Source organism: Erigeron canadensis, chromosome 9 (assembly GCF_010389155.1).
Source record: "Erigeron canadensis isolate Cc75 chromosome 9, C_canadensis_v1, whole genome shotgun sequence".
In the NCBI taxonomy this organism is placed as follows: Eukaryota; Viridiplantae; Streptophyta; class Magnoliopsida; order Asterales; family Asteraceae; genus Erigeron; species Erigeron canadensis.
The window spans coordinates 37,664,507-37,736,595 of record NC_057769.1 but is presented as its reverse complement, the minus strand read 5'-3'; the positions used below and the strand labels follow the sequence as shown (position 1 = coordinate 37,736,595).

General features: G+C 34.9%; 3 protein-coding genes and 1 long non-coding RNA gene across 7 annotated transcripts; 1 reads left to right on the top strand and 3 right to left on the bottom strand.

Moving 5' to 3' along the window:
• Window positions 1-4,987: 4,987 nt before the first annotated feature.
• On the bottom strand, window positions 4,988-9,370 carry LOC122580937 (phytochrome B-like). The gene is made up of 4 exons (XM_043753083.1): window positions 7,131-9,370; window positions 5,991-6,798; window positions 5,626-5,919; window positions 4,988-5,531 (listed from the first exon to the last, which is right to left on the bottom strand). The coding sequence occupies exons 1-4, from the start codon at window positions 9,247-9,249 to the stop codon at window positions 5,327-5,329; spliced, it is 3,426 nt and encodes a 1,141-aa protein (XP_043609018.1). The 5' UTR covers window positions 9,250-9,370; the 3' UTR covers window positions 4,988-5,326.
• A 25,914-nt stretch (window positions 9,371-35,284) lies between these two features.
• On the bottom strand, window positions 35,285-53,460 carry LOC122581282 (ATP-citrate synthase beta chain protein 1-like). Of its 3 annotated transcripts, none has more exons than XM_043753481.1 (16): window positions 53,256-53,460; window positions 53,003-53,108; window positions 47,087-47,152; window positions 46,841-46,964; window positions 43,864-43,998; window positions 43,672-43,732; window positions 42,239-42,315; window positions 39,056-39,196; window positions 38,845-38,958; window positions 38,602-38,737; window positions 38,062-38,189; window positions 37,857-37,962; window positions 37,645-37,721; window positions 37,458-37,528; window positions 36,808-37,092; window positions 35,285-35,647 (listed from the first exon to the last, which is right to left on the bottom strand). In XM_043753481.1, the coding sequence occupies exons 1-16, from the start codon at window positions 53,356-53,358 to the stop codon at window positions 35,563-35,565; spliced, it is 1,815 nt and encodes a 604-aa protein (XP_043609416.1). In that variant the 5' UTR covers window positions 53,359-53,460; the 3' UTR covers window positions 35,285-35,562. The 3 variants fall into 3 exon arrangements, with proteins under 3 accessions (XP_043609416.1, XP_043609417.1, XP_043609418.1); XM_043753482.1 differs by having other exon boundaries at window positions 38,845-38,955; window positions 53,256-53,459; XM_043753483.1 differs by lacking the exon at window positions 47,087-47,152 and having other exon boundaries at window positions 53,256-53,459.
• Window positions 53,461-58,194: 4,734 nt separating this feature from the next.
• Window positions 58,195-63,567, bottom strand: LOC122582124. Of its 2 annotated transcripts, none has more exons than XM_043754484.1 (13): window positions 63,475-63,567; window positions 63,200-63,348; window positions 62,638-62,686; window positions 62,362-62,508; window positions 61,863-61,963; window positions 61,560-61,629; window positions 61,383-61,473; window positions 61,166-61,235; window positions 59,953-60,048; window positions 59,512-59,611; window positions 59,198-59,284; window positions 58,855-58,931; window positions 58,195-58,553 (listed from the first exon to the last, which is right to left on the bottom strand). In XM_043754484.1, the coding sequence occupies exons 1-13, from the start codon at window positions 63,533-63,535 to the stop codon at window positions 58,413-58,415; spliced, it is 1,239 nt and encodes a 412-aa protein (XP_043610419.1). In that variant the 5' UTR covers window positions 63,536-63,567; the 3' UTR covers window positions 58,195-58,412. The 2 variants fall into 2 exon arrangements, with proteins under 2 accessions (XP_043610419.1, XP_043610420.1); XM_043754485.1 differs by having other exon boundaries at window positions 61,863-61,951.
• Window positions 63,568-63,622: 55 nt separating this feature from the next.
• On the top strand, window positions 63,623-64,198 carry LOC122582125. Its single transcript, XR_006321100.1, has 2 exons — window positions 63,623-63,714; window positions 63,853-64,198. It is a non-coding gene; the product is annotated as an uncharacterized LOC122582125 (long non-coding RNA).
• Window positions 64,199-72,089: the final 7,891 nt, after the last annotated feature.

Sequence of the window (72,089 nt, the reverse complement as noted above, 5' to 3'; positions counted from 1 at the left end):
TAAAATGTTTTTGTCATGTCTCAAACTCGAGAATTTCAGTATGTAAAGTTGGTGCTCAACCACTAAACTATAATGGGAAGTACAATATTAGTAAGTTTTAGTTAAATTTATTAGTTATGTTATAATGGGTAGGTTTAATGTGAGAACCAAAATATGAGAGAAAACCGTGAGAACCACTAGTTTTCCTCTTTTTTGTTTGGTGTAGTTTTTTAATTTTTAATTTTTAATTTTTTTAATTTTTATTTTTTTAATAAAAACCCATTCAAAAATAAATAAAAAATAAAAATTCTAATTTTGTAAAAAATCATATGGGTTAGTGTTGAAAACGTATGGATATGGTACGGGCGTTGCCATTATCCGTTGTAAAGGCATCGAACGCATATAGGAATGGTATGAATTTGATGAACGACGATCCAAGAGATGGTAAGGGAACTCTAAGTGTTAGCTACGCCTTTAGAGATGGTTTTTTAATGGTTCTCACGGTTTTCACCATTATTTTTTATTTAACTTTATTTAGACAAATATAAAATTTATATATTTATAAAAGGGAAAAATCCATAAAAAGGTAAGCTATTTACACAAATTTTCTATTAAAGGTAACCTATTTTGTTTTCGTCTATTTAAAGGACCCTATTTCCAAAAGTTTTCTAATAAAGGGTATCTCGTTAGTTTTTGACAGACGACGCCCGTTAAGTGCCATATCACCGATGTCACATCATCAGTTTTGCTGACGTGACAGTTGACTTTGACTGACTTTTATAGCAAAACTGATGATGTGGCATCAGTGACGTGGCAAAACTGATGACGTGACATTGGTGACGTGGCATTTAATGGGAGTTGTCTGTCAAAAACTAACGAGATACCATTTATTAGGAAAACTTTAAAAATAGGGTTCTTTAAATAGAAGAAAACAAAATAGGTTACCTTTAATAGGAAAATTGTGTAAATAGATTACCTTTTTATGAAATTTTTCCTTTATAAAACTCATAAAATAAAAAATAAATTATTGGAGAAAAAAAAACAAAGTTGGCCCACAAAGGAGGATTTCTTATTAGGGCATGTTTGGCATGAGCTTTTTAAGAGCTTTTAGGGAGCTTTAGTTTTTAATTTTGAAAAAAAAAAACTCTTATTGTGTTAAAAGTTTTGTCTGCATGCAACTAGCTTTAACTTTTATTTAGTAGAAAAAGCTCTAAAATCGAACGCTACTTTAAGTAGTGTTTCAGGAGCTTTAGCTTTTCGATGAAGCTTTTAATCTTAAAAGTTACACAAATAACACTTGAAGTTGCAGCTACAACTACCATACCAAACATTTCTAAAAAATAAAAACTCTAGCTAACAAATTTGTTTAAAAGTTATATCTTACCGCTCCAACTAAAAGTTATAACTACCTTTTTCAAACATATCTTGCTCCAACAAATGGAAAGTCTCTTGTTAATTGGACTGCCGCATGACAGCCAACAGAAGACGCTATAAAACTTCTTACAAATTAATTTTTTAATATTACTATAGAGTGAATAAATGATTAACCCTATAAATGATTAACCCTATAAATAAAATTAAATCATGAAGTTTGCTTGATTATCGTGTAGGTATTTTGCAGATGTTTTAGTATTTAATTTAAGTGAATGATATAAACATTACTATTGATAATAGTATAAATTTATAGAAAAATGATTAATTAATTATAAATAAGGTTTAAAAAGTTTCTATGGATACAAAATATGATTATAAAAATTATAAACTAATTATTTAGAGAGATTCTAAAAATTGAAAATTATTAGAGACTTTCTTTTCATAAGTACTAATATATTAATATGTTTTGATGATGATTGTTAGAATATTTAATATAATATTATATTTGCAATATATAAAACTATAAATTAATTATTTAGAGAGATTTTTTAGAACTAAAAAGAGTAAATTATTAAGATGTTTTTTATAAATAATAATATATTAATATATTTGAATAATGATTATTAGAATTTTTAACATTTAATATTATTTTAATTAGATTGATATTGCAATTATCAATATTTAACTTGAAACTATCTATGTTTAACTTTTAAAACTACGAGTTGTGATTTGTTAATAAATGGTTGAGATCAGTTCTAATTTAATAAATGGTTTTGTTCTTTCACATAGATGGACTTTGGAAGCTGGTAATCCAGTTCTATAAGTATTGATCTGCAATCAGCCCATGTAGGAAGCCACATGGGAAGTTTATGACTTGGTGGCAAACCAATTCTCAACGTGTTGCCTTGAAGACAAGGCATTTTACCGAGAGGAAAGTAATGATAAGATCCCATTTAAAGTGTATCCAAAAAAATAAATAAATGGAAGCAGGTCAAAGATGTCAACATGAGTCAGTTAAATTATGTATTTGGGTCTAAGTTGCATCTATTGGGTCACAAAACCAATAGGAATATGGAAAAACGGGGAGCAATAACTAAGCCAGAAAGTTAAAGGGTTAAAGATGGGGAGAAAGACCTGTCTCATCGCCTTCTTTAAAGGGAACGCTATGTAGGCAATTTCGGTGGTATATCAGTGGTATTTTGGTTTTCGGTCCTCTAATGGTATACCGGTCCAGATTTCTGTCCAAAATTTTGGTACTGAGATTTTTGGTGAAATTTACCGAAATTTCACCGAAAATGGTCAAATTTCGGTGGTATTTCGATGGTATACCATTTTTTCAGGTTTTATTATTATTATTATTATTATTATTATTATTATTTTGTCCAAACTTATTATACAACATAAAAAAGACTAATTTTTGTAGGTATTAACACTAATCTATCAAATATTGACACTTTTAAGCTTGACTTTTGATATTTAGATTAAGTATTTAATTAATATAATTGCTATTTATGTATAATTGTGATTTTTTTTGGTATATATATAGCTAGATTATACCCATGCGATGCATGGTAATATACACATTACATTAACTTAATTACAAATATAAGATTTTAAGTAATATTACTTGAAAACAATGATTAACATATATACGTCAAAAGTATTAATAAAGGTTATATAATAATAATAATTAAAAGGATTTTTATTGATATTATGCATGTAAAATCTAAGAAGAACATATATAAAGTAGAATAAAGAAAGAAAAAAAAAACGATTGAAAAGAAGATAAAAGGCTGAAGATAGGAAATTTAATCATATATAATAACAAATATGAAAAATATATATGAAAAATTGGTCAAGTAAATATCTAATTTAACCCTGGTAATATAATCGGATAGTAAAATATTAGATAAAATTATCAATATAATCTAGTTTTATATTTATTAAAGTAAATTATATTTCACGCACAAAGATATATATATATATATTGACAAGTGAATTTTATTTTAGAAGCGTATGATGTGTGCTAATCGCACAATGAAAGGGGTCCGCACTAAGCGGATCTTAAATAATCTTTCTCACCATACAACCTCCTTTATTAGAAAATACCGTCGAGGAGAACCTACCAAAGCTCGAACTCGAGACCTTGGAGTTACAAAAGCAAAATAGAAAGTGATAAGTTACAAAGATAAATAATTATATTATCAATGTCTTTTAATTACTTTTAATATTCACTAAATATTTATCGTAGTTTGTAAAAAATAAACAAATATTAAGTTAGATCAAGTGGTATGTGCATAATATTAAAAGTTAGAGGTCATAAGTTCTAATATTGTATATGGCTTTTTTATTTGCTATTTAAAATTGATTAAAAAAACAAATGTCCATGTAGACAAATAATACATAAACACTAAAAAATATATATTAAAATGTCAATATATATCTAAAGAATACATTAAAATTACCAGAAAATGCCACATAAGCAAAAAGCTTAGTTGACACGAAAAGAGGAGTGACACTTAGGAAAAAAAACTATCATCTCTTAGTTATATAGAGAGATTATATATAATATTTTACATAATATTAAAATTATCAAAATACCACCGAAATTATCGATATTTCATATACCAGTCCTTGACCGAAACACCGAAATTGTGGTCTTAACTACCTAGAGGGGATGATCTCTTTTATATTGGTATTCCAATTTTCCGTTAACAAGGTATTATGTAATTGGAGACTTTGCCCCTTTCGAATCGGGATGTCTATTTCAATATAAATAAAAATATCCTGCTTGAATATTTGATCCTATCAAATACACATCGATTTGCAAGGTCAATGCACCCACTAAACCTATTTGGTAGCAGAGACGGAGCCAGGAAATATATTGCGAGGGGGCAAATTTTATAGACATATGTCATATTCATTTGTATGGTCGGTCTTGAGTTTTTTTTATGCTCGGAACGAATTCGTCAAAAAATGCACTTACTAAACTACCGTATAAATAATCTTTTAATAGTAAGATGAAAAGTTTGATTATTATATGTTTGATCTCAATTTTATTAATAAAATTAAAAATATATAATATGATAGAAGAGTGATAACAATTTGATATAATTTTGAGTAAAAGCCATAGATATATAAATTATCAAGTCAAGGGGAAAATGTACTAATGATTAAAGAATAAGGGTGAATTACAAATAAGATACAAACATACAAAATATCTATCTATCTGATTTCTATCCATACGAATACTTCGTCTTCTTCATCCCCTCCTGCAACAACTTTCTGCCATTATTTTCAGATCGTAAACTTGGTATTATAATCACCTTTTAACACTTATATATTTACTAATTCAAAACATAAATCCTTCATGAGTATCCCATCATACTTATAGAGGTAAAATTCCATATATCCTTCTATATATTCTTTTTTTTTTTTTACATTTTTACCAAATTTGAAGTGGGTCAGTTGCCCCCATTGCCCCAATGCTAAATCCGTCCCTGTTTGGTAATGTAATACCAATTTGCAGCCTTATAGGGGCTTGAAAACAGCCATGAAGCGCAAAAAATCAGTATTTGAATATACCGCAGTCAGGCTATACCATATATAGTTATTGTTAAGTGTTTGGAACTAATTCAAAACAAGAAATCAACAGATACTTGGTTAAAATAATGGGAATCAAACACTGTACAGGAACCGAGCTGCAGAAGTGATGTATGGATTATGACCTACCCAAGAACAACTTTGAACATCACGGTAGCAGTTGATATTGTATCAGTTTGCAACCAACAGAAACATATCTGCCCACAATTACATGTACTCTGTAAAGACAACAATGAGCCACTACCCTTCTTATGCTAACCTAATGATCCATTTAAATAACACTTAACAAGCCCAAAAACATCCTTTATTCGTACATGAACGAGTTTTCGCGGATATTGGGTCAAGGATCGGAGAGTCGGCTGTCATAGGTTTATGTTCTGTTAGGAAGAGGTAGTTCAAGCACAATATGGAAGAAGCAACGTTCAGATTCTCTGATATATTGGACGTCCCCATTCATAAGCTTTAGTATTTTCCGACACATGCTTAGTCCCAAACCTTCATCGGTGCTCCATTGACTGCTATGGAACATGTCTTGAACTAGCTCGGGTGGAAGACCATTACCTGGGCACACCATCCTTCACAAGAATGAAAGGTTATTTTCATTCATTAAAGAAGAAACTACATAATGTAATTCATAACATTACAAGACCAAATTTTGAATTGACATACCTAAACTCGGTATGCACATTAGTCTTTCCATCAAAAATCTGATTCAAAGTAGGTCGAACTTGAATTTCTACCCAACCATTAGGTGAGGGTGAATGGCGAACCATGTTCATCAAGAAATTGGTCAAAACTTGTTGAACTCTAGTTTGATCGCCATAGACAGCCAAAGTTTTGACTTCCTCAGGAATATCCCGGATCAGTTGTACGCCTCGTTCCCTCAGAATTAACATCACCTGGCTAACCACAGCATCGATGACATTCCCAAGTAGAAAGTCATGTTTTTCGAGTTCCAAGTGACTGCCATGAAGACGTAAAATTAGCAATTGCATTATTAATTGATGTTTTACTAATCAGAAAGGAAAACTCACCCCTCTTGAATGTTCTCCATATCAACATCTTTTATTATTTTTAACATCTGTTTCTCACAGGCGGCGCTTGTTTCCAGCAACTGCTTCTGATCTTCAGTTAGATCCGTTGCTTCCAAAAGAGAATTAGCAAACCGAATGCCACTTAGCGGATTCTTGATCTCATGGCATATGTACGCCAACTCTTTCATCCTCTCAAAACATTTATATTCCTGTTGACGTTGTACTTTCAGAGCTTGCTGCAATTCCGGGCTTGCAATCTGCAAGAAACAAAATGCTCCCATAACCTCACCAGCCAAATTAACCCTTTTATTTGCCGTCAATAAAGCTTGCACATATTTGCCATGTTTATCAAAGAACGAAAAGGGATGCTTATCGGCATCCAGCCCTCCAATTGCGTTGTGCAAAATGATCATTAATTTTGTCAAAGAATCGGGACCCTTCAAACGGCAACAACTTCCAAAAATCTCCCCAAGCAACATTTTCCCGATTACGTCTTCACGATCCCACCCCGTCAGTTTCTCCATGGCAGTGTTCCACTCGGAGCAACATGTGTTCTCATCCGAGGCAAAAATAGGTGGAATTAAAGCGTTTGGACTATGAATAATGGCCTTGTAATCACCTTGTATTTGAACAAATTTGTCCATTGCGACTTTCTGCTTTGTAACATCTTGACCAACAAAACATACTCCAACAATATTATCCATATAATCTTTGCTAGAACAAGCATTAACCACCACAAAAATTGCATCGTCTTCTGGTGACAAATTGAATGTTCTTAGTTTGATCTCCACATTCTTATCTTCTTCACCTGTGTCAAGCCAGTTCCACCCAAGCAATCATATATTACATTATGATCTCGTAAGGAGAAAAAAAAATTGCATTCTTCACAAAGTTTGAATTTTTAGATTGATCTTGAGTTATTTAGACATGAAAAATCACATTTTCCTCCATGATTTTTATTCGAATCATTATGTTGTCTTTCATTATTTAAAAATACGTTTTCTCCACAAAGTTTTGATCTTTTGCTATTCTTGAGCATATTAATTAGACTCATAGTTTTTTCCTCCACAAAATTCTAATCTTCAAGACAACAGAACTAAAGTATTTTGCTAAGATCTAGCAGATAAGTCAAATAAATACCAAGCAAAGCATGACGAAGAAGCTTGACAACAGTTTCTTTTGATTCCTCATAGATGAGATCTTGAACCAGGGACATCCCCATGGCTTCAGTAACCGATAGACCCGTTAATTCTGCAATCTTTGCATTCCACCCATTTATTCGACCCTCGGCATCTACAGCAAATATAGGGGCGGTTGCAGTCTCAATTAATCTAACCATCTCTTTTGCAACCGAGCTGAGTTCATCCATCCCTTGCAACCCCATTTCTTCAATTTGAACCTTAATAACAGCTTTTGAATTGCTTTCATCGGCATCTTTAAAGGAATCTCTTAGAATAAGCTGTAAAGAATGAATTGCGTCCATTTCTGCATTTTCCCACGGTGAACTTCTGCTTTTTACAACTTCTAAAAACGCATTGAACGAAGAACGTGGATGCATTCTCTGCCCATCGTCTTTATCTTCTGGATGATGCTTAGCTCCGCCCCATTTAATCTCTTTTGCAGTGTGGGATCGAAACCAAAACAAGAAATCTTTAGTAGTAATATACGCAACAGCCATCCCACAAACCGCATCACCAAGTGAAGCTGCACCAGGGTAGCCTGCATCAGCTAAACTATCGGTGCTTAAACCAGTTGAATCTGTATGACAGGCTAATAACCACTCAACAATATCTTTAATTTGTGATTCAGTAGGCGTGATGCCTAGCGGATAGTACTTTCCTTGGTAGTAAAGTGCTGCCCCATCACATTTCACGAGATCCATGATGCTAGGACTTTGAGTCACAATACCTGTAGGTGAATCTCGAAGGATCATATCACATAACAAAGTCTGTGTCCTTAGAATACGTTTTTCCGACATTTGTGAAGCCAACTGTAGCTCTAAGTTTAGTTGGAGTCCGAACGCTTGCATTAAGAATTCACAAGCATAACGTAGAGGAAAGGGGATGCACCGAGCAGACGTATGATGACAAACCACTAACCCCCATAACCCCATTGTACCTCTTCCTCCAGGACCATCCTCATTTCCATTTATGATAACAGCCATGGCTAAGGATGCTATTGAGCCCATGTTAGCCATGTACTGAGAATGACAACCATGAGGGGCTCGAAGGGTAGAACCCACCAAACACAAAGGCTGCATCAATGCATCATCTTGGATAACACGGACGGAGGTAGCATAACAATCGACAATCATCCTAACACGATTCTGCCTAAACAGGAATCTTGAAGCCTGTGGAATATCAGTTGCAGGGTAATGTAACCCGATATAAGGATCCAAATCAGCCCTTTTGCTTTCAGCCACAACTTCACCATGTTCGTCTTCGTGAAACTTATATACCATCACCCTATCATACCCCGTAAGCTCCCTCACATTTTGCACAACAGTATCACACAAAAGCTTGATATCACCACCAGGCAAAGCTTGTAAATTTGAGATAGCCCGAACCGCAAGTTTCTGAGACTGAACAGCCCCAGCAATGGACAAAGCAGGGTCCTCGGTTCTAGCAGGTTCCAGATCGATAACTATACCCACATCAATCCTATGCAAAATGGCATAAAAGGGTTTACCAGAGTTCTTGGAATGAACCCAAACAGGGTTCAAGAGAGTAATTTCGCGAGCGCGAAAGGCCCTATCAAGCAAAACGGCACTAGAAGGGGTAAAAAGAGTCTTGACATCAGTCCCAATAGTCAGGATTTCGGGTTTTTCAAGGCTAGGAACAGACTGGGGAGCTAAACCTAATCTTTCCCTGGCATTTTCACTATAGGCAATAACTTTAAAGGTGGAATTGTCAATAGCAATCATACAGCCAAAAGGCTGGATATGGCCACCTCTCTGAATCTTGGATAGATAAGCAGTCATTTGTTGTTCGGCAACAGAAGAATCATCATGATTATTTTTACTATTATTATTATTTGAAGTTTTCAGGGATTCGGAGTAGTGAAAAGACTTACCAGATCCACCAGATTGTTCATAAACAGCATGTAATTTAGCATCAAGGGCATATTGCGCGATGGCTTTACTCATCGAATCAACCTTATTACCGGCAGCGGCAGCAGCAGCACTTGTCGAAGGTTGCTGTTGTGGGTTTTCTTGGGGATGGACCCACGCCCTAGAGCTTGTTCTGCTTCCTGACGCCATCTTTCTTTCTTGAATTGATAATAAAAAAGATTCAAACTTTTTCAGTTGATATGAAAAAGGAGATGATGATTGATTTATTGATTGTTAACCACAAGTGGTTTGCTTTCAAGGTGGGTTGATAGATATTGGCATCATAATTCATTCAGTCTCATCTTTAAGATACTAAAGTTTATCTCCTCTATTTATTTATTTATTTATTTTTATCCAGTAATTTGTTGGACTTCCAACCTTTTCCTCATAAAAAATAACTTAAGATTAGAAACCCAAAATTCTAACCCGAGATTTTGGAAAAAACTTACATCTACGACCCACAAAGTAGATTTAAAAGATACCCCAGACCAACCCACTTAAATGAAATTAGTTATTTAATCTATTTATATACTACTTAGTATTAAAAATAATAATAATAATAATAACAATAATAATAATAATAATAAATGGGAAAATCGAATATGTAATGTACTAGGTTCTTAGATGTAGTCATACACACATTTTGATATATTAAAAAAATTTCAAAACTTTTTTATTTTTATAATAACTGCAGTTAATTGCATGCAACATAAGCCGATGAAAAAAAATCAAAAAGTTTTTTTTAAGTGTTTGAAACGTTATATGATATCTTTTATCTTTTAAAAATATCTTCATTAACCCTTTATATCCATGACTTTCACACCAATTATGTACACCACTCCACATCGTCTCCACCACCATACTGTCGCCGCTACGACCACCGCCGCATTTGTGCGGTACCCTGTAAATCTAATCTAATCTATTGAGGATACCTACACAATGTGGCCGTTGTGACGACGAAAGCTGTTATAATTAGGGATGGTAAAAATATCCGTACCCGATGAGGACGTGTATGAATGATGCATATGTTAATTAGTATCACTAAAGATATTATATTTATATTAAACATATTTAAGTTATTAAACATAACAAGTTGAGCAATTGGGTAATGTCAATTTATGTAATTCTTTTAAAAAACTTAAGAAAGCATATGTTTTATGATGTAGTATAATATAATTATATATGAAAATTGTTATTATATTTATATGCGCTATGTTTTAGGCAATTTCAATAAGTCTGTATTTTTATTAGGATTTTGTTTACGGAATGGTTGTTAATTACATATATAAAAAAACTTATATTTCTTATGTATAAAGTTCAAAATTTTGTACGAGACCAATTATAATAACGAGGTATAAATTAGATATGAACTAGTTCTGATCACGAGAGTGTTCGGACAACGATGGTTGTTCAACCAACGGTGGCATTGTGGTTTAACAGACTTCATCGAAGTATTGGTATTACCAAAAAATCAAGTGATGAGGATAATATGGCAATCCTAAATAAAATTGTTGGGTTTCAGTTGTGCAATATGTTATTTGAAATTTAAATAACATATCAATAAATCTATTTCCATTAATAGTAGAGTGTATAGTTGTTTATTTTACATTTTGTATGAGTTTATCTATACTACTTATATAAACAAACTACCCCCCTATTCAACTCTCTACCTTTGAATTACCTAATATACCCTTTACATTTAAACTTTCTCCACACACCTTATTTCTGAAATCTCGAGATTACCCTTAATAAAAAAAACCTTACAATTACCTAAAACACCTATTGTTATAAAATCCCTATTAACTCTAAAGTTATTGCTGAAGGTATTGCTACGAATAGGAAAAAATTTATAACTCACGAAATTACGAACCAATTATGTCCTTTGTATATTCGTATTAAATTTTAGGGATAATGGCATGGGAATGTACCCAACCATTACCAAAAGGTTATGTAATGTACCCAACTACACGATTAGCTATATAATGTAACCAAGTTTGTTTTTTCGGTTATGTAATGCAAGCAACCGGCTATGAAACAAGTTGTCGGTTATCAACACGATTTTCTTTTTAAAATTAAAGAAAGGCCACGTGTTACGAATATATATATATGGGGCAGATAATTAAAGTAATTACATCAAGATCTATAAATGATTTTTTTACCATTCTTTTACAACAACAAAATTAACAACCTGATACACAAACATATATAAGTAAAGATATACTGATATACATATATGTGGTGAGAAACAATTTGAGAAAAAAAAAGGAGATCGCAAGATTGTGGGGAAATGATAACAAAAGAAATTGTTGCTGACAGAAAAAGAAAGAGCAAGCGAGCGCTATATCACAAGATTTCCAATTTTCTTTTTCTGATCCATAAAGAGAGGGATGTCTAAGCCTCTAAACCACAAGATTGTCATTCATCCATGAATGACCTAAATACCTCCCAGTCTTGCAAACTCTTTACTTCTAATACTTCAAGCTTTAATCAATAACTAGTTCCTTCTTCCGGAACTACCTATAAAAGGGTAAACAACTAAAAAGTAAGCGAATGCTTAGTGAATAAACTTGCATACAAATATATATACGAAGGAGGGCAAAAACACAAAGGACTATCGCATGTAGTCAATGGTACCGTCATACCATCACTTGCATACTCACTTTTACGCTAATAAACACATACATGGATCCACATACGCTAAAAAATCATCAACATGATTAACTATCGGGATTCTTAGGCCCCGGAGGTTCTTAGGCCTCATAAACACTATGCTCCATATGGGCCTACGCCGAATCAATCACCACACATGGATAAATAAACTTCAACATGATGTGGTCAACACCACACATGGACAAAAGGCTTCAACATGATGTGGTCGACTGACCCAACGTATACATAAAGGTATGCAAGATTACTCACCTCCTCCGCGACTAACAACAATCAACAATGCTACAACAAGTGCAAAGCTTTCAACCTAGCAAATCAATACAATATGCACATAAGACTTTATTCATAATCTTGGCTAACTCACTTAGCCAAACTATCGATTCATTAGCATTCCTATCCACCCAACCTCAATTTCCTTGAGTTGGCTTAAAATCAAGTTTCACTTAACAAAGTTCAATCTTTCAAAATCATCAACCTCAATTATCTATCATTTTGCTAAAAATCTCATTTTACCACCAACATGTGGCCATTTCATCTTAATGCTCAAAATTATCAAATTCTCATTTTAGCCATAATGGTCACTAACAACTCAAACCAATAAGTTCATGCAACCCAATAATCATAATTCAAGTTATAAACAATAAAATGTGGGGATATTGGCAAAATCATGATCCAACCCAAAACCCCCAAATTGGATGGTTGCATGAACCCCACATCAAAACTAGGTTAAATAAAATAGATTGTTACCTCAAAGATTCAAGAAATTAAACTTTAAATAACAATTCTTCCTTCCCTCTTTTCTCTCTTGAAATTCGGCCACCACCACTACCATACATAAACCCTAGCTTTTCAATTTTGCTTGTTGAAGATTATTATTAAAATTTTTGGAAGGATTTGATTAACTAAAATAAACACACATGAAGAGAATTGAATTCACACTTTTAGTCTCCTTCCTTTTTCCCTTTTGAAATCGACCCACACTCCCCCATCTCACACTTTCAATTTCTCTTAGTTGATGTTCAAATCTTGAATGATATTATTATTATTTACTAGTAGGATTGTTGGATGAATTAAAGATGGAGTTTGGATTAAAAGGGATTTGAGAGGAAAGTTCAAGAAGAAGATAGGTGGAAAATGAGTCACAAGAAAAGGAATTGTCTGGCATCTCATCTTGATGCCACGCATCTAATGAAATTAGGTGGGTAAAATACCCGCTATCCGCTAAAGTTCCAACTAAATTAACCTATATCCAAAAATAAAATATTAGGAAATTGTTTTAATGTGAAAACTACAAAAAGGGTTAATTTATTTATCTTAAAATTATTGGGGTGTTACATTATATGATATCTTTTATCTTTTAAAAAATATCTTCATTAACCCTTTATATCCATGACTTTCACACCAATTATGTACACCACTCGACATCGTCTCCATCACCACACTGTCGCCGCCACGACCACCGCCACATTTGTGCGGTACCCTGTAAATCTAATCTAATCTATTGAGGATACCTACACAATGTGGCCGTTGTGACGACGAAAGTTGTTATAATTAGGGATGACAAAAATACCCGTACCCGATGAGGATGGGTATGGGGATGTAATTCTATTCCCCGATGGGGATGGGGACGAGGATGAGAAACTGTAAATCTCCGATCCCCATATCCGAACCCGAAAAAATTATATATATTTATTAGAATCACTTTGATTTCTTTTCTATATATTAGAATCATTCTTAAATTTAGAGCTTTTTTTTAATACTTTTATTTGTTATACTTTATTAATCATTTACTTAACATATATTCTAGTTTATTCATAGAAATAAAGTGTCAAAATACACATTTTCCTTCTTATCTACTAGTACAATAAATATATATTCAAACAAAAAAGATATCCAGGTACCCGATGGGGACGAATACGGAGATGTAATTTAATTCCCCGCAAGGATGGGGACGGGGATGGGGACTACAAGTCAAAATCGGGTACGGGGATGGTGATTGAGATCCCCGACAATACCTGCCTCATTATCATTCCTAGTTATAACGGATTGCGGCGTAAGCGTTGGCAATTTGGTTTTTAATATGAATTTAATTGATATAAAAAAGAGGCATAATGTTTTTATTGTAAGGTTTGAATGGTGCATATGTTAAATAGTATCATTAAAGATATTATATTTATACTAGTTAAACATATTCAAAGTATTAAACATAAAAAGATGAGCAATTTGGTAATGTCAATTTATTTTATTCTTTTGAAAAACTTAAGAAAGCATATGTTTTTGGTAGTCTAATATAAAAAAGAAGCATAATGTATTTATTTTAAGGTATGAATGATGCATATGTTAATTAGTATCACTAAAGATATTATATTTATATTAAACATATTTAAGTTATTAAACATAAAAAGTTGAGCAATTGGGTAATGTCATTTTATCTTATTCTTTTAAAAAACTTAAGAAAGCATATGTTTTATGATGTAGTCTAATATAATTATATATGAAAATTGTTATTATATTTATATGCGCTATGTTTTAGGCAATTTCAATAAGTCTGTATTTTTATTAGGATTTTGTTAACGGAATGGTTGTTAATTACATATATAAAAAAACTTATATTTCTTATGTATAAAGTTCAAAATTTTGTACGAGACTAATTATAATAACGAGGTAAGAATTAGATATGAACTAGTTCTGATCACGAGAGTGTTCGGACAACGATGGTTGTTCAACCAACGGTGGCGTTGTGGTTTAACAGACTTCATCGAAGTATTGGTATTACCAAAAAATCAATTGACGAGGATAATGTGGCAAACCTAAATAAAATTGTTGGGTTTCAGTTGTGCAATATGTTATTTGAAATTTAAATAACATATCAATAAATCTATTTCCATTAATAGTAGAGTGTATAGTTGTTTATTTTACATTTTGTATGAGTTTATCTATACTACTTGTATGAGTTTATATAAACAAATTACCCCTCCCTCATTCAACTCTCTACCTTTGAATTACCTAATATACCCTCTACATTTAAACTTTCTCCACACACCTTATTTCCGAAATCTCGAGATTACCCTTAATAAAAAAACCTTACAATTACCTAAAACACCTATTGTTATAAAATCCCTATTAACTATAAAGTTATGCTGAAGGTATTGCTACGAATAGGAAAAAATTTATAACTCATGAAATTACGAACCAATTATGCCCTTTGTATATTCGTATTAAATTTTAGGGATAATGGCATGGGAATGTACCCAACTATTACCAAAAGGTTATGTAATGTACCCAACTACACGATTAGCTATGTAATGTAACCAAGTTTGTTTTTTCGGTTATGTAATGCAAGCAACCGGCTATGAAACAAGTTGTCGGTTATCAACACGATTTTTTTTTTTTAAATTATAGAGTGGCCACGTGTTACGAATATATATATATATATATATATATAGGACAGATAATTGAAGTAATTACATCAAGATCTATAAATGATTTTTTTACCATTCTTTTACAACAACAAAATTAACAACCTGATACACAAACATATATAAGTAAAGATATACTGATATACGTATATGTGGTGAGAAACAATCTGAGAAAAAAAAAAGGAGATCGCAAGATTGTGGGGAAATGATAACAAAAGAAATTGTTGCTTACAGAAAAAGAAAGAGCAAGCGAGCGCTATATCACAAGATTTCCAATTTTCTTTTTTCTGAGTTTCAAGTAGTGTTGGACGGTGGTTGAATTTGGGGGTGGGCTTCAACTACAGCAGCAGCAGATTCCGGCAGCAGCAGATTCCGGCAGGAGCAGCGGATTCCGGCAACAACCGTTGTAGATTTCGACGACACTCAGTTTTTTTTTCTCTCTCACTCTCTCCCCACCTCCTTCCATTCCGTCGCCAACAACAGCATCATACCATCACCACAAAACCCTCTTTTCACATATATGTACATATAAACCATGTATCTTTAGATCTACATATCAATCTAAACATAGATCTTGTATAATTGATTGATGGTTGTTGAGATGAGAAATAAATAATTAATTGATGGCGGTGGTGGTATTAATTTATTCTTCCAATCCTTCATCTGCAAAAACCATTCTTCCAATGTGAAATTATTTTGGATATTTATCGTAATATGCAAAAACTAAAGAAAGAGAATGTAAATCAAACAAGTAAACAAAAAATGAAAAATACGTACTTATGGGCCACGTGGCATTAAATGTGGATAGTGGAGTCAAATGACATGGCTCTTACGGGTTACCATATAGAGGTTACCTGATATTCGGTAACACACATTACATAACCGGAAAAACAAACGTGGTTACATTACATAGCTAATCTTGTATTTGGGTACATTACATAATCTTTTGGTAATAGTTGGGTACATTTCCATGCCATTATCCCTAAATTTTAATCTTTGACTATTTATTTTTTAATTGTCTTGGTCTCTTCCCCTACAATTGTAAGTGGTTATTTTTCATGGTTAATGTTTGCACTTCATTATTTTTTGCACCTAATCTGTGACTTATTTTTAGAATGATACATACGGTTAGATCCTTCATTGACACATCTCATGAAAGTAAACTGAACGTTATAAACCGTTACGTTGTCTAAAACGTTATAGGCCATCGCCGCTGCAACGCGCGAGCACCACTCTAGTTTAACATTAACAAACTATTCACTACAGGATGCGGCAGTAAAGGTGGTGACGACAATTGATATAAAGGTCAATAAAGTAAAGGGGATAATATAGAATTTTTAAGAGTTAAATGATATATTTTAATTGTAAATTGTATCATTAAGGGTAATAAAGATATATTAGGTAGATATATCAAAAGTAAAAAAAATACATATGAAGATACTTTAAGGTTATCATTTCATAATATGAGAACGGCGTGGAGGGGGTGGGGGTGTCATTAGCTTTATATAGTACCAGATGCATACTCGCTCAATACGACAACAATTGTGGTAGCGGTGGTGTGGCGTCTGACAGCGGCGACGACAACCACAACGAGGAGTAGTGTACGTTATTGATGTAAACTAGAGTATTTTAATTTATTTTTTTTAGAGTTGAGAAACATATGTTGTGAAATTATTTTATTAAAATATTTTGGTAAACTATGTATCTTAGGTGATGAGTGTGTTAAATAGTGAGGAACATTTTAGGTTATAATGGCTCATTATTTGGAAAAAAAAAGAGTATGTTTTATATAGAAATAATAATAAAAGTTATACATAAAACTTAAACTAAAATAAAACAACTTTAACCTATATGAAAACTTTTGGTGTGAATAGTGAAGCAGCTTAGTTAGCGTGTTGTGTAGATGTCACTTGCCTTCTTCGTTTTTTATTTTTTTATTTTGATTTATATCATTACTTTTAGAGTAGTAATGTTTTAATGTTTCACCGTTTACCGTTTTTGGCATGAATAGTGAAGCAACTTGGCTGGCTGCTGGCTCAGCAGCCTGCCTGCCTGCCTGTTTGGTTTTTTTTTTTTTTCATTTGTTAGTGTGTGTTGTGTAAATGTCACTTTCCTTCTTTGTATTATTATTTTTTGATTTATATCATTACTTTTAGAGTAGTAATGTTTTAATATTTCACACTTAACCGCTAAATCTTTTTTAAGACTTTTGTATTTTTATCATTAAAGTTTTATTTTCGATGATTCATGGTACTACAATTTTAATTTTTTTTCACAGTCTAAGTTTTTATCTTTTTACTTTTATCTTCCAAGAAAGGTTGCAATAATTATTTCGTCACCAAAGTTTTGTGTTTTAAGATTTATTATATATTGTTTAACGATGCATTTTTAAGCTCTTTCAAAAATATGTCTTCCTTTGGGGATAACACTAGTTAAGGGTAATTGTTAGTCCAAGAATAACGCTTTCAAAAATATGTCTTGTAGAAAAGGGTGAATACCACCATTTGACTTTTTAAACTCTTTTTACAAACCAAGTTCAATATTCAACTTTAACTTAACGGTTCACAATTATTAACTTTAACTTAACGGTTCACATTTATCAAATCTGTGATTGAGAGTATTCCAACGTATTACTTCTCCCATTTTAAGGTTCCCGACAAAATGTTGAACCATCTCGAATGCTTGATCAGAAGGTTTCTTTGGGGTGGTTTCGGGGAAAATCGGAAAATTCATTGGGTTGCTTGGGATCGGGTGGCTTCCCCGGTGGCTGTGGAAGGTCTTGGGCTCAGTAAGCTGAAAATTTGTAATCAGGCTCTTTTAAGCAAATGGATTTGGAGATTCAGAAGTGAACACTCGGCGTTATGGAGGGATGTGATCAATACGTTGCACATTACCAAAAGATGTTGGGAGTCTTTGCCTTGTAATTGCTCTCTTACCGGAATTTGGAAGACCTTGGTTGGAAGTGTTTGTAAAATTTCAGTTTCTGAAGTCAATTTGAACAAGCTTTTCAAAGGAGAGGTCAGGGACGGGGGTGTAATCAAATTCTGGCTTGACTCATGGGCCTGTGAAGAACCACTCAAGGATCGCTTTCCTCGATTATTCAAGATGGAAAAGGAGAAGAAATACGTGGTGAAAGAAAGGTTCGAAGCTGATAATAGAAAATTTGGAAATGCTTGTAACTGGACCAGAATGTCTTTTTCGATGGAAGAACTTGACGAGTGGAACAATCTGCTCCATCTTCTGTCACCTGTGGTTTTGACTTATAACCGAGATAAATGGAGATGGATGGGGAGTTCTAATGGTAGGTTCTCGGTTAAAAGTGTCAAAGTTTTCTTGTGTAGTGGGGTTGATTATAGCGACAGGTTCGTTTTCACGTGGTCTAAATGGGTAACAAAGAAGTGTAATGTTTTTATGTGGAGGGTATGTTTGGATCGATTGCCAACTATGGCCGCGCTTAAGGCTAGGAAGTGCATATTCGAGAGCACCAATTGCGGTCTTTGTGGTGAAGCTGATGAAACTATAGAACATGTGTTGTGCTTTTGCAATTTGGCGGCCTCAATCTGGTATAAAATTGACATTTAGTGCAAGGTTAGCCTTATCTATTTTTTTCGGTTAAAGACGTTTTTGAAATTGATAAGCATGCGGGTCTGGACAAGAGAAGCAAGAAGATATTCAAAGGTATCGTGTTCGTGGCTTGCTGGTGTATTTGGCGGGCAAGGAATGAGAAGAAATTTGAAGGGGAGACCATTGAAGCTGAAAAGGCGTTTCAAGACACTAAGACACTAGGAATGACTCCATTACATAGGAAGATTGGAGCTCTTTCAATCTTTGTAAATTGATGTAAATACTATACTTATTGTTGACCACTCCCTATTTTGAGTGAGTTTGGCGATACGTTAATGATGGTTACTTTTAAAATAAAAAAAAATTAACGGTTAAAATACTTAATCAAAGGGTGTTGATTTTTACACTGAATTTTAGTACGAATGCACTATTATGGCCTTAGTTTTCATTTACTTACTCCCAAGTTTGACCAGTATCTAAAGCCAATAATCGTCTCTCGTAGCCCCATGGTCTCTCATTCAACTAATGATCATATACCGACTCCGATGAGTAAACATATCCCCATATATTATAAATAGAAAGAAAAATAATTTATTGATGATTTTAAAGGTAATGGTAAACTACTAAACTTCCATCCATGGAGATAATGAGGAGGTATCTTGAAGACCATCAACATATAATATTTTTTATTTGAATATATTGCTCAAATACCTACCTAATGATCTTCACAATCTCAGATTTTCGTCATGTTACAGTAATTCCCATTGCATTGAAATCCAAAAGTTTGGAAAAGTTAAAGAACCATGAATTTATATCTCAGATCTATCAAAAAGAAAATATAAGAATGAAATTATTTATTGAGGATGGAAATGTTGTTTCCTTCCTACACTACGGACGCCAATTACTTTTCCAACCTAAAGAGAGATAATACATTATCATTGTTTTGGTCAAAAATTACCTAAAATAATCTACGTTGAAGACCTAGATTAATTATGTAACCAAACTTTCGCTTGTGAGGTTATGTGCTTAAAGATCTTGAAAGTTCAGTACACTGAGGTGTTGAAATAATTGCGAAAATATAACGTATTTGCTAAATATTTAATAATCATGTAAAATAATGCTAAAGTGAATATTTTTATCAAGATAGAACTGTTAAAGTAAAGATCTATTTGTAAAATCTAATAAATGAACATTTAAAATGTCAAGATCTTGAATACATAACGTTAAATCGTGATAATACTTAATAATTCGTTGAGAAACAGTATAAAAGCATGAAATATGACTAATTAAAGTACTTGAATGTAAATAAAAGATTACTTTGTAAAAATTGATCTACAATAAGCAAAATATAATGATATGAGCGATAATCGTAAGGAAAATGCTATATAAAATATATATAAAGTAAAATGAATAAAATGAGTAAGAACACCGTGATATGTTGATGAGGAAAAGCCTTAATCTTTCTGGATTGCCGGCATAAAAACCCCGGGAGGAAGCAATCGTCCCTTCGTGTTACTTTTATTATTATTAATCGAAGATAATTACAATTCGATAGCCCAAGTGATTGATCTAAGTGTTACAATGATGAAAAGTGTTATGTGGAATGTGTTTTCAGAAGAAAATAGAGAGAAATAAGTGTTTTTTCTGAGATAAACCGAAGTGTCTAATCCTAGCAATCACTTGCCTCTTTTATAGAGAAAATATCCAACTAACTATCCTAAAAATCTGGGATCTTGGAGCTGGAAATCAGAGAATCTTGAGCAGATTTTTCTCTTTGACTTGATTGCTTGGTAAATGGACGTTGTGAAGCCATTTCTACATGTTTTCAACCATAAATTCTGACTTTGGGGGCAAGTCTTCCGTTTTAATCGTTCCTGTACACCTAAGTCAAAATAAAATAACGGTAAGATATCTTAGAGCCCAAAGATCTTGAACCACAAAGATCTTGAACATGAAGATCTTGGAACCTGAAGATCTTGAAGGTAAAAATCTCAGACATAACAATCATGATGATTGAGAATCTAAGATTAAACACGAAAAAAAAACAAACAAATAGGTTGGTAGAGTATATGGTTTTGAGTGTTTTGATTTTTTAAGATAGAAAGGTGAAATAAAAGTAGGGATACAATAGTTAATTTAAGGGGGTGCTTGGTATATGTTAACTAATGGGAAAGGGTAAGAATAAGGGTAAAGGAATGGATAACAATACCCCATAATTATTTTTATTATATTATATATAATTTTACTTCGAGTATATCTCGTTCTCCGCTCTCTTCCATAAGCTATCTTCAACCATAACCACCACACACATGAGTACATGACACATATACATGTGCACGTATATTGCTATGATCACATGTATGCAATTCGATCACATGTAATCATAGCAATATTCGTGCACATATGATCAAGAATTCAAATCTCCATATAATTGTATAACGGATGATAATTTATGCCTCCACACAATTATAAACTTTAAAATTACACATAAGTTATTCAGAAAACAATCAAAAAACATATTTCATGTAAAGAATAATCATCGGTTGGGCTTGATTTGAAAAGTTCTCAAAGGTTCTCATAAAAAAAGGGTTCTCAAAATAACTTTTCAATATACATATATATATATATATATAGGAAAAGGGAATATAAGGCTGTCCGGCACCTAAGCTTAGGTGTGAAACCCCTCACATACTAATATTTTATTATTTCTTGTTTAATGAATAAATGCATGGGCCCCCATGACTTTTATAGATTAAAAAAATAATATGTGAGTGTTCCACACCTAAGCTTAGATACCCGACAACCTTATATTCCCATCCCCATATATATATATGTATATATTCATCATCTCCAAAAAAAACAACATAATATACACATATATATGTATTCATCATCTGCATAAAAATGACAACATTAATTATATTCATCAACCAACATCCTTCCATTCCATCATCACCAACCAAACAAACAAAAAAAAACCACCACCACCACCATTAGCATCAGACCACCATCATCATTAGCTTCTAACTCTCAAGGATGGATGGTGGGGGTGTTAGCGGCAGCCCAACGAGGATGGGTGGTGGGGATGTTAGCGGCGTCAAACGGAAGATGGGATGTGGCCGGTGGGGTTGTTAGTGGCATCAGACGGAGGATGAGTGGTGTTGTATGTTGGAGGTGATGTCGGACCAGGTGGTAGATTCAAACAGATCTGGGCAGAAAAAGGAGTAGAAGTGAAAAAGGGGAGGAATGATTACCTTACCCCTCAAATTATTGGGTAATGCTCCAATTCCCACTTCTAAGCATTGATTACCTTTCCTTACCCCTACCAAGCATTAGTATTCATTACCTTTCTTATTCCTTACCCCCCAATACCCTTTACCAGGCACCCCCAACTCATCTTCTTGTATGGATAACAGATATTGTGTAAAAATCATGTTAGCTCCAGTTTTGCTGAAAACTGGATCTCTCCAGTTACATCTGGAGAGCATGAAGAATTGTCCAAAATATTTGAAGTCCAGTTGTAATGTACAGTTTATGCAACTGATAATTTCCTCCAATTGTGATCTGAAGACATATAACTGAAGACATTCCAATTGAAGTCGAAGACAACAAGTGGAAGAAAGAGAATGGCAATGGCAGCGAAGCCCAGTTGACATTCTGCCAGATCAATCAACTGGAGAATCCCTCAGTGTAAATGCCTTTACATAGCTTTACACTGATTATGAGGAGGACCTTTTACACTACATCCTTTTGCCCGGACAATAATCTTGTCTGTGGATAAAAGTGCAAAGATGTAGAGTGGTTGAATAAAGTAACCCTTTGTCTTACTTTATTTAGCACACACAAAGGATTATTTACTAATACTTTTGTGTGCTGTCAACCATATTTGTACGTCGAAGTTGAGATCCCAATGCTCATACTTCGACTATAAATAGAGGTCCTTGCCCAAGCATTTCAACAACTTTGCAAACACATACATTCTGCAATATTGGTGAACTTGTGCAATATTCTCTCAATAGTAAAAAAGAACATTTCACAACTTTAAGTGTTTCGATTGTTAGGAGAATTTCCAAGTATAGATTAATTGTATTTCATAGGTTGTTAGGATATTTACATCTTCGTATTATCTTGGTTCCGCAGCAACCTTGTATTTTATTTAACAATCAATAAATAAAATACACTTGAAAAATACATATTGTCTCACCATATTTACTTACTTGTCATTTACCTTATTGCATTGTATATACTTATTCAAACTTGTCACCTTAATAAGTAACATTCCAGTTAACCTGGTACACTACTCACTCTAAACCGGTCACATCCAGATTAAGTGATAGTGTTGCAAAGTACACTCACCATTGACATAGAGGTGTCTTCAGCACTCATCTAGTAATAGTTGGGACTTATACCCTTTCAAGGGTCTTGCGATCCTTTATAGGGGAAGTGTTCTTGGAGAACAAGTAGGTCGTTTAGGGTTTCCTAAGTCTTAGGCCGGGGATATATTTTCCCTAATTATCAGTTGGAAATGATAAGGGCAAATCCCTGTCTTTTAGGGGAGTAATCCTTATCCCTTTCATCTATCTGCGGAAACCTTCGTAACGGACGAACCTTCATATCACAACGTTATTATGTCAAGGGTTGCATACCGCTGGAGGGGTATGTCATCAAGCCCCTAGTCAAGGGTTGCGTACTGCCTTAATTAATTTGATTTGAAAGCTAATTAAGGGTAGTAGATGGGCGCGTATCCCTAGATGAATTTCGGACGGTCGTGATCTTCATGCAGCCGAGTATATAAACCCCTTTTTCCGTCCTTTTTTCTTTTATTTAGAGTCTGAAAAATAATAATCTCTTCACTCTCTTAAGGTTTCCGATTGTTTTCCCCTTCGATCATCACAGTAGGTACATGACTTCCTCCCTTTCGCTTCTTTTTTGTCTTTTGATTGTCACTTTTTGATGTCGAAAGGAGGCATTAAAACCACCGAATCGACCGTTATCTGGTCGAAGTTAACTAAGTTTGTTGACAAATGTTTTCCTGGAAAAATATCATCCTTTGAAATCCATTCCGACGGTGATACTGTTCTTACTCCCCCCATGGGTATGTCGGTTTTTATATCAAATCCTTGACCGAGGGTAATGTTAGGTTCCCTTTTTCATCCTTTATGCTTGGTGTCTATGACTATTTTGACATTCATATCTCTACTGTTACTCCATTTGGCTTATCAAGAATAGTTGCCTTTGATGTTATGTGTAGGGCATATGGTGGTGAACCGTTGCTAGATCTATTTAGGTCTTTTGTGCAAACTTGTCCTTTTGGTGATTGGGTTACAGTGGGTAATCGTTCAAAAGTTGGTTGCTTTAGGAGGGGTGGTTTAGATATTCGTGAATGGAAAAGTGATTTTGTTTTTATGGAAGCTTCTCTGATCCCTGGTAGGTATGGTCCTGTAACCAATAGGAAGTTGTTATGTATTCATGAGAAATATGAGAATCCATTTCCTGAGTATGTTATCGATGATTTGTGTCGAGAAATTCGATCTAATCCCATAAAGGTTGTCTTGTATCCTGACATTGTATTGTATAAGGCAAAAGTGATAAGTGTCTTGCCTGGTGGTGTAGATATTGATGGTAAGGACTAGCCGTGTACTTTACATGTTGTATTTTTCCATTTGTCTTCCTTATTTGTAGTTAATGTTTGGCTTCTGCAGACATGACTTTCAGGAAGTTTGTTAGAAAGGGTGTGAAGGAAGTTACCGTGTTGCCTCTTATTGAGGGGCAGAAAAGTCTTGTTGCTGATGCTGGCTCTTCTGGTGTTCAAAACGATAATCCAGAGGTGACAAGTGTTGTAGATCCCCTGTTTTGAATGTTGATATGTCTGAAGCTGAAATTGTTGAAGTCTCTGCTGCTGGTAAGAAGAAAAAGAAGAAGGAAATCCCTGTATCTAGTAACCCTCAGTCTGTTGCAGGTCATGTTGTGAAAAGGAGGAAAGCTGTTGATGATTCCAAAGCGACTGAGTTCCGTAGGCCTTCTGATCCGAAGACAGGTTCAACTTTTTCCTTTCACTTCTTATTTTTGCAAGTTTTTTCTTGTTTGATCAAATAATCGCACTATGACGCAACCGGAGAGGTGAGTTGGGTTGTGGGTGTTTATCGGCGATTCCCTTACGGTCAGAGGGTTGGAGAGACCGCTTTACGCTGGGTGGTTTTGTGTCCAAGTTGATTCGTTCGACTTAGGGTTTATTCGGAGGTCGAATAGGTTGTGAGGGTTTATAAGTCAACTTAGGTTCGACTTTAAGATTTAGGGATTCGATGTATTATGAGTAAATATGATGATTGTGCCGTAAGGCTTCCTCCTCTAATTATATAGAGGGTAGATAACTTGGAAAGGAGGGTAAGAGAATTAGGATAAATCTCTTTCTCCTTTGTGAATATCTTGTTTCCTTCTTGAGGAGATTTGTGGTAATCATGTTACCTAATTATGTCCGAATATATCAGAGCTTCAATATATATTTTATAGGAAAGATCTATATCCGATCTTTATTGTATATCTCCTCGGAACTTGGTATTTGTTACCTTTAGAGTTCCGGGGTAATTATGTTGAGCAGAGGTCGAGCTCCGCTGTAGCTTTACCTGTACGAAGATGACTTCGTTCTTTGCTTCTGCTTCGGGTAGGGAGCTAGAGCTCCGTATGGGTATATCATCATTTTTTTGTAATTTTTGTTTTCTGCAGATACTCATGATCAGGAAATTCTCTCTTGGTTAGGTGGTGAGGATATGAATGCAAAAGACGTCAAAAAGATAGATAACATGGACAATGAGACATTTCTTCGTGTTTTCAAGAAGGATCGCCAGTTCCATACTTATCTTGATGCGGTTATTGCTAAGCGCTTTTCGAGGATGTCTGTTGATCTCAGGTCTAAGAGTTTAGAAGGCAGTCCCTGTTGGCCATTGTTGAGGATATGAAGGCTAAAGAGGCCAGGTTAATCACCACCGTTGAGTCGTCTGATATTGTGCAGGATTTGAAGCAACAGATAAACATGTTGAAGGCGGATGTAGTGGTTCATGATGAGGTTGTCTTGAAACTGCAGCAAGAGTATGCTGAAGAGCGTGCTGGTAGCAGGTTGTGCGTGAACAGATTGATGTTTTGAAGCAGGATCGGGTCAGGTTAGTTACAGAGGTGATCCCTTATGTGAGTAGGTCTTTGTTATATAGTGATGAAGTGGGTCAAATGTTGGGGGAATTAACTTCAGCTGAGAGAGCTGATGAGAGGTCAACCGTGTTGGAGGAATTTGTTGCCGAGGGCAAATGTAACTTACAATGCAGAGGAGATTTTGTTGCCACTGCCTCCCACGACCTCGAAGTAACCGACCAGAAGTGGAGGAACGCCGTCTTTCCTTTCCTGGAGAAGGTTGTTGTTGACCCCAACACTGCTGTTGAAGACCTGTTGAAGATTGTCCCTGATGTGATCCAACCTGAAACTGCCGCTTGCCCTTAATGATGTTTCCATGGCCTGCGTGCCTCTTGATGTGGCGTATGTGCCAGTTTGAACAATATTTCTTTTGCCAATAGCTTTGTTATGCTATTTTTGAACAATTTATCTTTATGTCTGTAGCTACTTGTGGATATTATCTTTTGCACACAGTTTAGGAACTGTGGTTTAATAATTGATGGTTGCAGTTTGATAGACTACTTTGTGAATATAATGCAGCCTAATTATTGCTTGCAGCTCTCTTTTTTGCAGCTTTAATACTGTTTTTTATTATTGCAGCCTGAGAGCTGTCTAATGGTTGCAGTCTTATGCGCTGCCTTGTGGATATTATGCAACTTTTAATAGTTGCTTTTTGTAGCTTAAGAGTTGTCCTTGGAGCAGTTGTGACTGCCTTTCTCTGTCATCCATTTGCATGCGTATTTTATATGGATATATCCTTAGGTGTCTGTTTGGACTATAGGTCCTAATTTATGGAATTCCGATATATGGGCGTTCTCATTTTAATGAATATGTATTTTTTATCCTTCTTTTTTTTTATAGAAGAAGAGGAAATACATTTGAGAAAGTAGAAGCCTTTATTTAGTAATATAAGTGAGGTTACATACCATATCCTCTAGACTTTATAAATAATGAAAAGACTAATTGGTCTTATAAATGGGGCTTGCCTTTGGGTGGATCACTTATCCATCTAAGCGCCCATAGTAAGGTCCTTCGCTCCATGAGAGCCAGTGGGGGCCATCTTGGCCTTCTTCAGATAGCCTCTTTGCCTTCGTTACCAAGGTCCCTACCCCTTCATCTGACTCGTACTTGATCATTCCATGTACAACGAACGAGATCATTTCGAACTTATGGATTCTGAGTCTCCCTAGGATTGCTTCGAAGGGTGATGTTCCGCTTATCACGAAGAATTTAATCTTCTCTTTCCGTTTCCAGCACCCCCTTCCTATTGTCATTTGTACTGTCAGTTTTCCCAGTGTTGTAGTTGTATTCCCCGAATACCCTTGTACCGAAGATTCTGTCTTTCTGAAGTTCATTCACGACACATGGTGTAACTTCCAGAATGCTTTTTCATAAAGGACATTGCATTCGCTTCCCGTATCTATGATAATGTCTTTTACCTTTGATATTTCCAGAAGTGCTGAAATTACCAGGGGATCCCTGAAGGCTTTGCCTTTATAGGTTGAAGGAAACGTGATGCCCGTCATATCTCCCCTGTAGGTCTTTTGGAGCGAATGTCCCACCCCGGGCTTGCTTTTTATGATGGTATAAATGGTTTTCTCAAGGCCCTTTTTCTTTTCATCCACGTCATCCTCCTTCTTCATAGCCTGTTGCTGCCTGACACTTTTTACTAAATGGGAAAGCCTTCCTTCGTTGATTGCTTCTTATATAGCTTTCCGAAGTTGCCAACACGCGTTCGTGTCATGGCCATGGTCTCTGTGGAACTCACAGTATCTTTCTGGATCCTTCCTGTTCTTACCGCTTAACCTAGGCGGAGTGGGAAAGTCTTTGTGACATTTTCGGTGAGTAGTATTTCCTTCGGGCTTTTGTGCAGTTCTGGAAGATTAACCTTGAGGTATCCTTTGTCATCCTTGTGATACGGGCTATACCTTGGTTTTTCTTTTTCGTTAGTCCATTTTCCTTTCTTGTTAGTCGAGGTTTCTTTTTCTCGTGGAGGACTTGTGTCTCCCTTTGAGGCGGTGTCCATAGCATCAAGGTATACATGAGCCCTCTTCTGGACTACTTCGTATGTTTTTGGGAGGTCTCTGTATAGGAATTCAACGAGCCCTCTACTTCGAAGACCATGTAGTAGTCCAGATATCCTTTGTATTTCAGAAAGATCCACTATATCCTCCGTTTCCGTAGTGAATCGGTCAATAAATGCTCTGCAACCCTCCGTGTCTTTCTGCTTTATCCCATGGGCAGCTACATGGATTTTCCTATGTTTCTTTTGCTGGCTAAAACGGGCCCTGAATTTTTCTTTAAGGTCGTCAAAACTAGTAATGGATCCTTTCGTCGCACTCTTCAGCCATTCTCTGGCGCCCCCTTCAAGTGCAAACCTGAACATTCGGCATGCAATCGGTACATTCTAAACTTTCATCTCTGCAGCTCCTTCGAATGCTTCCAAGAAATCGTCCGGGTCACTTTTTCTTTTGTATGTTCCCAGGTGAGAAGGATATTTCAGGTCTTTCGGGAGGGGATAGTTTTGATAACAGGCGACAAACGGCAAGTTCTCAACAGTTCCCCCGACCATTTGTAATTCCAACGCGTATTGATATACTGGAGCCCCCCAGCCTTGTGGGCCATAGGATCCTGTAACGGGGGCTGGCATGGCGTACTGCTGTCCATCGATACCTTGCTGAACACCCTGGATTGGCAAAGTGTATTGTGGTGCATTATACTGATGGGGCTGTGTCGGCCCTGTTGACTGGTTACCATAAATTCCTCCCAAAGGTTGAATGTCGTATTGCTGCGAGGCGTACTGTTGTGCTCCAGGTCCACTCATGTTTCCATAGCCTGCGCTTGGGGGCATTTGATAGCCTCGTCCCGCAGGTCCTTGATGGCTTTGGCCGAAAGGTCCTGGTATCTTTGACCAGCCGGCCCTTGATGGCTCTAGCTCGAGGGCCCTAGAAAGGTCTATGTTGGTGCATTTCCAGGTGACATCATTATAGAAGTTTGTCTTGAGTCTATTGAATATGTACTTGAAATAAACGTTATTTTATTTCATATAATAAAGTCAACCTCGAGTTGGTCAACGTGTTGACCTGGTCGAGCTCGACCTACACAAGACGTCGGCCCGGCTCAATCCATGTTTAAGCCTATATATATAGATGTAAGGTTTATGTTTCAGAGAGAGAGAGAAAGAGTTTTGGTTGCAACTTGAGAATCTCTAAGTTGGTTTTCCGTTTCATATTTTCACATACCGAACTTGGTATTTTACTTGTAATTACATTTACTGAAGTAATATACGGTTCAAGTTTATATTCACATTCGTGTTCTTGTTGTTGATTGCTAGTGTATAAGATTTTCCGCACTTATACATTAGATACTTAATCTCGTTTGATCCGGTGGCAAAGAAACTTTCAGTCTGGCCTGAAGGTCCTTGAGGTGTTTGGCCCGAAGGTCCTTGAGGTGTTTGGCCCGAAGGTCCTTGAGGTGCCTGGCCCGAAGGTCCTTGAGGTGCCTGGCCCGAAGGTCCTTGGTAACCTTCGGTCGGAATGTTGTGTCCAAATGGAGTACTATACGTTGCGTTAGATCCTCCGGGAACTGATCCTGATTGAGGTACATCGGAGTGCTGACCCCTAGGTCCTGCGGGTCCTAGGGGAACGTTGGTCTGAATGCTAGCTCGAGAAGCCATGTTCTCTCGCCTCGGTTTCTTCTAGCTGCGACCTACACGAGAAGTCGGCCCGGCCCGGTCCGGTCCATGTTTAAGCCTATATATATAGATGTAAGGTTTAGGTTTCAGAGAGAGAGGGAGAGTTTTGGTTGCAACTTGAGAATCTCTAAGTTGGTTTTCCGTTTCATATTTTCACATACTGAACTTGGTATTTTACTTGTAATTGCATTTACTGAAGTAATATACGGTTCAAGTTTATGTTCACATTCGTGTTTGTTGATTGCTAGTGTATAAGATTTTCCGCACTTATACATTAGATACTTAATCTCGTTTGATCCGGTGGCAAAAGGAATTTCAATTGGTATCAGAGCCAACGAAGATATTCTATTGGTTCGGGATTAAGGTTTCGAAAACGATAAAGTTGGTTTAAATCGTGTTTTAGGGACAGTCGAGCTTCATACGCTCCATTCGAGCTCGACCTCAAGCTCGACCTCGACCTCCTACTATCTCGACCAGGTCGAGCTCGACCTCAAGCTCGACCTCGACCAGATTTGGAGCTCGACCTCGACCACAACTGGATCTCGACCTCGACCTTTCTGGAGCTCGATCTAGACTTTTTTTTGAAGCTCGTCCTTTATCTCCTGTTCGACTATATAATCAGATTTTGTGCTCCAAGTGATCGGTCCTTTTAGAATTTGCAATCTTGATTATGTTTAGGTTCCGAACTTGTCTAAAAATCTTGAACTTGTAAACTCTTATGAGTTTAGGTTTGATATTTGTTAATCGACGGTTTTCAAGAAGGATCGCCAGTTCCATACTTATCTTGATGCGGTTATTGCTAAGCGCTTTTCGAGGATGTCTGTTGATCTCAGGTCTAAGAGTTTAGAAGGCAGTCCCTGTTGGCCTTTGTTGAGGATATGAAGGCTAAAGAGGCCAGGTTAATCACCACCGTTGAGTCATCTGATATTGTGCAGGATTTGAAGCAACAGATAAACATGTTGAAGGCGGATGTAGTGGTTCATGATGAGGTTGACTTGAAACTGCAGCAAGAGTATGCTGAAGAGCGTGCTGGTAGCAGGTTGTGCGTGAACAGATTGATGTTTTGAAGCAGGATCGGGTCAAGTTAGTTACAGAGGTGGTCCCTTATGTGAGTAGGTCTTTGTTATATAGTGATGAAGTGGGTCAGTTGTTGGGGGAATTAACTTCAGCTAAGAGAGCTGATGAGAGGTCAACCATGTTGGAGGAATTTGTTGCCGAGGGCAAATGTAACTTACAATGCAGAGGAGATTTTGTTGCCACTGCCTCCCACGACCTCAAAGTAGCCGACCAGAAGTGGAGGGACGCCGTCTTTCCTTTCCTGGAGAAGGTTGTTGTTGACCCCAACACTGTTGTTGAAGACCTGTTGAAGATTGTCCTTGGATCCAACCTGAAACTGCCGCTTGCCCTTAATGATGTTTCCATGGCCTGCGTGCCTCTTGATGTGGCGTATGTGCCAGTTTGAACAATATTTCTTTTGCCAATAGCTTTGTTATGCTATTTTTGAACAATTTATCTTTATGTCTGTAGCTACTTGTGGGTATTATCTTTTGCACACAGTTTAGTAACTGTGGTTTAATAATTGATGGTTGCAGTGTGATAGACTACTTTGTGAATATAATGCAGCCTAATTATTGCTTGCAGCGGTCTTTTTTGCAGCTTTAATATTGTTTTTTATTATTGCAGCCTGAGAGCTGTCTAATGGTTGCAGTCTTATGCGCTGCCTTGTGGATATTATGCAACTTTTAATAGTTGCTTTTTGCAGCTTAAGAGTTGTCCTTGCTTTTTGCAACTTTCTGGAGCTCGATCTAGACTTTTTTTTGAAGCTCGTCATTTATCTCCTGTTCGACTATATAATCAGATTTTGTGCTCCAAGTGATCGGTCCTTTTAGAATTTGCAATCTTGATTATGTTTAGGTTCCGAACTTGTCTAAAAATATTGAACTTGTAAACTCTTATGAGTTTAGGTTTGATATTTGTTAATCGACGGTTTTGGACTTGTAAACTTGATCAACTTTAGATTCTAATTTATTACTTTTCGAATTGTCAAGAACTTGTAATTTTGATTTAGTCTTGGTCTAAGCTTGTTGGAATATTGAACTTGTAAACTCTTTGAGTTTTGGTTTGAATTCTGTAATAAAGCAATAGACTTGAAAACTTTATCAACTTTAGGTTCTAAATTTAGGCAACTTGAATCAATGATGGCTAGAGTTCTATCCTTTATAGAAGATTCTGAGAAATCTTAGAAGGAATTCAAGACCAGGCCAAAAAGGTTGTTCTGACAAGGAGCTATTGGGTTATCTCTTGATTGTATAAGTGAACAATTGTGTCACCATGTTGTTATGGCAATGAGCTATTGTGTTATCTCTGGATTGCATATGTGAACAACTGTGGGATTAAGATGAGAATGGGAGAATTGTTGTAACAAAAAACAAACATATATGTTGTTTTAAGAATTTTGTAGAGAAAAGGAGGGGATAAAAATTCAAAGCTTCCATGTTTTCTATGCAAAATTCTTGGGTGTTCATAGCAATGAAGATCATGGTGTTTCGACGGGGTTTAGTCATGGTATCTTTTTGGTTTTAAATCTGTGTGACATGTGTCCAACTTAGTTTTTGATCAAAGGCGCCTGATTAAAAATTAGGTGATTCAGATGAATCAAATGAAGATTGAAGACCAGGATTGAAAATCTAAGTAAACTGTTAATGATCTTTGCTTAACATGTGTTTGGGATTTTGTCGAAAAGCTTTTGTGATAAAGTTAATCATTTGTAGCCGAGTACTTAAAAAATCAAACCTTTATTTAATGCCAATGATGTAGAGATGATTAATCCGGTGACTAGTGAAGAAGTTGCAGATTAAGTGGTTCTCTATGTATTTTGGAGATGCTTACCTTGAGGGGGAGATTTGATATGAAAGACTTCAGGTGATTGGTGGATTCATGAAGATACAAGACAAAGTCAGACACTATTGGTTGAAGACATAGATCTTGTAAGTGCTGCATATCTGAAATTCAAGTTACAAAATTTCTTATCGTTGTGAGAGCTGATTAAATTCGATGCTAATTGTTGGGGATTCAACTTCTTTATCATATGTCGGTTAAGCTTGAAGATCAAAGTAGATTGAGCGATGTTATTTTGCATAATGTCTGGAGTGATGACATCCGAATTGCATGAGGAGGCAATGATGTTTGTATTGCTTTGAAGTGATGATGTTTGGCATGATAATATTGCTTGGAGCTTAATTTGGATGTTACTGTTTAGGGGGAGAATTACAATCTGAGTATTGGATTTGTTAATTGTCATAAGGATACAGAGATTTTGCAGTTTGGAGATCAGTGTGTAGCGCATAAAGATCAAGTCTTACCGAAAGAAGACATAATATTATTAGTTAACGAAAATTTGTTGATTGCAGGTTGTTTAACTAATGATTGTCAGAATTGATAGCAATAGTCAAGGAGTGCTTGATTGGGCATTTCTGTTACCATTTATATTCATTACAAGTGAAGACTTAGAAGATCGATGAAAACTTCTAAATGCTGATGTCAAGGGGGAGTCTGTTGGTGCATTTCCGGGTGACAACATCATTATAGAAGTTTGTCTTGAGTCTATTAAATATGTACTTGTAATAAACGTTATTTTATTTCATATAATAAAGTCAACCTCGAGTTGGTCAACGTGTTGACTTGGTCGAGCTCGACCTACACAAGACGTCGGCCCGGCCCAGTCCATGTTTAAGCCTATATATATAGATGTAAGGTTTAGGTTTCAGAGAGAGAGAGTAAGAGTTTTGGTTGCAACTTGAGAATCTTTAAGTTGGTTTTCCGTTTCATATTTTCACATACCGAACTTGGTATTTTACTTGTAATTGCATTACTGAAGTAATATACGGTTCAAGTTTATATTCACATTCGTGTTCTTGTTGTTGATTGCTAGTGTATAAGATTTTCCGCACTTATACATTAGATACTTAATCTCGTTTGATCCAGTGGCAAAGAAACTTTCAGTCTGGCCTGAAGGTCCTTGAGGTGTTTGGCCCGAAGGTCCTTGAGGTGTTTGGCCCGAAGGTCCTTGAGGTGCCTGGCCCGAAGGTCCTTGAGGTGCCTGGCCCGAAGGTCCTTGGTAACCTTCGGTCGGAATGTTGTGTCCAGATGGAGTACTATACGTTGCGTTAGATCCTCCGGGAACTGATCCTGATTGAGGTACATCGGAGTGCTAACCCCTAGGTCCTACGGGTCCTGGGGGAACGTTGGTCTGAATGCTAGCTCGAGAAACCATGTTCTCTCGCCTCGGTTTCTTCTAGCTGCGTCCGATGCGAAGGTGTTCGGGGTCGAAGGCCCTCACTTCCTAGCCCGAACCCATAATCGGTTCTGACCCGGGATCTTGGGACCCGAGGATATCATCGGAGTCCCCTTGGAGGGGTATCTGCATCATAGTCATCTTTCGTCTCATCATCGAAGTTCAACGTCCTCGTGACGCCGTCAAGTGCTCCGACGTTTCGGAGATACCTAATGGTATGATTGATGTGACTATAATTCCGGATAATATAGTATGGGTCAAATAATTGCGGGGTCCTAGATGGAGATCCTTGCGTGAGCCCTCCTTGCACCCCTTGTGTTTGACTTGGGCGGTCAGTTTCACCGGTTCGACGATTCGTTTGCTGATCGACTGATCGGTGCTTCAGTCGCTGGCCCAGATCTGGGTGGAGAATTTCCAGCGGGCTCGTTCCCAGTCGTCTGCTGGGAGCTTTGCCTGAATCCTGGTGGAACATCGACCATTTTTTCTTGATTCGATACAAAAAACAGAATTTAGAGTGGTTATGGGATCTGAGTATGCGGTCCCACGGATGGCGCCAAATGTTTGTGCACCAAACCGAGGTTAGAACAATGGGAGATGATGGTAGTTTATGGTTGTTTATTGGCGGTTCCCCAAAAGGTAGAGTAAACCTCTTTATGCCAATTGAGTTTTTATTCGATCTATATGTGATCGAATGTGCTAAGGTAAATGCCCTTTAAAGGGTCTTGCGATCCTCCTTTTATAGGGGAAGTGTTCTTGGAGAACAAATAGGCCGCTTAGGGTTTCCTAAGTCTTAAGCCAGGGATATATTTTTCCTAATTGTCAGTTGGAAATGATAAGGGCAAATCCTGATATTTTAGGGGAGTAATCCTTATCCCTTTCATCTATCTGCGGAAACTTTCGTAACGGACGAACCTTCGTATCACAACGTTATTATGTCAAAGGCTGCGTACCGCTGGAGGGGTATGTCATCAATAAACCCTAACCAACATACACGATCACCGAACGAACTAAACTAAATCCCAAATAAAACCCTAAGTCGAATATAATTTACTATCTCTATACATTTTCATTGGCGTAAAGGAATACCGTTCATACCTTCAGGGAATCGCCAACAAAGCCTAAAAACCCTTTATGGTTTTTTCCTTAAACCACCTTTGACCCGAAAAGCCTATCGACGCGGTTTGGTGCACAATTAACTCAAATTGCGGTGTTAACCAACTATACATTTCTTGAAAAATGTTGTCCTTGTGCATGTAAACGTATCACACACCAAGCTTTGATACCAAGTGTTAGCTCAGAGCCAAGCGAATTAACAAGAAGCTAGTTTTTAATCGGATGTGTTCTGGGGACGAAAGTAGCAGGAAGAAAAAGTTTAGCCGGCATCCATTCAACTCAAAAGCGGCTTATTAAAGGTACAATACTGAAACAAATCACATGCAATAATAAATGATTACTACTTAAGAACTTGCAAACTTAAAAACTACGTACCCACGAACTATTACGCAGATACACACTTAAGTTAAATATATTCAGACTAAATCTCTGATGCTCGATTTGCTTCATGCATGAACTAAGACCCACTCATCCAGAATGACCTATCAGCAACCAACCGAGTTGCATAAACACGAACGAATAATTACATTAGCATGACATGACATGAATGATCATTTCACATGGCAGGCATAAAGAACATCTTCCCAAGGATGACGATACAGCGGCTGCTTCAACCTCTTCTGATCTAATGTATGCCTGTATGCGCACAGCAGATTTAATAACTAAACAATACCATACATACATCATATAGGGATGTCAACAGGTCGGGTATGGGCCGGGTTTAGATAATCTCGGACCGGAGTACCGGATAGGGCCCCTGTCTATTTACTAACTGTCAGGTAACGGGTTTCCCCAGAGATTTTTTTAAAATCCTGTTCAACAACGGACTTAATGTGGTCGGCAGGATTCATATTAGATGTAAATGTATCTTATATATTCTCAATACGTTCACAAGTTTCGCCTAAAAATCACACCCTATGTATCAAATCCTCAAACCCAACAGCACAACAAACATCCCAAAAGATGCGTCAGAATACCTGCGGTTTGAACATTGGAGAAGTCTTACACTCTCCACTTTTAATTTATTGCTTGTAATTAGGATATATTCATTTCCATGTTCACTATTATTATTTGCTTGCATTTAGATTTTAGGTCCATGTTTAGCGAATTGTTCTCAGCATGTACATTTACTTTTTTGTATGAAAGTAGCACTTAGTTAAAAAACAATAAATTATTAAAAAGTTGTTTTCTCTACTGTAATGGCAAGAAATTTTCATCATATCAAGTGTAATTGTCACTTATTACATATATATATAAGTGATTTCTCTCAAACTAGTAATGTTCGCTCCCCAGCGTCGGTACTAGCCCCTACCTGTTTCAATGGTAGGTGTAATATATAGGGTCGGGACGTTGGGATATGGGTTCGGGACAGTTTCGGGTATACGGTCAGTATGCGAGTTTTCATCTAAAACCGTCCCCGTACCTCCACCCGCAGAAAAATTTTAAAATGATCTCAATACCGACCCTAGACCTGTAGACCCGGGCCCAAACCCAACCCAACAAAGCTGCGTTTTGGGTTTCCTCGTCCGATGGTTTTCTTGCCCTCCCTTGGGTACTTATTATTTGAATAATATATATATATATATATATACAGGATAAGGTTCATGTGAGAATAGTTCCTAAGATGAACATAGGTAATGTTTTATTTTACCTAATATATATATATTTTCCGGTATGTTTTATATATAAGTACGTGGTTTGATAGATTGTGTGTGGGTGCGCTTAATTAATTAATTTAAGAGTGTACATTTTGGGGGCTGGATCAATCTTCCATATGTAGATACGTAGGTACTCACCCAATGAGACCGATTGAACGAGCCAACACGAAGAGCCCGTTGAGGTAACCAATGCTTACTATCTCGTCGATTTCTTGTTTGCTAAATAACCCACTACCAGCAAGCAGATCCAAGAAAAGGGTAGCAATGGCACCGTCTATATTCATCACCAAGTTGTTTGCCTTCGATAGAGTGTAGGTCTCAACCTTAACTGCATAATCCATGTACTTGGTTGACGGGAAATTCGTGTAACCAAACTGTTGAAGCAACTCCACTCGTTTATCTCTGTTATCGCCTCTCTTAATCCTTCAAATTTCATCAAACAATACGTACGTTAAATCCATCATTTAATGTTGTTGCTACTACTAAAAACAACAATAAATTGTACGATAAATAAAAATAGCAATCACTACTGGGTAAGGTTCACTCGAGAATTATTCACATATGAACATAGGTAATATTATGTATAACTTGATATGTTCACATGTTCATAAATTTGGTCACATATAGTATACACGTATGAATATTAAGTTATAATTTAAAAGTTCTCATGGTTCTTTCAATTCAAATGGTTCTCACATGAACTTTTTTTTCACAACTTTTATATAATATATAATAATAGTATATATAGAAAAGAGGTTCGTATATATAGATATAGATATGAGATTTACCTATGTCCTATTCCTGGAACACGAATACCCTTCTTTTTCATACCTTCAACAAACTCATATGGCGAAAGATTCTGCCCGCCCCCAAAGCAAAATATATAGTGTCAAATTACACGGAAAAAACGTGTTTATTACAGATATATAATATAATGCACACATACACACTACACAAAACAGAAAAGTCACGTACCCTGTCATAAGCATCCTTGAAATACCGAGCAGCATCATCAACGGCACCACCAAAACGGGGGCCGATTGTTAGCAAGCCTGTTTCAGACCATTAAGCAATTATCACTACATACTCCAAATAATCTATATGTATATATATGTATATATATATATATATCCAAATTAAACCACGTATTGATTTACGTTACATTTCTCTTAATCTAATTTAATTACCAGAAACTAGACAGGATACAAGATCTTTTCCAGCCCTTGAAGTTACAATAGAGTTGTGAGCACCAGATACACATGGACCATGATCAGCACATAATATGATACAAATCTGATGATCATCCAGTAATATAATATATATGTGTGTTTAAAAATCCATTGATGAAGTACGTTATATATAGTATAAGAAATTATTAAGCTAAAATAAAACCTCCATGAATTTTGTGCAGTAGTGGGGAAGACTTCGTTTGAACCATAATAAGGAAATGACATCACCAATCCCCATTCCTTTTTCAAGCATAACGCATAATGGTACTCCAGCATATTGTACATCTACACCTGTCGTAATGGTTATCAAAGAGGATGAGTATTTGCAGTGGCGGCTCAAAGTTTTTTGTGGCCTTAAGCGAGATCAATTTTGGGGCCTAGTTCATTAACATACTAATTAAAGTAAACAATAAAAAGTAACTCATGTTATGTTGTTGAACTACTAGTGAAAAAAATATATAGAGAGAGAGGTTGTAACCAATAAGGGTGTTACTCAAATGAAAATATATACAAAAAATTGAGGCCTTAGATTTTTGGGAGCCCAAAATTCAAACACTAATGCTACTATACAAAAAATTGAGGCCTTAGATTTTTGGGAGCCTAAAGCGATTGCTAAGCGCCGAATTATTGTAGAGCCAGCTTGTGAGTATTTGAATTGCTACTTTAAGTATATGCTTTTGTATGTTCTCAATTAATACAGTACCTCTTTCGTCAGAAATGGTTGACACGATACGAGTTGGCACTCTCACTTTTCCACTCTTCATTGCTGTGGTGAGATCCTCGGGGATTTGAGGAGGAGTGACTTCCTTAATAATTGGCACAATCTTGCCTTCCTCGGTCTAAAAGAACTCCCCAGCCAGTCATATGATATAGTTGAAGGGAAATTAGGAAATGCATGATAAAAAAAAAAATAGAAGAAGACAAGTAGTTATTGAGGCCTAATTACCAACTTGTTAAATGTTTGTTTGATTGAAACTTCAAATGTTTCGTATGATGAGGAGACAATTGCCCCGGCATCCTTAAGAGCTTCCAATTGACCACAACTGCTCTCGTCTCCCTGCTAATAAGTACAGTTAAATAACGAGCAGGGGTGTGTGTATATATAGGCCGGATGGATCAATGAGTAAAATAACGAGTAGATAAGTTAGCCCACATACAGAAATATTGAATTGATCCCCAGACTTGAAGAGCCGCACATTATTGATCCATAATACACATACTGGTTTGTTGATTTTTCCTGATGTAAGAACTTCTACTAAGGACTGCACGGCTTCCACAACCACAACTATCATCTTTACCTAATCAGTCACACACCAAAACTAATGATCACAATATATATTGAATTTGATGCGGTTAGGACCCGACTTGGATGATAAGCTAGAATAATAAGCTAAAATAAAGTTTCCTATTTTTTTATAGTTATCTATAATTTTAGTTTATCACATTTTTATTTCAAATCTTTGATTATTTTGTTTTCATTATTTTCCTTATCTTTAGGATCTTGGAAAAGTATTTATAGGAGATAAGTTTCTTGTATTAAGATAGTTTTTGTTTTGAAATTTATAAGAATATTGACGTTTTGTAAATGATTTCGGTCTTTGAATAATCCTTTTGTTCTTGAGCGATTTGAATGCGGGTGAACTGCATCACGTGGTATCAGAGCTATGGTTGTTCAAATGGCTCGTTGTGGAAATCGGTATCTTACTCGTAGAATCTCCGAGAGAGGCAACGGTGGAGGTGCTTCAGATCTGTTTGATTGCAAATCCAATAATCTTCATGGCTTACCTGTGGATTGGGGCGGCTATGCGGGTTGGACAACTACAATACCCCCTAATGTTGGAGGAAACAGAACCAGAAGAACCCATCTAGGACGAGCCGGCTGGGGATGAGGAGCATCCTTTAAGTAGTAGTTTGTCGGCATTGGAGGAAACGAAACCAGCTCAACCCGTCTGGGATGAGTCCACCGGCGACGAGGAGTATCTTACCAATGACGATTCTATCTATGAATCTTCTCCTGTGTATGATGTATACGAGGACAAAGAATGGTATGCTTGGGTGACTAGTACCGGAGCTACGGGTAAGGGTGATCCTACTGGATCCAAAAATTTTTGAGAGATCAAGTTGACAAGAATAAAGTTCCCGATGATAAAGTCCAGGTTGGTGAGCTGGAATCCAATACTAAACCAGGTCTACGTTTAAGTCCATGTACTAATATTATTGTTGCAAATTTGGGAATTGGGCATGTTGTTATAACAAGATTAATGAAAGAATTGATGTTGATAGGCCAGACGAACTGAAATATTTTCTGCCTCTTGGGTAGACAAAACCTGATGATGCCACTACTAAGCTTGATGGCCAAATTAGAGGAATAAACTATGTGTTCGATCCAGGTGGTTGGTTGGTGTTTAAAGTCATCAAAACTCAAGGACGAGTTTTTTCTAAAGAGAGAGAGAATGATGCAATAGTCAACCCATCAGGCCCACAGCCCGGCTCGTGAAGATAATTTTGAACCAGACCTACGTTTACTTGGTGTGCAAGTTGTTGGAACAATATTATATTATTATTATCTATTTTTTAACTTTATTTTCTGTTTATGTTTCCTAATTTAACTAGGATTCTTTTTCCTTTATATAGCATAGGGTTTTCTCATTGTAAAACAGTTTTGAGTTTTTTATAAAATTAAAGAACGTGTGTTCTTAGAGCCCTTAGGTTCAATCTATGTCTTTGACTCATCGTTAGTGTTTGAGCCATTTGATTGCGTGAGAAACTGCATCAGGGCCTACGGATTTGGTTGGGCTTAAAAGATAGGTCAGAAGAGTTACATCATCTTTAGGGAGTTCTACAAGTTGCTTTGTTTTAGCTATTATTTTATTTGTTTCCTAATTTTGTGGTGTGTTTCCTAGTTTATCTTGGAATGGTTTTTTTATTTAAATAGGGAGTCTTTCTATTGTAATTCAGTTTTTGCTGATATGAAAAAATACAGAACTTGTGTTCTTAGAACCCTTTGGTTCGATTATGGTCTTTGATTTAATCTATTAGCATTGAGCCATTTGATTGCGTGCGAAACTGCACAGTTGGTATCAGAGGTCAGGTTAATTCAAATGGCTATGCGTGATGAGAACCACTTTTTTACTCGTCGAATCGCCGAAAGAGGCAGCGATGAAATCGTGTTCTATTCACAAGATCGCAAGATTCAAGAAACTGACCCAAAGGATGTCATCTGGGGTGAGATCATTGGGAAAGAGGATGCAATGGTTACAACTTTCAAGAAACCGACTCAGAGCCTTTCATCCGGGATAAGAACTTTGGGAAGGAAGAGTATCTTGGGAATTGTAGCACCCTTTATCAATCACCTCCCATGTTTGATGAGTATGAAGATGAAGAATGGTATTTGTAGTTAAATGGTGATGTTTGTGAAGTTCGAATCATGAATTATAACCCGTTTGTTTCGTGTTTTAAGGGATTGAAGGCTGCTGAAATTAGTGGGCTTGTAAAGAGTTTGGTCAATTTGTTTAACGGTGAAGGTGGACTTCACTTTCAAAAAAGCAATAAAGATAATGTACCATTGGCTTATGATCCTTTGTCGTGTTTTGGGAATTTTTTTTGCAAGTTAGTTATACTCTTGAAGGTGCTAATAATATGGGAAAATATCATCTTGTATCCTAGCTACGAATTGACTTTCAAATTTCGAATGGAATTTCGTGGAATCTGCAATATCAATATGGAGGTGGTCGCATGCCCACAACGAGTTGTAAAAACTCAGTTTTTGTCATCAAAGCGAAACAAGATGCAACGCGGTGTTCTGTTCAACCCGAGTGATACAAGTCTTGAGCTAGGCGAGATCCCTCGAGAAATTAAGCTATTTAAGCGGGTCATCATGATAATAATGAATGGGGATCACATTGTTGTTCCTTTTGATCCCGGCGGTTTTGACGAGGGAAGCAAAACTCGAGGACGAGTTTTTTTTGAAGAGAGAGAGAGAATGATGCGGTTAAGACCCGACTTGGATGATAAGCCAGAATAATAAGCTAAAATAAAGTTTCCTATTTTTTTATAGTTATCTATAATTTTAGTTTATCACATTTTTATTTCAAATCTTTGATTATTTTAGTTTCATTACTTTCCTTATCTTTAGGATCTTGGAAAAGTATTTATAGAAGATAAGTTTGTTGTATTTAGATAGCTTTTGTTTTGAGATTCATAAGAATATTGACGTTTTGTCAATGATTTCGGTCTTTGATTAATCCTTTTGTTCTTAAGCCATTCGAATGCGTGTGAACTGCATCAGAATTCTTAATTAATGCTACATACTCATGAAAAGTAGCTAACAAGGTACATACCTGATAGATGTTGTTGAAACGCAAAACATGATCGGAGATCATACAGATTGGGAAAGCATCTCCTCCGATAGTAATACCTAAATCATTAAATTCGTTATATAACATCATCCTCATTAAATTCAATTAACGTGCACAATAATAATAATAATAATAATAATAATAATAATAATAATAATAATATAATAATAATAATAATAATAATAATAATAATAATAATAATAAAATAATAATAATAATAATAATAAAATAATAATAATAATAATAATAATAATAATAATAATAATATAATAATAATAATAATATAATAATAAAATAATAATAATAATAATAATAATAATAATAATAATAATAATAATAATAATAATAATATAATAATAATAATAATAATAATAATAATAATAATAATAATAATAATAATAATAATAATAATAATAATAATAATAATAATAATAATAATAATAATAATATAATAATAATAATAATAATAATATAATAATAATAATAATAATAATAATAATAATAAATAATAATAATAATAATAATAATATAATAATATAATAATATAATAATAATAATAATAATAATATAAAATAATAATAATAATAATAATATAAATAATAATAATAATAATAATAATAATAATATAATATAATAATAATAATAATAATAATATAATAATAATAATAATAATAATAATAATAATAATAATAAATAATAATAATAATAATAATAATAATAATAATAATAATAATAATAATAATAATAATAATAATAATAATAATAATAATAATAATAATAATAATAATATAATAATAATAATAATAATAATAATAATAATAATATAATAATAAATAATAATAATAATAATAATAATAATAATAATAATAATAATAATAATAATAATAATAATAATAATAATAATAATAATAATAATATAATAATAATAATAATAATAATAATAATAATAATAATAATAATATAATAATAATAATAATAATAATAATAATAATAATAATAATAATAATAATAATAATAATAATGGGACTAAGTGCACCGGAATGCAGTTAACTAATCCCAAAAAGTTATTGTGTACACGAACTCTAGATTTGTTTTATTGTATTCAGGAAACTTGTTCAAAGGTCCCATAGTAAACAAAAGTTACCGGGTAAGAAGTTAGTCGGTCACCACTTTCACGTTGACCATTTGACTACTTACGTGGCATGCACACAATAACTTTTTGGGATTAGTTTATGCACACAATAAAAATAATGATTTACATATTATAAATAGGAAACTGGTTCCATGTTTACTATAATCATCTTTTCAAGTTTACTAAATACAATAAAACAACCCTAAAGTTCGTTGAGTGCATTCCGGCGCACTTAGCCCATAATAATACAACATACTATACGTGACTTGAGTGAGTTAGTTACCTTCATGGATTCCATCGGTCACACGTGCGATCATGTGGTATAACTCATTAGCCATGCCACCCTAGAGATGAGTTCATATATGATAAATATTATTGCTCAGTGGTTTCACTAAAATTTTAGGACTTCAGTACAATAATACGTTGATCGATGATAATATAGATAGATAGGGAGGGAGGGAGCTTGTTTACACACAGAATTGGATACAAAACCGATAGAGCCAGGTCTATACAGCTTGAATTGAATAATATTGTCAATTGTTCCACCAGTGTCACCGATTTTGAAAGCTCCTGCTTTAATAGCACCAATAGTTGCTGGCCCGATAACAATCTGGAATTATCATCACAGATCAGATAAGATACCACAGGTTGTTCCATGACCGCATTTCTTAACATATATACTCTTACTAACATGGAATGAAGAAATCACACGCTCGGTGGAAAATTCGTTTTTTAGGGTTTTGTTACTTTCTGTGCACGGTGGTAAAAGTGACGGATCTTGTTCGTTATCCGTTGCATCTTCGTAAAACTTGAGCAGTAGCTTCACGATACATAGATCCAGGATCTGATCGTTTAAAAGTTTGATTGGAGGTTTCAATAGCGATATAATTAATTTTCGAATTTGGCTGCAGAAATCAGTTGGATTTTCTGCGCAGCTGTAGGAAAACGAGCATCGTTGCTTCGTTCACTGTTGGATCATTGTGATTTTAGATCTGGAGGTTCAGAACATATAGATATAAGTTTCGACCGTTGGGTTTTTTGATTTGAGAATCCTACAATGATATATTATTTTTCGAAGTTTCTGCCAGATTCACTTGTTGAGTAAGTTGTTTTCTGAGCAATATTTGTTGGTTTTTATTGTTTTTGAGTTGTTTGTTACAGATACTTTTAAGTAAAGATGGATAGTGATGGTTCAAAGTTTTCGATCCCGATATTTGATGGGAAGTTGGATTTCACGGTTTGAAGGATCACTATTGAAGACGTGTTGGTACAAGAAGGTATTGATCAAGTTTTACAAGAGACAAAACCAGATGATATGATCGATGATGTTTGGAAGACGATGCAAAAGAAGGCTTAGAGTACAATCAGGTTGGCACTTGCTCCGAGATTAAATATAGTGTTTTGAAAGATAACGGATCGAAGGGTATTTGGGATAAGCTTGCCGGCATTTATGCTACAAAGTTGATGAATCGGTTATTTCTGAAGATGGATTTGTACTCACTGAAACTCGGTTATTTTGGAAGAAGAAATATTTTGAAGGTGTACATGAGAGATAGACTAGTTCTTCGGGGATGGTAAAATTCAAGAACCAGAAAGTGAAGAAGACCGGGAGAAAAGTGCATTTCTCCCACATTGGTATGCGTACAGAACTACCTTTGTGTCTTGTCTATATTATAGGAGTTATTAGTTGAGGTTTTATGTAATTTATTATTGTGTGAGAAATTCTTGAGAGTTTCTAGTAAAGAGTGAAATTCGGTGAGGGGTTATAGATTGTCGAGAATGAGCTGTACTGGTATTTGTGGCAATTATATATTTATTTAAGGAGAGTAAGAGGTGAGAAAGAGGTCTTTTTAGAGATAAAAAAGATGATGTCACAGTGAGGAAGAAGTAAGGAAAAGGTCGTTGAGGGAGGCCTAAATACTAGTATAGTAACCTCTTAGGATGATGGGTGTGGCCGGCAAATTAAAGTTGTACCACAATTTGGCAAGTGGTTACATTACTCCCAATCTTTTGTCACTGTGTGGCATGTGGCATGCGGCATCGGCATAGGTATGCGGACGGAGAAGAAACATCAGTAAGCAAAATAGGTGAGGCTTTTTGAGGCTTATTTTCTGACTTAACCCTTAGTATTTGACTTATAAGTTTTGCTAGGTTGGCAACCACTTCCAATCCTCTTTGGTGAGTTTTAATGTGGAATGTTTTTATTGGTTCTCCTTCTATTGCTACTTTGATTTGCCCAAAGACACCCCTCAAAAGGGGCGACTTGTTACTCTAATTGCTTCGGTCGCCCCATTTGGGGATGTCATTGGGAGAATGAAAAGGGCAATAGGACCCCCCCCCCTTTATTGGTTGAAAAAGCATGCCAACTTTTGTTAAGTTGGCAACCACCCACATCACCCTTAAGGTCAACAACCCATATTTGTGTCATTTAATATATGCATACACTTCATATCTATATCCATAAACCATTTGATCATCAGCAGGTACCGCCATGTGACTACATGGGCTCAAAGATTAATGATGTAAGTCACATATTTAAATCTTGACGAAGGCAAATGGGAAAACTATATCTTGTGATCCATGTGTGAGAATGGTCAATCACCGGGTATGAGTTTTATGTGTGGTGTGTGCTATGGGTACCAAGCCAATACATGAGACCAGAGGGTTGTCACCATTTACCCTTTCACATCTATATCCAAAAATTATCATCCATTAGGTTCAGAGCCGGTCATGCATGAGGGCGGGAAGGGCGTATAGCCGTGAGCATCACACTGCATCATACTGACAAGGGGCATAAAATATGTTTTCCAAATATGGGTTTGTGTAATATAATATTTTCCAATTGGTGCATGAATTTTGGGAAAAAGAGAAGATAAACTAATAAAAAAGTATAGTCTGTAATTACATTATTCTCACCTCCTACCCTTGAAATATACAGAGTGTTACTTTAACCCCTTCCATTTTGAGTTGATCTAATTAACACTATTATTGTGTTTTGTGACTATAAATCTAATGTAATGTAATATACTACCGTGAAAACCACCTAATATCGATTAACTAATTAGTCAACGAATTTTTTTAGATGACTGTAAATAACTACAATCATCTGTAGCAGAATACTTTGATATCAAATTACAAAAGATTATAGTTAAAAATGAGGTTTCTTATGGTTTTAGATCTTTAAAAATAATTGGTGTTTGTTTACAAAATTTTATAGGAGTATTTTAAAATCGTCTTGCACTAAGCATCAAACAACTCAATACCGGCCCTAATTAGGGTTTGTTCAGTTTGATCATATTGGTTGGTTGATATTTTTCTTTCTATTTTTCTAATTCTAAGTTTTATGTTGAGTTCGTCTTATTGACATAGTAGATCTTTTGGTTATTATTGTGTGGTTGATCCACTTATGAAGAGCATATTATTAATACTTGAGCTCTTACTAAATCTCATACCTTGTTGTTTGACTTGGCATAATCAATCAGTTCCATGAGGTCTGATTCAGGGATACCGTCAGCTATAATAGCTACTATTCTGATGGTAGCTTGTGTAAGTGCAAGCTTGGATGATGTAGCAGCACTGCCACCAATATATCAAACAATATATCAAACTTATTAGCGAGCATTTCTTGCAAAACAATAATTAATCAGAACAAGAAAGGATCACTATATAAGTTATATATCACATGCCATAAATATAACCTTCTGTGCGAACCAAAATCTATAAACACATCAGCAGTAGGATGGACAGCACAAGCATCTTCAACACTGCAATAACAATGTCAAACCCAAAAAGGCAAGACATCATGCCAATTGTAAACGAATCTAGACCGACTTAGACGTAGTAATTTTTGACCAATTTACTTTTCAATGGGTCGATTTTGGATGTAATCCATCTTAAACGAGTCAAAAACAATAAAATTAGCTCAAAGAGAGGATTTGGACTCTGAAAAGACAACCACGAAATATCAAAATATGAAACAAACTTGTACCAACATATCGAAGCAAACATACATGAATCACTTTCAACATACTAGCTAAAAGGAAATGTTTCAAATAAGTCAAGTAAAATAACCAAGATAGTATATCTTTAAAAAAGTAACCTCAAATTTTTTGACATGTTGAAATTCATCAACTATTAATGTGTTTAATAATGCCATCCAACTTTTTAACTACTAACTCATTAAAAAAAATAAAATTTTATTTTAATCTATGATAGTTAAGTAAATCCATTTAATTTGACATGTTAGCCTAATGATTATTGACCCAAAGTTTTTGTCCCATATTGATAAGGGAAGAAAAATACCTTAGTGGATTGCCTATATAAATAGGAGTCATTGTTACAGGTTTTAGTAATTCATTCTTGTGTGAGAAATTCTTGAGAATTCAGAGTTTCTTATAAGAGTGAAATTGGTGAGGGATAATAGATTGTCGAGGGTGAGCGTTTCCATTCTTGTAATCCAACGTTTGTAGTGATTTCGTGGTAGTGGATTAGACTCATCGAGTCAAACCAAGTACATATTGTGTCGTTTGTTTTTTCTTGTTTACTTTATTATTGGTTATTGTCGTGTTGATTTCTTTCATTCTGGTGATCGATCCCAACAAAATGGTATCAGAGCTGAGGTACGGGGAGAAGAAATCACGCATTCGGGGGAATCCAATCAATAGAAAACAAGAAAATTCGTTTTTTAGGGTTTGGTACTTTTTGTTAAGGATAGCATAACAGGTCACACGAAACCTGTTAAGACACAAACCTGTTAAGCATAAACACGAACACGACCAGTTAAGAATTTCATGTCATTTTTTCGGGACATGAACACGACACGAAATTTAACAGGTACACCTGTTAAGAACCTGTAAGAATCTGTTTACATAAATTCTATAAAATGTTGAAGTCTTGAGTCTTAACTAATACTTTTAACAAAATCATCAACAAATTAACAATACAAAAGTTCCAGAAAGTCTTGCAAACAGTAGCAAAACAGATTGCAAACTTGCAGAAACATATTACATATGAAAACGAACAGAAAAGAGTAGCTAACAACAGCACAATAGCTAATAGATTGCAAACAGTAGCAAAATAGATTGAAAGCAATAGCAAACTTGTAAAGGATAAGTTTTTCGGTTATAAAATTATAAAACTTAACTAATACTTTCATTAATTAATCATATATATATAATATATTAATGAAGAATGATAATAAAACTTAACATATAAATTGAAAACAAAAAAAAATAACAAGAAAAAAAATAACATATAATCGAGATGAAGATGAGTTGATGATTGATGAAGATCGGTTATTAATTTGTTTCAGATCGGTTATTAATCAAGTAGCAGAATTAATATGCAAGAAGGTTGAAGATTGATGATGGATTAATGAAGATCGGTTATTTGTTTCGGATCGAGATGAAGGTTGATGATGGATTTATGGTTGTTTCGGATCGAGATGAAGATCTTTGCGGATTGATGTGGATATGGATGGATTGATGAATTAAGAAACCATAAAGAGAAGGAGGGGTGGGACTACGGGAGCAGGGCTGCAAGGAGGCGTATTAGAATTTAGAATTAAAAGGTATTTAGGGTTTCATAGTTTTAACATGGTATATATATATATATAGTGAAAAGTTATTTTGAGAACTTTTTTTGTGAGAACCTTTGAGAACTTTTCAGATCAAGCCCAACCGATGATTATTCTTTACATGAAAATTATTTTTTGATTGTTTTCTAAATAACTTTTGTGTAATTTTAAAGTTTATAATTGTGTGGAGGCATAGATTATCATCCGTTATACAATTATATGGAGATTTGGATTATTGATCATATGTGCACGAATATTGCTATGATTACATGTGATCGACTTGCATATATGTGATCATAGCAATATACGTGCACATGTGATCAAGAATCCAAATCTTCACATATATGTATAACGAATGATAATCAATGCCTCCACACAATTATAAACTTTAAAATTACACATAAGTTATTCGAAAAACAATAAAAAACAATTTTCATGTAAAGAACAATCATCGGTTGGGCTTGATTTGAAAAGTTCTCAAAGGTCTCGCAAAAAAAGGGTTCTCAAAATAACTTTACCCTATATATATATATATATATGCATGGCTTAACATGTCCTTAACAGGTCCGGACCTGTTAAAACACGACAATATCTCGTGACTTAACAGTTCCAGATCTGTTAAGACACGGAACCTGTTAAGAACAGGTCGTTTCGTGTTAACAGGTTTCGTGTCAAAATTGCCAGCCTTACTTTCTGTGCAACGGTGGTAAAAGTGACGGATCTCTCTTGTTAGCCGTTGGATCGTTGTGAAACTTAAGCAGTAGATTCACAACACATATATCTTAGTAGATTCACAACACATAGATCCAAGATCTGTTGGATCATTGTGAAACTTAAGTAGTAGATTCACAACACATAGATCCAAGATCTCACCATACAGAATTTTGATTGGAGTTTTTAATCGCGAGATATTATTTTTCGAAGTTAGCTGCAGAAATCAGGTGGGTTTTCTGCGCAGCTATAGGAAAACGAGCATCGTGACTTTGTTCGCCGTTGGATCATCGTGATTTTTGAGAAGATTTAGGTCACATATATCTATACTTTCACCATTGGGTTTGTTGATTTGAGCTTCCTAGAGTGAGATATAAGTTTTCGAAGTTTCTGTCAAAATCTTTTCTTTTGGTGAGTTATTTCAAAACAATATTTTGTTGGTTTTTTATTGTTCTTGAGTTGTTTGTTGCGGATATTTGTTGAGAAAAGATGAATAGTCATGGTTCAAAGTTCTCGATCCTCATATTTGATGAGAACATGGATTTCACGGTTTGGAGGATGACTATTGAAGATGTGTTGGTACAACAAGGTATAGATGAAGCTTTACAAGAGTCAAAACCGGATGATATAAAAGATGATGTTTGGAAGACGATGCAGAAAATGGCTTCGAGTACAATCAGGTTGGCACTTTGGCACTTGCTCCCGAGATTAAATATAGTGTTTTGAAAGAGAACATGCCGAAGGGAATTTGGGATAAGCTTGCGGGCATCTATGCTTCAAAGTCGTTGACAAATCGGCTATTTTTGAAGATGGATCTATTTATACTGAAACTCGAAGAAGGAGGTAATTTCCATGATCATATTAATTCTTTTAATTAGTTGGTTTGTCAGTTGTTTAATGTTGATGAGGTTACGAAAGAGGAAGAGCAAGACTTGTTATTATTGTCATCATTGCCAAAATCCTATAAGTCGTTTGTGGAGACTATGTTGACAGGGAGAACCACTTTGAAACTTGAGGATGTGTCAAAAGCTTTACGGGATAATGAAAGAATGAATGGAAGTGATATTTTCTCGAGTGGCAAGAAAATATTAGTTACAAATGATCTCGAAAGAGAAAGAGGTTTTAGCCAGGCCAGGGGCGGGCTAGGCGACAGCCCTCAGCAGAGACTAATAAGGGGCAGAAATTTTTAGGGTCATCCACCACTAGATCTGAGCAGATTTTGAGTTTTACGGTGAGTATGTTTAATAAGGAGTGAACTATGTGTTATCTAGTTATGGTGAGGTTAGAATTGAAAGTAAAACTTAAATTTGTGTTTTAATGAAGTTTCTTTGAGATGGTTTTTTTATGAAGAAGATCAACAATCTAACTTTTTTTTTATTCACAAGTCCTTATAACAATCAAATATTTTATATTAGTCCTTAATTATGTGGGTCTTTGGTTTTTTTCTCTTTTGTTGAATAGAAACTATGCAGACAGGCCCATATTTTTCTTTCAATATTAAGCTACATGGTTTGTATATATTTTATGATAATAAAGGTTTTGATATTATAAGCATTTAAGATTCTTGTAAACATTCTATTAATGTTTCATAAATTGTGATTTAAAACTTTAGATGCTTGATGATTAAGAAGTAATAATTATATTGTTTTGTTGATTTAAGACTATTTGGGAAAATCAATAGTTTGTTTTTGTTGAAAATTATTTACAAAATATTTTAAGTCAAGAGAGATCGAACGAATTAGAAATTTGTATGTATTAAAAGTAGTTTTTTTAGCTAATATCGACAATTACAATATACAATAATAAATGTTTTTATTTCAAAACGCAAAGAAATACATCAATTTCAGTGATCGTCAATATGGAACTTTTAAATCGCATTTTACTTTATCAACTTGTAAATGTAACATCTTATTTTTTTTAAAATAGGATTGGTATATATATAAGCCCATAATTTGACAACGTTGTTAGCCTTATGTTTATTTTCCGACAAAATTTTGGTAGGGGCAAATTTTGGCTATCATCTCTCGGGCATCAATTTAGTTAGGATCGGCTCTAGTTTTAACCGTGGTAGTTCAAGAGGGCGTTCAAAGTCTCGAGCGCGGGGAGATCAAGACATGAGTACGATAGACTGCTACTATTGTGGGGGGAAAGGTCATATGCAAATTCGTTGTCCTCATTTTCGTGAAGACTTAAATAGGTTACGAGATTCAAAGGTAAAGAAAAAGGACAATGAAAAGGCGATTTTGGTTGATGATTGTAATAGTGAGTTTATGTTGGCAGAAAGTTCTAGTGGGAGAATATTGAAGGATGAAAAACCAAAGTGGGTGTTTGATAATGCAGCCTCAGTACACATTTGTAATGATCGGGCTATGTTTGATACATTTAATAGGAACGGGCAGTTTAGTGATATCAAAGTGGGTAACAAGCAAAAGATGAAGGTTGAAGGTGTTGGGAGTGTGCGCTTCAAACTTCATGATGGAGTTGTGAAGACCGCTTTGAATGTGAAGTATATTCTGGGTGTGTCGACAAATATAACTTCACTTGGAGTTTTGACATCCCGTGGGTACCGTTATGTTGAAAACAGAAATACTTTGAAGGTGTACATGAGAGATCGGCTACTTCTTCGAGGATGGAGAAATTCGAAGAATATATGTTACTCGGATGGTGAATCCCTATTTGGTAGGACTTGTTTCGAGAACAAGAAGCTAAAGAAGACCGAGAAAAGAGAGCATTTCTCGGATAGAGTTGAGATATTAGGGAATTTGGGTCAAGGAAGGATTTGATGAATATTGACCCAAAGTTTTTGTCCCACATTGGTAAGGGAGGAAAAATACCTTGGTGGGTTGCCTATATATATAGGAGTCATTGTTAGAGGTTTTAGTAATTTATTCTTGTGTGAGAAATTCTTGAGAGGTGGGAGTTTCTTGTAAGAGTGAAATTGGTGAGGGATTATAGATTGTCGAGAGTGAATTTTTTCCATTCTTGTAATCCAACGTTTGTAGTGATTTTGTGGTAGTGGATTAGAATCATTGAGTCGAACCAAGTAATATTGTGTCGTTTGTTTTTCTTGTTTACTTTGTTATTGGTTATTGTCGTGTTGATTTCTTTCGTTGTGGTGATCGATCCCGACATAGCCAACTAATCCAACCACTGGCCAGTCGTAACACTGTAAGCAAACACTCATATATTTGACCAAGATTAACTGTTTCGAATAAAATAAATTATACTTAGTAGTATATATCAAATAGAGGGTAAACAATTAAATTAACTGATCTCAAATAAAATAAAATATCATGAGTAAATTTTTGGGAGAGAGAAAGAGAGAGACCTAGAATAGAGTGGTATGAGGATTTGGTGTTGGCCAAAAAATAAGTTATGAAATCCGCCAGCACCAGCAGGGTTAATGATTGCAGCAACTGATGGTGTTTCCCTCCCTAAATTTAATTAATAGAAACAAACAAAATGTAAGCAAGATTACTTGAAGGCCCATATATCCCCATATATTATGGCAAGTACATTTGAAAGAAACTTAACAAACTAAATAGCTATTGCATAGTTGCTTTCACGGGTGACATACGTACCGCAAAGGAAATCAAAATCAAGCATGTTTTGAATTGGTAGTTGTTTATAGTAATAGACCAATGCTTGTGTTGTATGGCTGAAAAGTTGACGTCCGACGGCCATATATATATATATGCAACTCTAGCTAGCTACTTAGTGTACACCAAATTTAGAAGTTGCTGACCAGTACTCACTTAATTACCATGCATATATGAAATGGCCAACCGGGTTTGATATATATATATAATAGGAAGATCAATATACGATTGTCCCCCGTCAAAATGTTAAAAAAAAACCTCTCATAATCTAATATTTTAATTATAAAAAGCGTGAAGGCCTAATTATTTATCAATTTTACAAACAAATATTAGATATCATATTGTGAGGATTTCCCGTGTAAGCTTATATCATGGCTATAAGATACTTAAGATTAGGTGTGAAACACGTACATATTAATTCTTTATAATTCATAAAATTCATGAAGTCTAAACATTTTACTCATTAAACAAAAAATATTAAAAATTTAGTATGTGAGAATTTCACACCTAAGCTTAGGTGTCAGACAGCCTTATACTCACTTTATGCAAAAATGAATATGGGGTTGTCTCTAAGCTTACATGTGGAACCCTTATAATGTAATCTAATACTTTAGTATTTGTTTGTAAAATAGACAGATAATGAGGTCTTCATATTTTTATGATTAAAATACTAGGTTGTAAGGAGTTTTCATCTAATCTTTAATGGGAAAGGGGCGGATGTAGTTTACTAACTTAGGGGGTAATGCCCTCAATAACTTCTCCTGAATTGTTTATATACAACTACTTTGGTTATAGGTTTTTTCACATTTTAGCCCAAGGTATCATAATGCCCCCGACAAGTGTGTGAACCTTGGCTTCTTTTAAACTTTTGGGGGTAAAACTGAAAACAAACGACTACAACGTAAACTTACATCAATATTTTGCTCCTTTTTTATATAAAATTTAAATTATGGTGAGATATAATTGAACTCATACTTTTTTATAAATAATATAATAATAAACTGTTAAAATAAATAAATAATAATAATAATAATAATAATAAATAATACGGTTAAAATTAAAAGTTAGAATCCTGCTATTACTAAAAACAAAAATTCTATATTATAACAACATAAGTAAAATCTAAATTTAAAATTTATTATCTAAATTGGCTAAATAAAAAAAAAATTATAAAATTACATGTAAAATAGAATTTTATTTGACAATTAAAAATTATATCGACTTAAGTCTAATACTTTTTTTTAGTTATATAATAAAGAAAAGGAAAAGTAAGTATTCCCTGTTCGAATAGACCCTAGCATCCATCGACACCCGTTTTGCAAGGCTGTCAGACATAATTTGCTCCATTAGCATACCCTTTTCATTGCATTTTACTATAACCTCAATTGTTTGTAGACCCACTAAGCACTATAATACTTTAAAGAATTAGTTTCTACGACCAATAAACATTTGCCACATCTTTCGTATATTTTTATCTCGGGTAATGATAAATCATTCTAATTGTTTAGCATAAAAATCCTCTTAATTAATAGGATCGTGACATGTGAAAAAACAGAGGGTGAAATTAGGAAAGAGAATTAGTGGATTACATGTGTTAACAAGTGAATATATTAGGAGGATTGATTAGAAAAATTTATCATTTTCCTTTTATCTCTACTACATTATAAAGTATTTGTTTCCTTAAAAAAATTTCTAACTTTCAACTTTTTAACAATGTACACATATTAATGCATAATGTACAATACATCTATATACATCTCAATCACTTATTTTTTCCCCTCCTCAAATCTCAACCACTCATTTTTCTCTCTATTCCATAAATCATTTTATTCCTCTAATTCATTCAAAATCTTTAATCTCAAAAACCGTACATCGTACATCGATAAATCATAAAAATTATATAGGTGTTCTTAAAATTTCATGCTCTTTCATTAGAGATGTTATTCGATATACTTTCGACGAATTTTTAAATCCGATGGCGAAGCCCGTACGGCTAAGACATTTGACTATCACACTCTATGACATATCTCTTATATAACCTATTACACTTTACGACCTATCACCTCTGCTATCTTACCGACACAATGTATGGATACTTTTGCGCGTATTAAATAAACATTTCCCACATGTTGAAATACCAAATCATCATAAATGATAAGAAATAAATAATGACGTTGTACTGCTACGTTAATGACAAGACACACTACTTGTTTTTTAGGTGGTATTTATTATTGCGATTAAAAAAACAAATATGATACATTACCGATGAAAGCAAAATGACAAGACACACTACTTTTTGAGTGGTGTTTGTTATTGCGATTAAGAAAACAAATATGATGTTTCAAATTATAGTATGCGTTTGAAAAAACATGCATGTGGATGTTTGTTCAAAACTTCGTTTTTATAATAACTAATAATTTTTTCAGACAAACACTTTTTTATATTATTTACATTTTACAAACGTAGTAATTATATAATCACTTCATAATGTGATCTCAAACATTCTCTTACTAGTAGTTTGTTTTTTATTGTAAAAAATATTAATCTCTTAAAAATAAATTAACAATCTTTTTAATATTATCAAAACTTAACATTTGAAATCCATTAATTATGTATCTTTATCTCCACTCTTTATTTCCCCATGCGCATAATATTGTAATTAACATGATTTTTAAGCTAATATTTTTCAAAAAAAACTAATGGTTTCCTTTTTTCTTTAAACGGCAAAACTATAATATAAAGAGCAACTAACAATACACTAGTTGCTATAAAAAAAATTAATCGTTTTCCATTTATTAGATAAGATAAGGGATTCAGAAGTACATAAACATATTAAATATATGGGGAAGTGAGTATGAGGTTATCCCCCATCTAAACTTAGATGAGGAACCTTCACATTTGGTTTTTATAATCATAAAAATCATATGGAGTCATGTATTTATTTAAAATTCAAACAAATATTAAAATATATGTATATGAAGGGTTCCCCATCTAAGCTTAGATGGGAAACAATGTGTCTAAAAGGTATACCAAAAGATGTACCTAATACCAAAAGATGTGTCTAAAAATCACATTTTTTAAACTTATCATTATTCTATATATACCACCTCAACCTATGTTTTGATGTTTGGGTTGGGTGGGGGTGGGTCACGACATCAATAGTGGTGGCTATCTTACTTAATTTTATGTCATAAAAAAACTAATAAAACTTCATACCTTTTAAACATTCAGTCGGAATACAATATAAAAAATCTCACCGTATAACGGTGAAATTTTACACGTACCTTATACAAGATTTTAACCATCTATACCTTCCTATAAACTTTTTGAAATATGAAAAAATATATATCATTATTTTTCTACGTTGTGAATATGAAGCTATTTTCTTAATGTTGCGGGAGAAAAATAAAATAAAGATGTGAAGTTAGTGATATTTTATATCACCACCACAAACTCCCAACTATAGTTGTGAAAACAAAATCAAAAGAAAAGACAATAAAAGAACATGTTGGAATGATAATGGGCATTGGGCCCAATGATGCCAAAACTAATCACATGCTTGCGATGCGGCTGTATGGTGGTGATGATGACAGCGGCGAGTAATAGTGGTGGTAGCGGCGGCAACAATTGGTGATGGTGATAGTGACAGCGTCGAGTGGTATAGATTATTGGTGTAAAATGATTGCTTGAGTAGTATAATTAGGAGTTAAATATTGATGTTATAAATTATTAAGAATATTATAATTATTTAGAAAAGATATTATAGGTGTTGTGAAGATATTTAAAATAGTTACTGCTTATTTCCAATTTTGAATTAGTCTTAGATGTAGTGACTTAGCGCAGTAATTTGTTCCAAACTCCCACAACTAGTTTGTTAAGTCTTACTTGCTATATAAATACTCTCCTCTATGTTGGTTATTAGTATTATTTATACAAAAGCTTTAATATAAAAAAGAAACCGGACCCACATGAACCATTCACCTTAAATGGATGGACTCACCTACTCTAGATGTAGTGACTTAAAGCAGTAATTTGTGCCTAATTTCCATGACTAGTTGGTTATGTCTTGCTTGCGAGTACTCTTCTCTATGTTGATTATCTATATTTCTATATTATTTTGTGAAAAACAATAACTCTCCTTCCTAAGGGTTGGAAATGTAATATGCAAATGTACGAAATTGCTCCTCTATTTTAGAGCTGGCAATTTCCGACACGGACCTGTTAGCACGACACGACACGACTTGGTTTTTTCGTGTTTGGCCTTAACGTGTTTCGTGTCTTAACAGGTCCGGACCTGTTAAGACACGAATAGTTATCATGTCCTAGAACAGGTCCGGGCCTGTTAGGGCACGAATAGTTATCGTGTCCTAACCAGTCCGGACCTGTTAAAATATGATAAGACACGCTAGGACAAGTAGTATATATATGAACATGTTAAGACACGTTAAGGACACATTAAGACACGATAAGACACGATAAGATACGTTATCAGGTCCCTTAACAGGTCCCTTATCGTGTAACTTTTAACAAGTCTCTTAACAGGTCTCTTAACAGGTCCCTTATCGTGTAACCGGTTAAAAATCGTGTCGTGTTCGTGTTTGAAAAAACTGACACGATCAGCTATCGTGTCATATCCATGTTTAACCCTATCGTGTTCGTATCTTATCGTATTTGTGTCTTATCGTGTCGTGTCGGACACGATATGCCAACTCTACTCTATTTCAATTCAAATCTACACTTATTTATTTTATTATTACCTAATTGGGAGATTTTACTCTCTCACAAAATAGCCCCTCTTTCATTTGCATTGAATTACACACACAACCCTCTCTCGATATCTCTCTTTCTTTCGGTTGCACCCTCTTAATTGTGCTGCACCCTCTTAATTATGTCCGGTGCAACACACGCATACCATGCTTCATTATTCAAAAATACAAAAGCTTTAATATCAAAAAGAAACCGGACCCACAAGAACCCATTCACCTTGGATGGATGGACTCACCTAGGCCCATTCACCTTCACTTTCCTTTCATCTTGCATGTTCACCTACCTTTAAAGATGATACTCTAAGCAGTCTCATAGGTTATTACTGAATTTATGTAGTGTTTATTTAAATTTAAATTAAACATGGTACATGGGTCATGGACTCGTGGTGTACGACTTGACCCCTCCTACTAAGTTAAGGGCTTCAGTAATTGCCATTAACAGATGTTCTGGACTAGATTCTATGTGAACAAGCCCGGTCTCTGATTCCATTCGACTCAAAACCCTTCCGACAATCTGGGAAAACACCATCAAAGTAACAGCATTAACACGTGCACAAGGCCAAACAGCTCATGTCTTTTTCGCTTTTGAACTGCATTTTTTGCCCACTAAACAAACCATCATTCTTGTAAATAAATACAAGATACAATGGCTTTTTCGTTATTTACACTGCATCCCTTGTTCAAAGGAAAACAATCCGCATGGGAGGAAATAGCTCTAAGTCCAAGAAAGGCTTTTTCTTTTGTATTGTCGTTTACTTAACATCAGTAAACTAAACATACATCATAAAAGCATACTGAAAGAAAAACTGACTGACCTTGCGGGCATAACCACCATAAGCAATTCCCCCGATTAAAGCATTTGAACTGGACACCAACGAACTTTCCAAGTTTTCTGCGACGGTATTGTGAATTAAACACCATTTGATTTAAGGTCATTGCTTTAGACATTTTACTAACAGAAAATACTACTCGGTTTCAGTTGGCTATTGGTCAAAATATTTAATTATATTCTTCATCAAATATCCAGAATACCCTTCAACAAAAGATTATAATAACCATCTCGAGCAAATAGTAAACTGTAGCTATTTTAATAGACTTGAAAACTCCATGGGAGTATGGGACAACGGGAGAACATGAATATAAAGAGAAAGATTATACCACATATACTTCTCGTCTGGAAGAGGTTTTCTTTTCTTAACCCCTCCACTGTGTGAGCGTTAGTACCTCCCGCAAGTTGAAGAAACCCTATGTCATGGTAACAAATATTCAAGACAGCAGAGGTTCTTTTCAGATTCATCAAACATGCATTAAGCACTTGTAGCTTCCAACTTGAGCAACACATTATGTTCTATACAATTATCCTAAGATATGCTACCACAAAACTAAGTGGATAATGGCCACCAATAAAAGATAGAAACAAGCCTTGTGTGGTTACTTAAAAAATTGAAAATGGTAAATGAGGGAACACTAACCGGGAGGTTTGTCATCAGCAGAAGCCAAACGAAGGGCAAAAGCAATGGATTCACGAGTGGCACCTCGGCCAATGTCTCCACTCATCGGCCGACCATCTAGCTAAATATAATCATGTTGGACTTCATGCATCAGAACAAGTACAAGATAATCAACATGGAAGTTACAACGTCTTATTGTTGCTAGCTGGGGATTCAGAATCCCAATTTATTCTCATTTTTTATACCTTGCATCAAGTACAACATAACATAACCGGGAGCTTGAGGAATTGAATTCTCTCCATCCCATAGATTATCATATTACAGCTGATGCATTACGATGCGTACCCAAAAATCACAAGTGAAGCCAATTATGTATCAAGTACGGCATAGCATCATCAACGAGGGCCAAGAATTGGTAATCAAATTCACCATACAGAAAAGGTATATCGATAAACTACAAACCTGCCATAGATTCCAGCAACTGATATCACATTCCAAAATAGAGTGCATTTTGTTCATCAGGGAGACAGTAGAATCACCAATGTAAGGTAAACTAACCTGCATTAACTCATAACTAGTCATGTTATCAAGTAATTCCTAAATTGCTATTTATAAAAGAGATACATTCTGACTTTCGAAGGTCAAATATTGAAATATATAGTGACAATGTCAAAGATATATACTTTAGTTAGTAGTATAGGTAAATAAAATTCTCAAGGTGTTCTTGAAATACAAACTCGATTATTTTCATTATCCCGTCAACCATGTAATCGCAGATTCACAGCATTTCAATTTTTGAGAAAAATGTAATTGTTTGTCCAATGTCATCCTCAAAGATACATGTTGTTAATGGTTTAATGCACGAATTATCTATTGTCATTATGTGAAGGATATCTCTTAGACATTTTCTTAAGAATATAATTGTCCCATCAAACATTTGTACTAAAAATAGCAGGAATTAGTTCTATATGCATACATATAAAATTACTAAAAAACCCATGGCCAGATTAGATTGAGTGAATAAATGAATGTGCCGCTTTCATATAAAAGGAACCAAAAACAATGTTTTAGAGATATTGGTGCCAAGAGTTGAGCCAATTAACGTCACTTCAACTTAAATTTATATATAGAAAGAAAAAACTTGCAATAAGTGCCAGACACCTTAAAATGGAAGTTGCTACGTTTTTATACGAAAAAAGGGCTATTAGTAGTTACTGATTGCAACTACTGGTTCTACACACATAATAAACTGTCGCAAATTCCCTTAAATGATGAAAACAACGTAGAATAAGTGATTGAAACAAACTTTCAGCTTTCAACTAGAAACTCAAATACTGAAAGATTGTTGTGACATTAACTTGAAGAAATTAGGGAATTTAGCTTAGAAATTGTGATCAAGGAAATGTTGCAACTCATGTAGACAGCAAAAATAACCAAACCCATTGGTGTGTGAGGTATGGCCATATGGGGAAGAATGTAGACGTCAAAATTTTTATATCATACCTCCCTTACGTTTACATCATACTTCACCCATACCCCGTACACCAGTGGGTTTGTGGATTGTATTAAAGCATAGAAGTAGTATTTTTGGAACTCCTACCTCCTTTTTTTTCTAACGGAGTATTCAAATAAGTAATGCTACATGATGACAAACCATAGCAGGTTCTATACTTACTGCCAAAAGCCTTAGATGTTTGACAGATTCTCTCAATCCATTCCAAAGCTCTTCGAATGAATCAGTTTGCCTGATTTTGTTTTAAACCAATTATAAATTTGTTCTAAAAATTAAATTTGAAAGAAGGCTTAATTATCTGAAGCATAAACAAAAAAAAAAAAAATCACAGAGAAAAAATTCCAAATCAATCCACAAATTTGAGCTAAAAGGGGGCTACCTTCCGTTGGTATGTATCTCAAGCGCATCGACATCATCTCTTTCAAGAAGTATAGATGTTGCAGCAGCATCTCTTGCATAAGATGTTGCTTCTGTGTAAGTCAAAGCATTTATCAGTAAAAATATGTGAAGATTCCATGCATATGAGGAAAAATGGTAAGAAAAGAAAAAGACAAACTTATTTTATCGTATGGACAAACTTGTAAACAACGTCCACAGCCATAGCAACGCTCAGTTATTACTCCTGGCTACATATCATATCCGGCATTAAAAATGTTAAAGCACAATCTTGTAGACCATTAGTTAGGGGCAATGCCATGATTGAAAGTTTATTTTGAAAAAATATATACAAAATATGCAAATAATACACATTGCTCAAAACTGTAATTGTTGCTAAATTTCATGTTACTGTGTAAAGAGAATAACATATCTACCTTATTGCATGAATGCTGATAATAGTTAACTTGTAAAAGAAAAGGACCTGAAATGAGCCAAGTTCACCCTGTAGAGATATTGCATTAGCAGGACATATCTTTTCACATGGTCTTGAGCAGTCTATTGGGCAATCATCTGGATCAAATTCTGTTAGAAACTACTACGAAGTTAATGTCAAATATGTCCTACATGGAATACTTCTACATTGTGGTTTACGACATATACTCTAGATTGGGTTATGTCTGCTGGGAATGTATGCCATGACATGGACCATCCATCTTTCCATATATATCCTTAATAAATAGATAAATGTAATCTGGCAATGTAATACTGTAGTTGGTTGCTAAATACCTTCAAAGCTGAAGTTATTTCTTTTTTTCAAAATGTAAAACGTTTAGACTTTAGAGTGACAAAGAAGTTCATATTTGACAATTTAAAAAGAAAAAAAAAACTCGGTAAATAAATATGAGAAGAAGAAGCACCATATTCCATCAAAACAATCTAAGACTGGCGTGCATCAGACCATGATATGTTTTAGAAATTACCGGCTTTGCGAAAGTGAAGATCCTCATCATCATTGACACTTATCATAACCCAAGGCCTTCGGATAGGCAATATAGCTCTCGCCACATCAATCCCTTCATTCGCCGCATTCACCACCGCCCCATCAGCGGCACAATCAATACAATCAACTAAAACAAATACATAAACAGCTGTGATCAACAGAATTTCCATATGTTCCAAACACAAGCACCAATTCATGCCAAAACTTTCAGGCTCTCGATATCAGTAAGCAATAGTAAAATGAACATAGAATCAACCTCCGGCCAGAGTGTAAACAAGAGAAAGATTCCTAACATCCACCAGATCCTGCAATCATCAAATTTACAAAAAAATATATCATATCTACTCCCAGGCCCACGTTTTTTGCGCACATTGCGTAGGCCCAACTTGAGGTGTTTGCGCCTTGAGGGCCCCTTGATAACTATGCTATGATCCCTAATTAATACACCACTCATCTCAAAAGAAGCCAAATATCGATATTCAAAAGTCAATGTAATTGGCTTTAGCTTACAACTTGCAAAAACCCCAAATCGATAAAGAAATGTTGAACATTTGTAGCCGTTACACTGTTATTAAGCAAAATAACAAATACCCGGTCTCATAATATTTTAGTAATCAATAATTATTATTATATTATATATGAGGAATACCTATTTTTTTGCAGCAAAAATGAAAGGAAAAAAAATCCCAAACACCCCGCCCTTTTGGATAGAAACTTATTATTATTATTATTATTATTAAAAATGATATGATTAAGAAGAGGATATTGATAGAAAAAGGCATATACTCTCTTGAATTAAATTAAGAATGTAAACTTACCTCGAAGCTAGCACCGCAAATAAGCTTGACCCAGTTGCCATTCTGAAGAGAAATATGTGGCAAAGTTGGAGCCGCCGCCTTCTTCTTCTTTGTTACTAATAATAATTCTTCAACTTTCTTCCTCACCACACTTTTATCATTCTTACCACCTAAAATTCATATTCATTTCTTTCTTTCATCTAAATTCATACTTTTTTGTAATCATATCAATCAAGAAAGCTAGTGTGTATATATATATATATATAGAGAGAGAGAGAGACAGAGACAGAGATTACAGTGGAGGTGAGTCTTGTTGAGAGCAGCAGCATGGCAACACAAGAAATTGAGAGCAGCCATTCAACCAAAGAAAAAGATAACAAAGCACTGGTTGTTTGTATATCTTCCTCTTCATATGTTTACACATTCAGCCCCTATATTATACGAGTGGGATAACACATCCCCTTCTTAAGTTTTACCATTACAATTTACTTTACAAGTTTGCATCTCTCTATTTCAGGTCAAAGGGATTTACCCTTGTAAGTTTTATAATAAAATACTTAGTTGAGTACTAAATTCACTTTACACAAATCGTGCGATATACATCACCCTAGATAAACATACTGTTGAAATAACAAATCAATTGTGTCAATTCTCACTTAGTATGTTTTGTGCAGGCTTCCAACTTGTTGTTTGATCAATGTTGTAGGATGAAATGCAGCTTGGATCATGGAAAGAAGATGCTTGAATAAGGAAAGAAGGAAGAAGAAGACCAAAGATGGGCACCATTTGCATGATGAAGAAAATGTGGACCAATGCTGGACAATTTGAGCATTGTTTAAGTTTTGTATTTATAATAAATGGAGAGACAAAAGGTGTAACAAGAAATAGGGTTTTCCGATTACCTTGAGCAGCTCCTCTTTCTTACCGTTGTTACAAAACCCTCTTTTTTGATGTAATCCTTTTGTTCTTGATAGATTCTGTAATTAAACCTATGTTTAATCTTATGCCTAATTCGTTCTCTATTTTCTGTTGCTTCATGTGTCTATATTACATATATATTTATACTTTTCTACACATACCACTAACTTCCCAAACAATGAACGGTAACCAACTAGGAAAGAAATTACATATTATTAATAAGTAATACATGGAGATCCTAAGATGCTAAAAACCGCTCAATATAACTCACTTCATAAGCAGTAAACGTCCGGCAAAGGACAGACACTTGTTGCGCCAATCATCTACTCTTTTCTTTAACATCTAAGTAAGACTTTTATAGTCTCGCAAAACAAGGCGAGAGGAGACAAGTGGGATACCCAAGTACCTAACGGGCAATCTGCCTTCTTCAAATGGAGGGATATTCAAGATAGCATGCTTTACTGAGCTGATCACATTACAGAAATATGTCGTACTATCATGCAAACGGGGTGCCAAACCTTTCGTAAGAAATTGAACTAATAACACGTAAGAAATTGAAAAGATCATATGCAAAACATAGATTAATCACCCCAAGTTCATTGCATTATTGATGGTGGTATGAGACGGAATCTGAATTTTGCACATTGCGCTTCAATGTTAGGGACAAAATCTCCAAACAAGAGTAAAAGGATACGACAATAATGGATCACCTTGTCTCAACCCCCTTTTACCTTTAAAAAAATCCATGAAACTAGATTACCATTAATACTTAGTGAGAAAGACACAGAAGAAACGTAATTCTATTTCTCGAGTACACATTAGTTTTGTGTAGTCTACTAATTTAAGGTTAATCTTAACCTTTCGTAAATTGTACAGGTTTAATCTAGTAATTAAATATATAATTACTTGATCACATATCTATATTAATATTACATTATAAAGTATTTAGTTCTCTCAATTTTTTTTAGTTAAATTGTTGATAACCCAAAATGTTTTTCTTTTTTATTTACTATTTTAAAGATCCAGACTTAGATGTAAAGTAATATATGTACTCTAAATAAAGCCTTTATATATATATATGTGCGCGCACACACAGACACACATATATAGCTATTAAAGAAGAGAACTATTGTCATTTCATCAATCTAATGGAATCGTTAGTTCTTATAGGTACTGATACTAATTAAGGTTATGAGAAAGCAAAAGCATTCGAAATTTTAGGCCACTTGGCATAATATATCCCTAAATGAATCAGTACACAAAACTAGTTGATTGACTATGTATGTATACAAAAATATGGGCCTTAATTGTTCCTAGAATCAATGTCATTCTCTCATTTTGAACAGTGGCTGTTGTTATTAACATTATATGAATTGTAAGATATGATGTTTGTTTCATGATGGACGTCCCTGATCGAATCACACAATCTTCTGATTAATTAGTACAGCAATTTGCATGCATTATTATAAATAATGGTTTCCATCTACTGTTGGGTTTTGTTATTCCAATATTATTCCATCCCAGCTGCTGCTGCAGTAGTAGTAGGGTTATCATCGACTCATTCTCCCCATCATCAGCAAAACATTAATAATAAGTTTAATCATCAGCAGGAGTACGTGACTTCGACTACTCCCCCTGTACTCATACCAACACTAGAAACATGGGCCCGGGCCATGCAATTGTCGTTTCGTTCCATCTCTGAGCCACCAATGCAATCCCAATTCCCATCAAGAATAATCGGATCCATTCAACCTCAAACATCATCCCCTGATGATAATGTTCTACCAACACTACGGCTCCGTGGGTCGCCGTCACACGAGACTACTAATAGTGTCGCAGCTCCTTTTTTGGATGGAAATTCTGAGGTCTTGGAGAAGACCATGAAATCCATCGCTTGGTTGATCAAACTCGGTTCAATTCAAGCTCAAAGACTTTCCAACACTAGGCCTCTTGATGAAAAGGATGATGATGAAGCCGACAGGAAGATGGAGATCCTTCAAATATGTAGACACAGCTATGACGAGGCCTCTACCAACCTCCAAGAAGCAATCAAAGCATTGGCTTCAAAGAATGCCAAGCGTATGCACACAATGCTTCACGCCGTTCTCTCCAACGTTGGAGAATGTCGTAGAGCTGATGATGAATCTTCTTTTGGAAAACGCTCTCTACTGTTGGCAACGTACGAGGATAAAGTCACAAAGATGACTAACAATTGCCTCATTGTTCTTGATCTATCATCTGGCGGCCGATAGACGATGAACATATATATGATCCTTAATAATTTCATTCTAATTAGAAACGAGAGATTGATTAAAAGATAGCAATAAAAAACATCGATCAGTTTATATGTGTTTGGTTTTCTTAAATTATTACTGTATGTGAGATTTTTGATCAATAATATTAGTCTTTTTAATGTGGGTGGTAGGTCAAGTGATCGAGTTGTGCAAGATGAGACTTTGGCATTTGTTTTGATTGTATGGTTTTGCTCTCTCTGTTTGGTAGGTCCGACTTATTTAGCCTATGACATACGGCTATTTGGAGTCTTTGAATTCAAAGGTCATCTTAATTGGTTTTGGTATGTTGTCGGCCTGGATACGTACTATATATGTTTGGTTAAGTAGAAGTATCGACGGATTAATTATTTTGTGTGCTTTTGGGACCAATTCCTTCCTACATCTTGTCTCATATATATATAAATTTGTCCAGTTATATAAACTTGAATAATGATACCGTTGGAAAAACTAAGTATTTTCTTAATTTGGACATCGATAAATATATGATCGAGCGACATATATCGAGAACCCTTAGGTGGGTGTATAGTCTCTGGCCAAGACTATACAATGTACTAAGACATGTCCAAATTGGGTTAAAGGTGAATGAGATGTCAATCTCAAAGTGGTGTGTTAATTGCAAATTTAGAAGTAAAATTCCATAACGTATTATTTATGTATATCATAAATAATATATGTCATAAATAAGTGAAAGTTGGAATTGAAATTCACTTGGCTTCCATAACGTATTATTTATCACAATTTACGTTCAATTTGTGGTTTAATGATCTTTATGGTCATTATGAAACTTCAATTCCATTTTGGTGTATAAATAACGATCATACCATGATCTTGAAAATGAACATGAATTATATGAGAAAAACACACACATAGAAAACTCAATATAATTCCCTGAAACAGCATCCATCCCCGTGTTCCGTTCATCTTTCAGGCAAGTGTTTAAGTCCGGCAGTACTCTGCTTTGAGCCAGTGTACCCTGGGAACATACGACGAATCCATTTAAGGGAATTGTGTCAAACACAAGCCCGGTTCCTTTACGGTTATTGTTACTGTTTTGTTATCTTCTGCAGGATTAGAACCAGTTGTTGCTCATATTCGGTTTCACATCATATTCTTGTTATTTTGCTTATATTTTTATTGTATTGTAATTAGTAAAGTAATGACAAGTATTTTATTCAGAATTTCCAACAGATACAGTATATTTTATAATGGAAGTAAATACAGTTTGTCCGATTAAATATACGTACAATTAAATTGTCTATTGGAGATGGCGTAGACTTGTCTATTGCTGAGTATTTCCCAAATTATTGGTTCCCAACCTTCAGGCTATGAGGAGTGAGGCTCCCCTTTGCCCGACGCCGCCCCTTCGCCGCCAGCTACACCGCTCTGGCGGGCGGCAAATGCCAAAATCAAACCCATCCGACAAATATTGATCGCCTGGAAAAAGTGTGGAAAGCGAAAAAACTAACCGTTTGAACGGCTAGTTGGACCAAAACTTCAAAAAAAAAAATTCTTTTTAAATTAAATACCCCATTTACCTTTAGATATATACATTTTACATTTTACCTTTACACACATATTATACTTCTATATCAATCTTCTTCCTCCTCCTCCCATTTTCTTACATTTTCATATAAAAACCACCTCAAAATTATTAGTAAAAATGCACCCCCATAACCCACGAAATACCAATATCAATCCCGGTAACATTTTCGATCCAAACAATTCGAACTTCATGCCTTTCTTGAATAATATGCAAGTTCCGTCACCGAGTTATATGTTGTGCCCTAAGACATGGGCGATTACGGGGGTGTTCCACCGATGCTGACTTCTATGTTTGGTACGTATACGAGCTACATTTATATATATATATATATATACGGTTTATATATATACGTTTTTAATTTTTGTAGATGGTCATTCTTTGGAGGACATAGCAAACATGACTCAAACGGATGTGGAAACGATGCAAGAGACGCAACCCGACATAGGCCCATCTATAAAGAGGCATCCACATCGTAAGAGAGTCCCGGGTAAACCGCGCCCAAAGGTGACTCTAGTCTACTTTATATTTTAATGGTCGTCTCCATGGCACGACCCAATTATGGTTAACACACATGATTGACAACATGTGAGATTATATGAGGTTTTATGTTGGTTTGGACGTGAAAGGGTCTTAGTAGTGGCTCAAGTTAAACTCATCGGAAATGTTGAATATGAAAGACTTAAATAAATAATGTGGGACATATTATGGATTGTTATTATGGTTGTTGAACATACGGTTTGGGTGTACATATTATGATGGAAATACTTGGAAACTTTTTGATTAAACTCGTGTATTAAAGTGGTTGTACGTATATGTAGCAGTATAAACCTATGAACTCACTCAACTCTCGTAGTTGACCCTTTTTCCTTCATGCCTTTCAGGTCTAGAACAGTAAATTAGCCTTTTGGACCGCTTTATGGATTGTATTTGCTTGTTGCTTGAAGGACTTGTAATGCAAACAAATTAATCTTTTGATTTCGACTTTGGTTATGTAATGATATTTAAACGTCAACTTGAACTTATTATCTTTTGAATTTGAATGAAATTTGAAACTTTATGTTGATGTTTTATCTTTAAATCTTTTGTACCATGTCGTTCTGTGGCACTTCGTGTTTCCGCCTTAGTCGGGTTGTTACAAAAAAAGATGAAGGTAAAGATAAAAGATATTTTTATTGAATATATATTGATAGTTATTATTATTGTTAGATTTATTATAAAAGAAATCATTAGTTAAAAGTGTATATTGATTATTGAAAAGAAAAACAGTAAACTAAAATTAAAATTAAAAACAAAAAAATCGATTTAATAAAATCTAAAGTTGTGATTGGTCAATAACTTATTGTAAATTCTGTCTTTTAGTATATCTAAAGATACTACATTATAAAACATATTATTTCTCGCGTAATACGCGGATAAACATATATAAATAATAGAATACTAATGTTTCATGATTTCTTATATTAACAAATCTATATCTATACTACTATATAAAAATTATAACCCCTATGTTGACAGTTTACATGAATGGGACATGCGAATTGACCAAAATACCCTTAATGAATTAAATCACCATTAACCCTTAATATTAAATTACACCATTAGTCCATTATATTAGAAAATATATCTTTTAACCCCTTTAAATCAAATACTTTTACCCACACCAATAGATGTCGCCACCACCATCATCGTCGATTCCCCGCCGCATTGCGCGGGTACCATGCTCGTTCCCTTATTAAAGAAACTGTCTCCTCCCTTCTTAATATTAAGAACCTGAAATGACATATTTACCCTCCATCTTAATACATCCTTATTTTCATTTTATAGAGTGTGACTAAAATGTCCTTTAAAAAAAAAATCAATCTCTGTCTCTCCCTCATGCAAAAACACATAGCAAAAACCATAACTCAAATTAAGTCCCCCTCATCCTTATTTCATATCCCAACGCAACAATTTATCACATCTCTGACCGCAACGAAATTACTTTTACGTAATAACCAGACTTTATCATTTAATTGTTGAAAACCATTAAAAGCATATTGATCCGTTATTGAAAACATATATTTTATTTCATTTTCTGTAATATATTTTTGTAAACCATATTTGTAATAATATTTTTTGATCCTCTATATTTGTTGCAAATACTTCATAATAAATATTAGGTTTAAAATTATGACTAATTGAAAATTAAAATATTAAATAACATGTATCTATATATCTATATATATATATAGGGTGAGGATCCTGGAAGAAGGTGTCTTAAGGAGAGAACGTCCTATTAGCTAATCAGGACGCGACATGTGGCAAAATTAAAAAAAAAAGTGCGGTGTCAATTTTGTAAATAAATGAAAGTTTTGTGAAGCTTGGTCAGTTTGGGATCTTAAGGGGTTGGGTCAGCTTGGGATGGGTCAGCTTGAGTTGGATCAGCTTGGTTTGGGTCAGTTTGGTCAGTCAGCTTGGGTCTGGGTCAGTTTGTCTGGGTCAGCTTGGGGTCTTGTCAGGTTTAGGCCAGCTTGGGTCAGCTTGGGGTTGGGTCAGTTTGGGGTCTGGGTCATCTTTGGTCATGGTTGGGTCAGCTTGGGGCCTGGTTCAGGTCAGTTTGACACAATTTACACATAATCTACACATCTACACAAATGTAGATTATGGGTTCTGGGTTCGGTCAGGTTTGGGTCAGCTTGGGGTCAGGTCAGGTTGGGTCAGCTTGGGGTTGGGTTAGCTTGACACAATTACACATAATCTACACAAATGTAGATTAATCTACACAAATGTAGATTATGGGTTTTGGGTCAGCTTGGGTCAGGTTTGGGTCAGCTTAGGGTCTGGTCAGCTTGGGTCAGCTTGGGGTTGGGTTAGCTTGACACAATTTACACATAATCTATACAAATGTAGCTTATGGGTTTTGGGTCAGCTTGGGTTATGGGTTGGGTCAGCTTGGTTCAGGTTTGGGTCAGCTTGGGGTCTGGTCAGCTTGGGTCAGCTTGGGGTTGGGTTAGCTTGACACAATTTACACACAATCTACACAAATGTAGATTACGGGTTTGGGTCAGTTTGGGGTTCGGTTGGGTCAGCTTGGGGTTTGGTTGGGTCAGCTTGGGATGGATCAGGTTGGGTTTAGGTCAGCTTGGGCTAGAACCCAGGCTGATCAGATCCCAAGCTGACCTAGAACCCAGGCTGATCAAGCTGACCCAACCAAGCTGACAAACCAAGCTGATCATAACCCAAGCTGACCCAAAACCAGGCTGATAAAAGTTTGATTTATTTACAAAAATGTCAATGTGTTTTTTTTTTAAATCCACATGTTGCGTTGTGATTGGTTCATAAGACCTTCTCTCCTTAAGACACCTTCTTATTTGATTTCTCTCCTATATATATATATATATATATATTATTAGTTTTTTTTAATAATAATTTAACTATTATCAATTATGGCATAAAACAAATCATTATTTAGATTTATTTGATTGTATAAGTAAACATTTGTTCCGCGATCTAGCCCCCCTCCACTCCCTTCCCCCTAATAAAACTCCTTTTATATAATTTATCTTTTAATTCTACAATACATTTATTAATAATCTAAATTCATCTAATATTTCATGTGTGAGTTGCTTACAATCATATTTGAGTAATTTTTTTTTTCTTTTTGAACATTATTTGAGTGATGGTTTGAAGATGATGTTGAAACATTTTTAAAAATATTAGATGGCATTCGAATAGTTTTATTAAAAGGGTGCCACTAGCTTACTATTGTATATATATATATACATAATATAATATGTGTAGATAAAGATGAATAGTGATGATTGTATGGATGGCAAAAATACTTGTACCCGATGGGAATCCGATACCCGCACCCGATTTGACCGGGAAATCTCTGAGTTGACCGGGGATGGGGACGGGTATGGGGATGTAAATCTAATCCCCGATGGGGATGGGGATAGGGATGAAAAATCGTAAATCCCCGATCCCCAAACCCGAACCCGAAAATACTATATATATTTTATTAGAATCGCTTTAAGTTCTCACCTATATTCTATAATCAATTTAACTTTAGAACTTTTATTTAATACTTTTTATGTGTTATTTTTTATTAATCATTTACTTTTATTTAATACTTTTTATTTAATACATGATACGGATCCTTCATGGGTTATACCCA

Excerpts from the sequence above, each read along its gene's own strand:
- LOC122580937 (XM_043753083.1), bottom strand. The coding sequence starts at position 9,249 with ATGGCGTCAGGAAGCAGAACAAGCTCTAGGGCGTGGGTCCATCCCCAA. Across the intron at positions 6,799-7,130 it reads TCTTCGTCATGCTTTGCTTG|GTGAAGAAGATAAGAATGTG; the intron begins GTATTTATTTGA and ends GGCTTGACACAG. Across the intron at positions 5,920-5,990 it reads ATGGAGAACATTCAAGAGGG|TCACTTGGAACTCGAAAAAC; the intron begins GTGAGTTTTCCT and ends TCTTCATGGCAG.
- LOC122581282 (XM_043753481.1), bottom strand. The coding sequence starts at position 53,358 with ATGGCCGTCGGACGTCAACTTTTCAGCCATACAACACAAGCATTGGTC. Across the intron at positions 46,965-47,086 it reads GATTTTGGTTCGCACAGAAG|TGCTGCTACATCATCCAAGC; the intron begins GTTATATTTATG and ends TATTGGTGGCAG. Across the intron at positions 39,197-42,238 it reads GTTTCAACAACATCTATCAG|GTAAAGATGATAGTTGTGGT; the intron begins GTATGTACCTTG and ends GTGACTGATTAG.
- LOC122582124 (XM_043754484.1), bottom strand. The coding sequence starts at position 63,535 with ATGGCTGCTCTCAATTTCTTGTGTTGCCATGCTGCTGCTCTCAACAAG. Across the intron at positions 59,285-59,511 it reads TGCTGATGACAAACCTCCCG|GGTTTCTTCAACTTGCGGGA; the intron begins GTTAGTGTTCCC and ends ACCATGACATAG. Across the intron at positions 58,554-58,854 it reads ATGGTGGTTATGCCCGCAAG|ATTGTCGGAAGGGTTTTGAG; the intron begins GTCAGTCAGTTT and ends GTGTTTTCCCAG.